The sequence below is a fragment of the Chionomys nivalis genome, chromosome 14 (assembly GCF_950005125.1).
Source record: "Chionomys nivalis chromosome 14, mChiNiv1.1, whole genome shotgun sequence".
NCBI classification, from domain to species: domain Eukaryota; kingdom Metazoa; phylum Chordata; class Mammalia; order Rodentia; family Cricetidae; genus Chionomys; species Chionomys nivalis.
This window is the reverse complement of record NC_080099.1, coordinates 22,859,417-22,931,505: the sequence shown is the minus strand read 5'-3', so window position 1 is coordinate 22,931,505 and position 72,089 is coordinate 22,859,417. Positions and strand designations below refer to the sequence as shown.

Genomic DNA, 72,089 nt, shown 5'->3' with positions numbered 1-72,089 from the left:
TGTTCTACTGCAGATTGGCCCAGAAGCAATGGTATAGAAAGAAATAGGACAACAGATTCTCTGGGAATAACTTCTGAGAATGAAAGAGGTTTGATTTATGGAACTATGAAAAAGATAAAAATAAATGTCATATCATCTATGGACAGTAGTTACAGACTGGAAGACAGGTAGGAGTCACTTGGAACCTGTGCATCTGTGTGTAGACATCTTGTATGTGGCTGGGATGTGTTTGATTTTGAAAACCACTCTAGGTTCTTTGTTCTAAAGTTCTACTGAAAACCAAGATTTGTCTGTTTCTATTTTTCAGTTTACTTTATCATTCAGATGCAATATTTTACTGATGAAACAAACAAGCAGAAGTAAAGTAAACTTTCTGGAGAGATTTGTATTTTATTCAGTTGGGAAAAGAAGGTAATTTGGCAGGAAACGTGAGTCAATAGGGATGAGCACAGGGGCTGTCAGTGAGGACAACTGAACTTAGACCCGACGCCACCTTAGAACATCAGCAAAGGGGAGAAGTTCACCAGAGCCCACACGCCTGCACACCATGAAGGCATCATCGTTCTTTCTTTGTCCATGGGGAAGTTAGCAGTGCCCTTCATGAAGAAACTGAATTTTTCCATTACTCCTCCTGAGGGAAGACATGATTAACAAGACTCAGCAAGATCAGGAACATATAAAAGTTGAAAAGACGCACAAAACTTTCTGAAGTAGCAGTGGGACCTATTTTACGAATAAGAACAAGGCCGTGGAGTAGAACATCTTTCCACAGAAAGGAAGACTCCAGAACATTGTGCTGTTGCCACAGAGGAGAGGTTCTCTGCTTCAGTGATAACTCTATCCCAATCTATTTCTTCCATGGATACCAGAGGCAAAAAGATCACCCAAGGCATTGAAAGAACAAGAAGACTCCACAAAGGGAGTTGAGGTAGTCCATCTCTCAGCTTTTCATGGTCAGCAAGTCAGTGCTGGAGCTGGATACTACAATACCAAGGAAGACCTTCACCATGTTCCCAAGCAGAAATGTGTGTGAACATGTTCTCTGGGCTCAGGTCATATTTGTTATTCTAATTTGCTAAGATAACCACAAAGGTGAGAACACAGGACATAAGTGGCCCAATGCTGGTGGGTAAAAGGTAGTTAACAATGATAAAAAGTGAATTTGGTATAAGATAGTAAGTGCTAGGTTTCATCTTACACTTTACAAGGGGCATATCTACCTAATTACTATTCTCCCAAATACTGTGCAGGTCAAACAAAATACCAAAACAAAACACGTCCATAAGATTTTGATACAATAGTAACAGCCTATATTCTTTATTTTAGGGAAAAAAAAGCAAACCAATATTTTTTATTGCCTTTTCTCCCTTAAGACTACTGATCCTTACTTAGAGCCTGTGGCAACTTGAGAATAAAGTCCAGATGAATTAAAGTTGTTTAGTATTTTAGAAATAATGTGAGCTAGTGGATCCCAGCTATTCAATTATTCAGGAACCTTTCTTCATATGGGAAGTTGTGTGGAACTCCACTTTTAAAATAATAAAACTTGTACATGGGTTTGGGGGCCATTCAAATGGCTACTTTAACCCATTTGGTGACTCCTGACTTGCCTCTCAGTTGCAGGAGCAAATATGAGCTTGAAAACGCATGCCTTCCTAGAATTACAATAATTCAAGAGGTATGTGCTAGGATAGGAGCTGTTCAAGTTGGCAGAATAGCTGGCCCAACCCTGGTCTGATTCAGCTACCATTGTATTTTTCTTCCCATGCTCTGTTCTGCATGGAAATAAGTACAGTATAAAGAGTTAAGAGGGATCCTGGGAAGGGGAAGGATTGAGCAGACAACATTGTTCCCAGTCCACCTTCTTTGTATTTGATACTCACAAGATCTCTGTACACAGCTTGCATTTATTCCCGTAGGTGATATAGTCGGAACCACAAACTGGAATGTTTTCAATGGGGCAGGGGATGGCTACCACTGGGTACTTCTTGTATATTTCACAGTCCACCTGGTTAGACACAAGAGAAAGTCCTGGTTTTTCTCAAATACCACAAGTGTAACTACATTGGATCAACTAGACTACAGGCTGCAAGAGCTGAAGTCTCACTCATCTCAGATGTTCTGATGCTGTTAAAGCTGTTTTTATAGTGGCATTACCACCATGGCAAATGCCAGCAGTGCCAGCACCCTTCCTCTTTTTTAATGCCACACTTGGTGAGCAATCACTGAGCATTTCTGTGTCAGATAGTTAGCTTTAGTGCTACATGATCTCCTATTATTTAATATTTAGGACACTTGAGTAAGAGAAGTTCTATTATAATGCCTCTTTTCAACTGGGGAAAATGTTTCTTCATCTGTTTCTCTCCTCTGTTGCTTTCCCTAAACACACGACATGAACTATCTATCGATCTTTCAGAAATATTTGTTGACTAAATAATAGCCAATAGAAATTGAAATTAAAATTTTGTTTAACATACTTACCGTTGGTGAAGGGTGACTGGTCACTTCTGGAAGACAAATACAATGGAATATTAAAAATAAAGCAAAGCCTGGAATTCCATTAGTCAATGTAGCCTTGTCTTTCAGTCCAAAGTTTCATTTCTTTTGGCAATGAATCTCAGTATAGCCCCCACCACAGCTGTTTGCTTATGAACTTGAGTGGCCAATGGGTAAGCCCTTGAATCAGGCAGGTAAATTTATATATTCTTTCTGGAACTTATGGGAGACTTGATAAAGTCAGTTGCCACTGACTCCTTATCATTGACATATTTTCTCTATTAATCAACATAAAGAAATGAAATGAGCTCCACATGGTGATGCACACATTTAATCAAAACACACTGGAGGCAAAAGCAGGCAGATCTCTATTAAGCCCAAGGACAGCCTGGTCTACATAGCAATAGGGCTACATAGTAAAACCCTATCTCAAAGAAACAAACAGAAAAGTAAATGAATGTCGTTAATGTGTTAGACAATTATTTTAACTAAACCTCTTTTCACAATTTAAAGCCTGGATCATTAACTTGAGCCTTCTGGAGCAGTATGTTTTATTCCAAGCCTACTATGTGGATCCACGAAGACACCTAGGACTCCGCATCTCCGCTCTGAAGAGTAGCCGTCTTCTGATGTGGTTGTGTATGTCTGTATGCAATATAATTTATAAAGAAATTAGGACCCTTTTTGTCCATGGGTGCCAAGTAAGAATGCTTTTAAGGGATGCCATTAAACCCACTCCTTCAAAGTACAGATAGAACCATGATCTTTCTCCCTGACCAGAACTGTTTCTTTCCCTTTAAGTCTGCTTGACCCGGTATTTATATCAGCAGCTTAGATCCTAGGAGAAAACATGGAAAAGAAGCAACCTTCAGGACCGTAGGTGACACTGACTACACCCAACTCACCCAAGCTGTGGCAGACATAGGTTGCCATGAAGAACAGAAGGAGGCCCCCGATGACCTTCATGGTGGAGAGAGCCGTGACGAGGAGGCTAGTGATCTGAGATCCACTTGAAGCTGAATGTGCCATGCACTAGGAGAGGGGTCATATTTATGTGGAAAGCTTTGGTCTCTCCACCTTTCCTGTGAGCTCATCCAAAGTCAGTGCTGGACCCGAGAAGCTCTCCAAGCGTGTCCCACACCCCGAGTGGAGCTGCAGTACCTGTCAGTTAATTGCTGCTTCCCTCCTCACAGGCAGGGAGGTCACTTGAGGCGAGGAGTATTTTTCTGTCTGTTGCATAAGTGAAGACTGTTACTTACCCTCAGCTTTTCGCAGAAGAGATTAAGCCTGGATTTCTTAGCTATGAGACAAAGGGAAATCACCAGCTGAGTTTATTTTACTCAAATGGAAGGTCATGGTTATACCTACATTTAGTTTAGACTCCTGAGAAAACAAAGTTTCCTTTTCAAAGCAGTGAACCTGTTAAGCATGCTGGGGTCTGGCAAAGCTAACAACAGCTTTGGCATTTATGAGGCTTGGAGAAAGATGTTGGCATTTCCTAGGGATGAGACACTGGACAAGTTGTTGATGAAGCTGTGGACTTTTACCAGAAAGGAAAGCCCGGTCATACAACAGTTATTTGTAATTTTGAGATTTCTATAACTTAGAGCTTGTACCTCTGTGAGTGAGTGGTCAGGTAATGATGCTGCATAGAGACCAGTCTGGTTGCCAAATGGGCAAAGCAGTCACTGTTTAGACTGGTGCCCAGGGAGGTGAAGGAATGTTCCGAAGGCTGTCCCTTTTTAGCAATGAAATCCTTATTCCATGCCAGAAGAGATGCCCCTGTCATTTCCCTTCTCTGTCGCACAGCAATTGCTCCCATGCTCTTTTCCAGCTGCAAGGGATGTGGAATGATGATGGTCACTCTTACCTCGTCCCCTGAAGGGTCAACATTAGAATGACAAGTAGTTGACAAACAACAGAGTGCCTGCCTCAGAGCCTGAGCGTCCTCTCTGTCCCATAGGGACGATCATTAGTTACAGCCCAGCTAAATGTCCTTAACATGAAAGCTTGCTCTAAAGCACAGTGTGTCTGAACACGTGCTTGTGATTGTTAGCGTTCAGTGAAAAGACCAGAGTCAGAAGGTGGGTTGCTGGTAATTAAACTGCAACTGCATTGTCCAGGCACGGTTGTCTGAGTGCCTGCTGTTTGTCTAAAAAGCTCAAGGCCATGCATGAAACCTAGGAAGGCAGTAGGTTATAAAGCTCATTGCATAGTAAGCTTCATTTTGTGTGTTCTAAAACACAGGATATTTAGATGATATTAAACAACTTATAAATGACATTGTATTACCTTAAAATTTAGACTTTTGCATATTTTGAGGGGGAGGCAATATAATCTTGTTAAAATAACTACTATTGTATACCCTGGATCTCATTTGAATTGTTCATCTAAAAGCCATTAAATATGTTAGTTAACTTCTAGAGACATTAATTCTTCATCTCTGAAACACAACTATTTACCCCATGGGATGTTTTGAACTGTTAAGTGAACCTTTTACACACATGTGCACACACATGAGGTGGTAGGAGGGCAGGTAGCATGTTATGACAATTTTGTTGCATAAAAACCAGAGAGTATAATTATCATGTACCCAAGCTATCATATTTGTATGCATAATCTGCATGTATTTACATGTGCATGTAGACATATATCAAAATGCATGTATATTATAGTTCATATCTTCTAGAACCTTTTGAATAAGATAGCATGAGATTAAAGTGATGGATATATAATAAATTAAGAGTCATTGTAAACCTGAGGTATATAAAGCTATGCTTGAAATAACACAGTAATATATTGTTTTATAATAAACTTTCTTTTCATATAAGTAAAAGTATTAAAATAATATAAAGTATATAATACAACATACACTAGCTATTTATCATCATTTATTATTGGGTGTCGTGTCTGCATATTGTGCACAATGTACTTTTATATGACCAGTAGTACAGTTGAACTGAATGCATTTCATTGTTACAAATAAACTTACCACTATGAAACGCAACTATTATGTACCCCCATTGCGTAAAGTAGTTACATTGTCTAAAAACAACTAGGTAATGGGGATTTTTTTCAACTTTACTATAATCTTCTGGGACTACCATTCTATGTGCAGTGTGTTGTTGACTAAAATATCATTATCTAAAAGATGACTATATATATAATTCTTTTATGAGTGAGTGAGTGTGTGTGTGCACTGTATCAAGTGCTAGGCTCATGATCAGGTGTTGATATGGTAGCTCATGTTGTGGAATGCAAGTTTCACGGCAACACTTTGAAGAGGGCAGTCATTGCCCTAATTCAACCACTTTGCAATTTGAAGCTTTGGAGACTTCTATAATTTTCCTAACATCATGACCCTAATTACTGGAGGAGACTATGCAGAGCTGAGTCACAGGCAAGAAGTGATGGTTCTAATAAGGACCATCAGTTGTAAGCTTTATTGATCGCTATGGAACTTTACAGATAATGAATACCAACCTGAAGCCATCATGTTTCAAGATGAGTTGTTTTTTTTTTTAAGTTTGAAAGCGCAGGGTATTTTTGTTTCATTTGTTTGTTTCTTTAATTAAAAAAAAGGAGTATGAATGAGATCAGGGATGATCAGGATGCTGTGGAACTACAGGCTCACCAAGTATTATTTTGGATATTTGAGCATCAGAGATAAGAAAAGTCTTGTATTAACTGAATATCTTGAAGTCAAAGGTAAAGACACAGAGTGATGGGTGAAGAACTAGAGGCCTACATGGCAAACTAGAGACTGGCTAACTAGAAGTTTTTAAGACTAACTAGAGGCCTATAAGGCTAACTGGAGGCCTCTAAAGGGGAGACATCTGGCGAGGGCACAGATGAAGCCATCCCCTTCGTTCTAGAAGACGGGTGACTAGGTAGGTAGATGAGTGTGAAGACAGCTCTTTGGAGAGCCCAGGAAATGGAGCCCATCATAACCTGCTTTTGACAACAGAAGGATTAAGTTGTGCTATAGCTTGAGAAGGTTTGTCACCAAAATAGACGGGAATCAGTCAGATCATCTGAAATGGATATAGAAATGGATGCCCATTAAACAAAGCTCCAGCACAATTAGAACCTTGGTGCACATTTTTCTCAAAGTCCACATGACACAGAGTGAGTTTATGAATGCTGAATGAGTACACCTGTGACATCTGCCAGGCATATTCCTGTGTGAGGGAGTACCAAGGTTTGGAAGAGAGTCATGCATTCTGGGAACACCTGTTAGTTTCCTGGGAAAGGTCAAGTTTTAAACAAAATATGGATTTAGTAGGTGTGGAGAACAGAAATAATTGTGCAGGCAATGGCTAGAAGGCAAATGACAAAATGAATTTCTCAAGGGTGGGGCTGAGTTCATGACCTTCTGGGTGTTTACAAAAATAAAGCCAAGGAGGATGGGGTGGAGATAAAGTGTGAGGGGGAGTGAGGTCAATTTCTCATCCCCTGTAACATCCTCTTCAGGACCCTGTTACTAAAAAATGACCTTCTGGTCCATGTCAGTGAATAGTTACAATTATGAGACAAGAGGATGAAAACAGACTATACCAGTTCTCCTTTTGGTTCACATCACATATCTGGGTATTGCTTGACATGTACACAGCTGCCAGCAGTAATTGATAGAAATCACATCTTCTGTGCTCAGAGCTGAAAGGATGCCTATAACCTAAAAGTCAGCCAGCACGAGATAACATACTAGTTAAGGCTGCTGTAACAAAATACCAAAGACCAAGGAGCTTAAACATAAGAAATTTCTTTCCTCACAGTTCTAGTGAGATATCATCAAAGGGTTGGTTTGGCCATTTTCTCCTGTGGCCTCTCCCCTTGGTTTCCAGACAGACAAGCTTCACGATGGCCTCCACATGGCCTATTCTCTAAGTGCATACACCTGAAATCTGTTCTTTCTGTCAATCCTACTAAGTTAGAGCCCGCTGTTAAGACCTTCTTTAGCTTTCATTTTTCCTTTCTTCTAATCTAATCTTCCAGAACTCCCCGAATACAACATCTCTGTTACTGTGCCCATACCTATGGTAAAGTTTTATGGATTAAGCATAAGAAATAAACAACAATAACTGGCAACACAATCAACAATTCTAAATTATACTGTAATGAATGTTATTATACAAGGAATTATATTGTGTTGCATTATACCATAATACATGATGATGTGTGATGAAAGGTTAAGATCAGGTAAAGTGAATGATATAGATATTATGATGCTGTACTACATTGCTACAAAGTGATCGTCTTGGACAGGAACAATGTGACGTGCAACAGCACATCTGTCAACCAAGGATGACTAATGGGATAATGGCCTGAACAGTGTAGCTATACTAGAGAAAGGTATGATTCATATCCTGGTTGAGTTGGAACATAATGGTGTGAGATTTTATCACTCTGCTTAGAATAGTTTGCAATTTAAAATTATGAAAAGTTTTTTTAGTCTGTGTAACATTTCTATAGCATAGTTGACTAGGACACTTAAACCCTAAAAAAAAAAAAAAAAAACTGTAGATAAAAAGAGACCATAGGTCTCTCCTTCCTAGATAGGAATCCCAGACTTCCATGGGACTTGCTTCCTGCCAGAGGATCACATGAGCTGTGCCTACTCACTCCTTATCTCTGGGCAGAGATCTTGGATCACTAGCTCTCAACCTGTGATATTCACATTCTCTCACCCTTCCTCTTCAAGTAGTCACTCAGACTCTTGCTGTAAACGCCACCCTCCTCCACTGCCTGCCAGCTGACCATGTGTCCTCTTGTCTGCTTGCATGCCCAACTTCTCTAGGTAGGGATCTGAGATTCCTATTGCCAACTCCACTCACCCCTATCTCCTGCTGAAGGATTATGGGTTCCACACCTGATCATACCTCTTTTCCAGATAAAGAACCCCAAATTCAACTGCCAACTCTATCACCCACAGGTGGCCTGCGTGAGAATAGTGGGTCCCACCCTGTCTTGTCATATGTCCCTTCTCACCAAATACAGACTCCAGACTCCCATCTCTACTCCACCAGCCCCACCGCCTGAGGATGAGTCCTTTGGACCTCCCCTAGAGTTCTGAAAATCTGTTATGAACATTTTATAACCCTACAGTAATTATGATCCTGGCTCAGAAGCTTCACTTAGCCCTAATTGAACCAGGATCACATCTGATACACTATTTGAACATCAATACTGAATTTCCCAAGACTGAACCCTAAGTCTCATTCATCTTGACAAGTTGGAGAAACAACAACAAATTTAAATACCCTCTAAATAAAGTAAAGGCCAGATAGCTGAACCAAGAAACACTACCAACAACTTAGCTTCAGACGCCTTAGTCCCACAGCAAAAGCACAAACAACGTGAATGACCAAGATAGTGTGTCTCCTCCAAAATTACTGTTCCCAGAGAAAAGAAACTTGAATGATGTACAAGACAATGACTTTTCTTTCTTTCTTTCTTTCTTTCTTTTTTTTTTTTTTTTTTTTTTTTTGAATTTTTCGAGACAGGGTTTCTCCATAGTTTTTGGTTCCTGTTCTGGAACTAGCTCTCGTAGACCAGGCTGGCCTCGAACTCACAGAGATCCTCCTGCCTCTGCCTCCCGAGTGCTGGGATTAAAGGTGTGCGCCACCACCGCCTGGCAAGACAATGACTTTAAAATCACAATAATAAATATTTTATGGAATTCAAGGGGGATATGAATAAATTCTGGAGTGAAGATTATGAAAGCATAAATAAAAAGGTGAATAAGAATGTCAATTCAAGATGAAAAATACGATTTAATGAAGAGATAGAATCTATGAAGAAAAGAAAAACTTAAAACTCAAAATGAAAACTTCAGAAAGTCAAAATCAGCTCAGAGAAATGCCTCACCAACAGAGCATCAGGTCTTGAAGATGAGGAGAAGAACTGGATCACTCAATGAATGAAAAGAAATGTTAAATATGGAAGAATGAGAAGAAACCTAAGTTAAAGGTAGAGACAATATTTTCAACAAAATCAGAGAACAAGACTTCCCTAAACTCAGTAAAGAGGTGCCTATCAAGATACAAGAAGCATAAAGAACACCAAATAGAAAGGACCAGAAAAAAAAAAAAAACACTCCTCAAGACGTGAATGAAATAGGCAACTCAGAACAACAAGAAAGACAAAGCCACACACCCATCAGAATACCAGCTGATTTTTTAATGGGGACTTTAAAAGCCAGAAGGCTTAGGACAGTGTTGTACAATTTATGGAAGGATACAGATGCCAGTCCAGACTATTGGACTCAGAAAACTATGACTCATAACAGAAGAGAAGCTTTCTATAATGAAACATGCAAGGAATTTATAACCAGTAAGTCAGCTCTACAGAGGATACCAGAAGGAATACTTAGGGCTTAAGAGAGGTTTAAACTGTCGGGTGGTGGTGGTGCACACCTTTAATCCCAGTTCTTGGGAGGCAGAGGCAGGGGGACCTCTGTGAGTTCAAGTCCAGTCTGGTCTATAGAACTAGTTCCAGGACTAGGGCTGCTACACAAACAAACCGTGTCTCTGAAAGGGTGGGGGTATAAACACAATTAAGGAGGCATGGAAAATATATAAACAAAAATTTCTTTAATAAAACATGACAAAATGATGAAAATTAACATACAGTTTTCTGCATTGCCACTATATTCACAATAGAACAATATAAATATTCTTCAGCTGAAGAATGGATAATGAAAATATGGTAAATTAAATCATGATATCTGCAAGTAAATGGATCAAACTAAAAAATATTATGTTGAGCAATATAACCCAGACCGTCAAAGGCAAACACCACAAATTCTCTCTTCGGTGGTTTCTAGATCCAAATCTTCAGGTATGAGTATATAACCTGGAATAACCACAGAAATCAGAAAAGTAAAAGGGTTTCCATGTGTGTGTGTGTCTCTGTGTGTGTGTGGTAGGGAGGAGTGCCAAAGATAGGAATAGCAGGATGCAAGTTAGAGGAAGACGAAAATAAGAAAAATGTGAGGAGCTTTTGCTTTAACTGAGGATGGGGAAAGGATGCCAATGCAGAAGGGGAGGAGAAGAGGGACTAATAACACTAAGGATATTTGCAGAACTCATAAGGAATCATACTACTTTTGTCTAAAATTACAAATAACACATATAATCTTTCTTATACATGTATTTGTTTTTTAATATTTATTTATTTATTATGTATACAATATTCTATCTGTGTGTATGTCTGCAGGCCAGAAGAGGGCACCAGACCTCATTACAGATGGTTGTGAGCCACCATGTGGTTGCCGGGAATTGAACTCAGAACCTTTGGAAGAGCAGGCAATGCTCTTAACCACTGAGCCATCTCTCCAGCCCCTTATACATGCATTTGTAAAGAGAAATGAAATTATGAAATCCACGGGTAAATGGGTGAAACTGTGAACAGTCCCTCTGAGTGAGGTGAGACTCACACAAACATAGTGTGTTTTTTTTTTTCTCATTTTCCTACATTGGCTATGAGTCTTCCAATATGTCTGTTCCATTTTGAAAGCCCATGAAGTCAAGTAATTAATAAGGCATCGTTGGGGAATGAGTTCAAGGGAAGAGAGCTAGAACACAGTGATGTAAAAGGCTTAAGAGGAATAAAAAATACAGGAAGAGTTGTATTGGGGTGGGATGGATGGTCAGAGTGGAGGAGAGAATATGGAAAGGAACAATTAAGTAATCTAATAACTAATGACATTTCAAAATAATTATATGAAAACCTACTGTAGAAGCTTTCTAAAATATGTACACAAATACATGTAAAATGAATCTAAATGGAGTGACCCCTACAACGGTGCAACAATGTCCCCTTTAGACACCACAAGATAAGAAAAATATAAAACCTAGTACCTGAACTATGTTATCTCTTGTGCTAGATAATTTTATGTTAGTTTGATACAAACTAAAGTTATCCGAGAGAAGGGGACCTCCGTTAGGAAAATGTCTCCATTAAGAAGCTATTGACAGTTGGTAGCTACTGGCAGAGGGAGCCAGTTTTCCTTAAGAGTGTTTTCCCTGTTGGGTTGACCACCCTCTACGGGAGACCATCCAAGAATATATGGGTAGCACAATTTGGCAGTATGACAAGGGACAAGTTGGGAAGCCATGGGGGTGATTCTGATAAGAGTAGGAGGAGAGGCAAATATGAAAAAAAAATGCATTGTATGCAATTCTCTGAAAACTAACAAAAAGGGGAAAAGTGCAATTCAATTCAAAAGTGAGATGTTTTGGTTAAGGTAAAGCACCAAATATTAATAAGCACAATAAAACAATATAATATAACAATAACAGTTATAGCATGTGTTTAAGAGTTGAGAAAATTTTGCTCAATTATTAGAAAACAAACTATCTAGAAGTTTTATTTACATGCTTAATGCTTACACATATCAGTAAAAAGAAGTTTAAATAAGCTAATATAAAACATGCCACTACTGTCATAGGATTATCATTAGTAGTTTATTTTTAAAATGTTAGTCATATTATCTTTATATTTAATTTAAGGGAGATTTATAGCTTGAAAATGTAATGACAGATATTTTATAGTTAAATATACTATGTATAAATGAAACAATAAGTATATTTATAATGCATAGACTATAAAATGTGTGCATTATGTATGTATGCATTAATTTCCCTGATAATTTTGAAGATAGTTTTTGTTTTTAGGTCAACTTACTAAACAGAAATTCCTTGACAATTCACTAAATTCAATAAATGAATGTATATTTTTAATATTTTCTATTTGATACTAAAGACTGTAAAAATTATCTTAGAGAAATATTATTGAAATTTAGTCATACTCTTTAATTTGTCTTGATATAATCAATGTAATATTTTAATTATTAAATAATGTCTGCAATAATTCAATAAATACAATAAAGTAGAATTCTTCACTGCAAAATGCCTTGTACCTAAATGTCTTACAGATGAGATATCTTGTAAATGTTCAGATTTCTGAAGTAATGCCCATTTTAGTTGGTTCTTTGTTATTAGTGAAGTTGTTACTTGATGGTTTTGGCCATTTGACCCAAGTCTTTGAGTGTAAAAATCATCCTTCTGTTTTTCTCACTCAGCTTTGGAAATTTTTTTTCAAAACAGGCACTGGAAAATGAGACAGACCAGAGCTTAACCATGCTGCAAGAGAGGACTTGTGTGAAAAAGGAGAAAGCCTGAGAAAGAGTAGACAATAGGGACAGGAATATCTGTGACAGAAAGCGGGCGGGTATGTGGTCTAGGAGTGCCAGAGAATTAGAAATGCACAGGCAAGATAGATTGTAGTCTTTCAAGTTGAGTACTGGAGGAGCTGGGAGCACTGAGGTGTTGCTATGAGATGGGAGCCATGGCAAAGAAATGGGTTATCGGGGTAATCTGGAGAAATGAGAAGAGTGGAGTCATAGTAATAGTAATAATAATAATAAAAACTAATAATAAACCCAATGATCTGAGAACATAAACATGAAGAAGAAGGAGTCATTGACATGCTTGAAATAAAACTGAGCTTCACGGAACAGGGTGTGGTGAGATCAGAGAAAAGGGGTTTATGGAGAACAGAATCTGGTCCAGTTCCCCAAATGGACCAGTTCTTTGCTTTTGGCTCCTTAGAGGTGTTATGGTACACCATATGGGTGTGTTTTGTTTAGAATAGGAACTGGGTGCACCGGATTGTAGGGTGGTGCTAGTCACACTTGAGGGTTAAGGGTAGGGCGGGCCAGACCATCTGATTCAGGGTGGGAACTTTGGGTGACTCCATATCATTTTGAGTGGGAGAGCAAGTTCACCAGTGTGGGCAATTAATCAATCATCAGACAATCACAGTTACATAAGGAAACCTGTCAGTTCAAAGGGTAGGAGGGAGTTTATTCTGGAGTTTTAAACATTAGCGACCATGGTTTGGGAACAGATTTAATTACCACCAAATCCATATTCCAATGTGGTAGCAATTTGATGAGGCTTTAACAATGATATAACAAAGCACATCATAAGTGAAGGCATGTTGAAGATACATTGGTGGGAACATTCAGTATGTGGGTGGAAGCAAAGTAGAGAAAACCGTTCTGGAGACACATATGCTCTCTGATGGTGTTCTTAGTCTTTGGTTGGTGAAAATGAGGCTTCTGTCCAAAGGTTTTCTTAGCTGTTAGTCACAGAATATTAGCACTGACACAAAGTGACTAAGGAACGGCTATTAAGGTAGATAAGGGTGGGTGGCCCAGGGTGAGTTGCAATTAGGCTCTGGACCTGCAACATTCCAACATCTCCACACTGGTTGAAGTTCTAAATTTAGCAAGTCAAATCCCCCCATTTAGAGTCCTGGAGAGATCACAACAGTTTTGCAATCATTTTTAGGAAAACAAATTATATTTAGTAGGGTCGGACATCTACGTAATACGGACTGAAGAACATGAACGGCTGCCTATTTACAAATAGGTGGCAAACAAAGAAGAGAAACATGGTGGACTGGAGGTAGACGTAGTCTAAGTGGGAATAGATGCAGCCTAAAAGATGCCCACTCCAGATCTCCATAACATGGCAACTAGGACAAGGGAAGACAAATGGAGTCGAAGTGAAGGAGTCACCAACTGAGTAGGAGCCGCACAAGAGACTACAAGACGAGGATGGTAAATAAAGCCAGAAGAAGTGAGGAGAGAACACGTGGTGAAGCCACAGAGGGTGCAGTGAGCTGGCTAGGTGTGTATACTGAGAATACAGGAGAAGAATTTTGGTCCTTAGCCCAGAAGCTGTGAGGAGTCTGGGGGCAGCATTGGCCAATTGTGAGAAGGAAGCTTGTGGAATCACCAGCAAATAGGCAGTAGCTTTAGATAAGGGGCAATGAGAAGCGTGCACGTTTGCTGTTTTTATTATCCAAGTCAGAATTCTCATTTGAAAACAATTCCACTCTTAAAGAAACAATCTTCCCAGTCTTCTCCATTCCCTAATTTTTCCATTCTGCACCGACTTGTTGAGCATATGCAAAAATGGGGGGCCCAGTGTGAAAACTCGTTGGCACATGTCTGTATTAGAATTGCCTGGAGGAGTTAACAAAGCACACAAGTCTATATTCATTAAAGTTATGGGCCGGAAGGTTTTACATTACTGTTAATATTTCACTAGGGGTTATAGGTCTGTTTAAATTATTGTTTCATCTTAATTTAACTTTGGGAGGTCATATAGATCAAGAAATTCATTCATTTTTTCATGTTTTCAGTTTGATGGAATACAATTTCTTTAAGCATGTCCTTACTATTCTCTCTGAACTTCCTCCATGTCGGCTATAATGTCTCTGATTTTATCTCTAATTTTATTAAATTGGAGTCTCTATCTTTTGTTTAATTTAACTAGAGTCTTGTCAATCGTGTTGAGTTTCTCAAAGAGCCAGCTTTTTGTTTCATTGATTCTTCATATTGTTTCTCTGTTTGCTTGTTTGTTTCTACTTCATTTATTTCAACCCTGAGTTTGAGTACTTATCCCCACCTGTTCTTTCTGATTGTTATTTATTCTTATTTTCTAGCGCTTTCATTAAGTTATTAATATGAGGTCTTTCCAATTTTTTTATGTAGGCACTTAGTGCTATGAACTTACTGCTAGAACTGACTTCATGTTGTCATGTATGTTTGTGTATATTGTATCTTCATTTTCATTCAATTCTAAACAAATTTTAAATTCCTTCTTGAATTCTGTCTTGATTCAATTTTCATTCAGTAATGAGTTGTTCAGTTTCCATGAGTTTGTAAGCCTTCTTTTTTTTCTGTTGTTATTGATATCCAGCTTTAACCTGTGGTGGACAGACAGGATGTAGTGTGTTTTGTTATTCCAATTTTCTTATATCTGTTGGAGCTTGCCTTATGTCCTTAGATGTGGTCAGTTTTGGAGAACGTTACGTGAGCTGCTGAGAAGAAAGTATACTCTTTTGTGTTTTCATAGAATGTTCTGTAGATATGTTAGGTCTATTTGATTTATGGTGTTATTTAATTCCATGGGGTCACATTGAGAGCTCCCATCTTGAATCACAAGTACAAAGTAGGGAGAACAAGCTAACAGTAATAGGAGGCCTTCGTCTCTCAAAGCCTTTCCCTAGAGACCCACTTCCTTTAGGAAGGCCACACCTATTAAACCTCACTAAACTCTAGTAACATCTGTGGGCCACGTATTCAAATGCCCGAAACTATGGCGGACATTTTTCATTCAAACCATCACACCTAACTTAAGATTCTGGATTCTGGAAAGGTGGATATTTAGACAGAAGTAAAAGATGAAGTCAAAGATGCCCTGTCAGTTGTATTTCGTAAGGTTTTAGTTCCAAAGTCAACCACTAGCAACAATAATTTCTTGGTGTTGGGATAGTTCTGCTGTAATTCAGAAGCTCATAGTTGACTTAACAGCAGTGAGTCTCATCCTGTGGGTCGAGACCCCCTTGGGGTCGAATGACCCTTTCATGGGGGCGGGTCACATACCAGATATCCTGCATATCATATTACAGTGCATAGATAATAACAAAATTACAGTTCTGACATGGGAACAAAATAGATTTATAGTGAGGGGGGTCGCCACAACATGAGGAATTGAAAGTAAAGGGTTGCAGCATTAGGAAGGTTGAGAACCAGTGTTTATCAGCCTTCACTTCATCACTCCCAAATGGAGGAGCTGCTGGTTTCTATCAAGACGTACATCAGGTTTAAGGTGAGAGTTGGTTAAGCTGAACAGACCATCCTTCTAGATGGCCAAGGACAGCGATATGTCCCTAACTTGAATAGTCAGTGGTAAAACTGAGGGAAGAGTTCTGAACTCATTCCACATGTGCTCTCTCTTTCTGTGAGTCAGAAACGTTCATTAGGGTGGCACTCTCTCTCTCTCTGGTATGCTACTCCTCCGACCATGGGAAGTGTAGCATTTATTTGGGGATTTTGGAAGCCAGCACAATGCCTGGGTAGCTATGTGGCTTCCTGCTCTGGAGTCTAACTTTTCACAGGAAGGATGTTTCCTCATTTTTTTTATGGCTTTAAGTGAAATTAGTGAAGCCAAGTATGCCTGACAGAGAGACCTAGTGAGTTTAATTAAAGAAAGGAGTAACAGTCTCGCTGGGCTGAGAGACTATAGATCTCTCCACATGGAAACTGACTTTAAACTATCAGTTTACAAAAATTAATAGCAATCATTTCATTCATTAATGTTTATTTGCAACAAATATGACATTTTTTTCCCATTATTTGGATTCCTCTGTTTTCCATTTGGCTTGGAATCTGGGTAGGGCACAGGTGTGCATACAGTTTGCGAATTAAGCTCCTCAAATTCCCAAAGAAATAATTTCCAGAATGAAGTAATGGAAGGCACGAGCAAGTGAAAGCGTCCTGTCCCCCGCTAGTTACACTTTCCATATTTGACAAACGCAATGTGAGGGCCGAATTCCCTAAAGAAAAGAGAGAACGTTAGTTCCTTAAAGGAAGAGGACATTGCTCTTAAACGTACTTTCGCTACCTTCTAAATGAAGTCCTAAAGTGGAGGATGATTCTGTTAGTATTCAGGCATCTGTACTGGCCTGCCCTTGGGGTTCTGACAGGCTATGTCCTCAGCTGTAGCCAGTAAGAGCACCTCCTGTATACATTCACTATGTTCCCTTTTAAAAGGGCCCTGCCAACCTCTCATCTCTCTCATCTCTCTCTCTCTCTCTCTCTCTCTCTCTCTCTCTCTCTCTCTCTCTCTCTCTCTCTCTCCTCTTCTCTTTTCTTCTGCCACCCCTGTCCCTAAAAACTTGTCTCCCACCCTCTTTCCCTCTTTTTACATTCTCCCTTCCCTAATAAAAACCCCTCCATGTGAATCCTGTTGCCTGGCATCTTTCTCTCTTGCAGCACTTTTTAAAAATTACAACAGCTTCTACAATTCCATGTGTACCCATCTTGTCCATTCCTATTACCATGTCATATTTCACACATACCTGACCTATGTGTTGATTACTCAAAACGTGTCATGAAAACTTTCAACATAGTGTTTTGTATCTTGACGCATTATAGAGTAAAAATAAATACATTAGTTATATTTTGTTTTGAACTTACCACTGATCAATACAAAAGAAGCACTCATTCTTGTAGGTTAAGCCATTTGTAGCACAAACAAATGCTACCACATCTGGACAGCTTGCTTCATAATCAGGATCTATTGGGTAATACATTTTGCATGGGGGCTGGAAACATAAACATGATAAGAATAAGAGTCTATTTTTTCCCATTTATCAGTTACCTTTCACTTCTAACCCACATAGCAATAATATTAAATCCTACTAGGTGAACATTTAAGGATTTCCTGTCTTCTAAACTTCCATCAGGTGAATTTTTGTTTCTACTTTTGTCGTGTAGTAACTCCATGTACCCCACAGTCACTTCAATGATAATCATCGTAGAATCCCTGCTAAACCCCAAGTACGCAGTTTTCCTTTGAACTTGCCCTCCATTCCAGTATGCTATTGTATAAGAAATTAATGAGTAAAGATACATATCTTTATTCATTATTCGTCATTATGTGTTTGTGAACTTAGGGCAGGATTTCCACATAGTTGGTAAGAATGAGAACTGTCTATCGAGACTAGAGATAAATGTTGTTTATGGCTGAGCAAGCAATGGTTGTTATTTCATTAAATGCTCAGCAATATCTAATTAGTGTGGATTTTTTTTTGAACTGTAACATTTGCTAAACCATGTTAGTGTGTATGTTATAAGAGTTATCCTACCTGGGAGGAAGTCCACCCTGGAGAGATTAAGATGTGTGTCCAAACAAGGACATGTGAAAATCTGTCAATGCACGTCACCTCTGTGGAGTCTTAGACACCTTTGAGGAGAGTGATCCAGGCGGAAGGAGAATATAGAATTGAAAATTGAGGCTTACCTTAGGCCATCTAGAAGGGTTACGTGAACTGACAAGTTCTGCAAATAAAGCACGAACACATTGAGTTAGAAGAAACAGTGTATGATGGGATGCAACCTCACCCACTAGCCACTTACTCATAAAGCCATGGAAGACAATTTACAGAATGTATAGGTGGTACTCCTTTGTGGACTGCTTCATTTATTTATTTGCCTATCCATCCTATATATAATTTTCAGAGCTCATACTTCATTTACAAATTGCTACCTCATTGAGGGAAAAGTACTGGGCTGAGTGACAAGCTACAGAGAGCGGGTCTGGCATGTATGAAATGCTGGGTTCCAACTCCAGCATTGCAATAAGTAAATTAATCAGCTAGATAAAAATAATTTGGAGCTGTATGACTTATAATGTTATTTATAACAGTAAGTTTCCTGTTCTACAATTAGGATAATGATATGCATTTTCAGACTTCTATTAAATTACATGTGATATAGAAGTAGAGTATTACTGCAGGCCCTGCTAGGATGCTAACTTAATATGGGTCCACTGATTGATGACAAGGAGGTAGAACAAGCACCCAGCTTTCAGGAGACTGGCTCTGAGAGCAGGTTTTGTTAGATGATCTTGGTGCCTACAGATAGAGACCAACTATGAGAGAAAGAATGAACATGGGCCAACTATAGTTCTGTTTCTATCTCAGGCGGTTTAAAAATACCACAGGGTAGCTTAACAAGGAGCAATATTCCTAAATTACAAACTATGCCTCAGAATTTAGGACTAGAAGTATATCTCAATAATAGAGTATCAGCACAACATGTAAGATGCCCTGAGCTCACTAATAAATAAAGGCAATTTCTCTTTGAATGGATACCTTGATCAGCCTAGATATGGTGGGGAGCACTTTGATCCTTCCTCAAAGAAATGTGCCTTACCCTCCCTGAGGAGTGGAGAGAGGGTAGGGTGGGGTTGGGAAGACGGTGGAGGGAAGGGGAGGAGAGGAGGGGTGAAACTGGGATTGGTATGTAAAATGTAAAATTTCTTTTTTAAAAATAAAAGAAAACTAGAAAAGAAAAAAGAAAAAGTCAATTCCAGAAGAGACAATATGAATACATATATAACTATGCATACACAAACCCAATGAGGACACAAAAGCAAAATCTGAAAAAGATACGCCACTTAATTCATGATGCGTTGTTTAAAATCATACTAAAAAGCCACTTATGACCTATTTTGTCAGCTGCTGAGAAAGAGGTATTTTCATGCTTTTCTTTCTTCAAACGCATTCGTTTATGAAGAGGAAGTTGTCAATATTGGGCCAAATTACATTTGAATTTTTATTTAACTCATCACTCCCAATTCAATGAATTTCTTTTAAAGGTGTATCTCCAACAATACAAAACCTCGTGTGCATAATATTATTTATTAAAGCACTATTTGCTGTTACACACCAAGATTCATCTACTCCAGTAGAACAGTTGTCAAATGCTTTGCTGAGTCTACTCAGTGAAATTCTACATAATTGGACAATAGAAAGAAAGTTCCCCGTGAACTATGATCTTTTGACCTTCCAAGATTCAATAGAAGTAGGAAAAAGTAAGTTGTAAACAGACATCTGTAGATTGCCATCTTCTTGTAGGCAGCAAGAGGATAATGATGTGTAAATATTGTTTGGATGAAAACACAGGAAGCCCAGAGAATTGAAGTTGAATACCAAGAGGACGTTGTGTGATTAGAGCAGAAAGGATAATGGAACTGTGCAATGTTAACTCTTTTTGTTTATTTTGCTTTCATTAAAATTAATTTCGAATTGGAGCTTAGAAAATAGCCTAGGAAGTTCAAGCACCTGCCGCCCAAACTGAAAATCGAGTTCGACCCCCAGAGTGCACGCACAGTGAAGGGATATTGGTTCCTGAATGTAGTTCTCTGGCCTCTACATATATGAATGGCTCCTCACAAACACAGCCCTCATGCAAACTCACCAAGGGAAAAAAAAAGACTGAAGGGCGAATGACCTGAAACATCCAGGTGAGCAGAGAAACTTCTGACAGAAAAGTTTACACCCTGATGATATCTGCAGACAGTTAGGAGCTGGGAAACTTTTGACAAGGAACATAACATACAGGTAAATTTATAGCTTGGGGATGCAGGAAACAGACTAGCAGCTGGCATTTTCCACTCAAAAGTTCCCTTCTCTGACCTGTAAGACCCTCAAGCCTCCTTCAGCTCGGTGCAGTTTCCTTTCCCATGGAGAAATGCCTGCTCTTCATTCCTCTAATAAACGACAATCTGCCTCTATAGAGATTAATCCCCCAATTAATTTTGGTGTGTTGAGACAGAGTGTCTTTATGTGTCCCTGGCTGTCCTGGAACTTACTATGTAGACCAGGATGACCTCAAATCACAGAGATTCCCCTGCCTCTTCCTCTGGAGTACTAGGTTTAAAGGTCTGTGGAATTATGCCTGGCATCTCTTTGTTTTATTTTCAAGTTCCCTTATTGAATATCCATCTAACAACAACAATAATGTTATAAAGAAAAAATGAGAAACAAATTAAACTACTTTAAAATTGTTTTTATGATTTTTTTCTGACCCATGTATTATATGCCAGCATATTGTTTAGTTTTCAGCTATCAGAGGACTTTTAGAGTAATTTCCTTTGCTGGTAAAAAAAAAATTGTTCATTATATATGGACTTATTTGCTTAAGCTTAAAATTTGCAGAAAATAGCTCACAGAATTCCTATTTTATCTTCTGTGGAAAAGAACTCCACACACTAGAATTCAGTACTGCCCTACTTTCCTGTTTGTTGCTGTTACAAATATCCCTACGAAAGGCGCTTTATTTGGATCACAATTCTAATTAGTTGATCATTTCCGAGACATCAAGGCAGGAAGTCACATCACATCAGTAATCAAGCTCAGAGAAAGGATAAGTGCACCCTCGCTCGACTGCCTTGCTCTCAGTAGGTTTTCTCTTCTCCTATTTTCCAGGATGCCTTGCCTAGGGAATGGTGCCACCCACCAGGGACCTGGTCTTCCTACATCAGTTTGCAATCAGGACCCACACTGGCAATCCTTGTAGGGACATAGCCCCACCCATTGGGGGCGTGTTTGCCTCGGGCTAATGTTTACGGATAAATCTGCCGATTGTCTTATCTTGCCAAGACAGGGTAGGATAGTCCTAAGAAAGTTCCTTGCCTTTAATAATGGTATACCAGTTATGTTAGGCCTTAGCCAAAGTTGGTTGACTCAACATTACAAACGAGACTTTGGGTGATTACCCAGGTAGTCAGTTGTCTCTGTCAATTGTTAACACATTTTGGATATCTCTCAATTGTTAAGTAATATTTATTCCCTTCTCAGATCTTTGACAGAGTTAAAGATTATATAATTGTAGTTACTCTCTATGTTATTTAGACTCCTTGAGATAGAATGTTTAGCAAAAGTTTTGTTCTCAATATTGTTTGTTATATTTATTATTTGTTATTATTGTATATAGTTGTATTTGCTTTGGTTCTATCTTATTTAGAGAAAAGAGGGAGATGTAGGGACATAGCCCCATCCATTGGGGGCGTGTTCGCCTCAGGCTAATGTTTATGGATAAATCTGCTGGGCGTGAGCCCAGCAGCCCTTTTCTTTTGCTCCGCTTTTCCAGTGCTCCACGGGAACCTGTGGTCCTGTAAGTCTATTTCCTTATTAAAACTGTATATATCTATATAATCTGTCTGCATTCATTTGCGCCGCCACAAATCCTGATGTAGATAGTTCCTCATTAAGATTCCCTACCCAGGTGATTGTAGGTGTTAAGACTTAAAACTGACCAGTAAAAACAGATATTTACTTTTTCTTTAGAATGAAGTTCTTACCACTAAAATCCTATATTTAAGGATGACTTGGGTTCATTTCATTCTGCCCATTTTAGTGAGGAAAATGTTTCTCTTGAGATATGTTTTTTCTCACTGTTTCTATTTGCTTTCACTTTTGTGGTGTTTCCTTGATTCCCTAAGATGTTTAAGAAAAATTTGTCCATGTGTTTATTTACGTGTTCTTTTAAAAATTACAAATACATCTGTGTATATGCACGCATATGCATACACACACACAAATGTGCCACGGTATGCCTGTGGAAATCAGAGGACAACTTACAGCAGTTAATTTTCTCCTTTTACCATGAGTCCTGGGAATCAAACATAGGTCATCGGGCTTGGTAATAAGCATCTTTAGTCTGCAAGCCATCTGGACATCCACCATGCTGATTCTACTTATTTATTACTCAGTACTGGCAGCTGCACACATGTAAAAGTCAGAAAACAACTTGCCTGAATCAATTCTTCTACCATGTGAGTTATGGGCTTTGAACTCAGATCATCAGCCACGGGATCCAAAGTCCCGATCTAATGAGCATTCTACCCCAGGATCCAGCAATACTACTCTTGGGAATATACCCAAGAGATGCCCTATCATACTACAAAAGCATTTGGTCAACTATGTTCATAGCAGCATTATTTGTAATAGCCAGAACCTGGAAACAACCTAGATGCCTTTCAATGGAAGAATGGATAAAGAAAGTGTGGAATATATACATATTAGTGTACTACTCAGCGGTAAAAAACAATGACATCTTGAATTTTGCATGCAAATGGATGGAAATAGAAAACACTATCCTGAGTGAGGTAACCCAGACCCAAAAAGATGAACATGGGATGTACTCACTCATAATTGGTTTCTAGCCATAAATAAAGGACATTGAGCCTATAATTCGTGATCCTAGAGAAGCTAAATAAGAAGGTGAACCCAAAGAAAAACATATAGTTATCCTCCTGGATATTGGAAGTAGACAAGATTGCCAGGCAAAAATTGGGAACTTAGGGGTGGGGGTAGGATGGGGGTAAGGGGAGATGGGGAGAGAAAAGTGAGAAGGGGAGGATGGGGAGAGCTTGGGGGAATGGGATGGTTGGCATTACTTGTAATGGGAACATTACAGTGAATGGTCTCTGCCCTAGAAGACTTGGTTTGGTTCCAAACGTAGAGCTGAGAAGAATTTACAATATAGAAAACAAAGCTGATTTTTTTATTCTGAAGGAAATACATTTTAATTGAATTTACAAGCTCAACATTTCATATTTCAGAAAAACATTCCAATCCAAAGTAAAAAGAAATTACTCTTATTTTCTCTACAACTTTAAGAAAATCAAATTTTTATCTCCAAGACTGCTCACCTGAAAAAGTAACAAGTGTCAAAGTAGAGAGCATCAGAGAGAGTGTGATCACGTGGTACAAGCAGATGCTTCTTCTCATGTCTTCTGCGGTGAAGACTAAGAAAATGCCCGTTAGTTTATTCTCAGCCTACGGTACAGATAACTTTTAAACATGAGAAAACTCAGTGCCCTTGGAGATACTGTGTCAAGACAAAGCTGGCCATGGTGGTCTCACACAGGCTCCAGGCATGTAGACATGAGGGAGTCTCTTTGCTTAAAGAATGACTGGAGAACTATACCAACAATTCCTTCTCCCAACCCTACTGTGTGTCTAGAATAGAAATTAGGCTCAAGACTTTACAAGTCTATATCATCCACTTAGGCCCATATTTGTTCTATTTCTTCTCAAAATTGTAGGCAATGGGACATAAAGAACTGAACTGAGAGAGACTCACATTGAGTGAAGTTTTTCTATTTTCACATGCAAAGAAAATAAAAGGAAGATGAAAGCAAAATAAACCAACCAAGCCATGACAACCATAGAATGGAAAGGAGGAATCTGAGATATGGGGAAACACGAAATAATCACCACTAACTTTGACTAAGGATAGAGGAGACAAAAACAAGTTACCTGAATGAACTTTCTGTTGTCAGCTTGAAGTTACAGCTAGCGTTAAAAAGAACTGACTAGGGGCCTGCAAAGCCATAGAAGTGGGTTGCCTGCTCAGTTGAGTGACCACTAACTTGGCATGAGTTTATTCTCTTGGCTGTTTCTGCGTTTGATCCTCTTTCATGCCACCCCCTCGGATGTTTCACGCTTCAGCAGGCAAGGCCAGGCCTGAAGGAGCTGCATGAGTTTTAATTATGAAACACAGGAAATAAAAGCATCCTAAATATCTAATGTTTGCAAAGTAGATTAACGACCTGTTGCATTCCAGGCTGTTTGGTAAATGTTCTCGCCAAACCACAGCCTATTTTCAGCCTTCCCACATTCCTCTGTCTTTACTTTTTAGAAGACTTACCTGTTTATATTCAGGCTTTGTTTTTTTCCCTTTTTCTGCTAACCTAGGAAACCCTCAGAGTCTTCTAATCAATATTATTTCTGGTGCTACTCTCCCAATTTCTGCATCTGTTGCTCTTGACTATACCTCAAGATATGCAATTCAGAAAAGTGACCTTTATCTGAAAATAAAAAATCACCATATACTTTAAGCTTTTCTAGTGTCATTAAAACTTTTTGTTGTTTTATATCTTGGATGTATTGAAGTAACAGGCCCTGACATAGATAGTCCCTAGATGGGTCCATCAATATTTTGAGATCTTGCTATGTTTTCTTCTGTCCTTCTTCTAAGTTGTAGTAAATTCAACTCTGATTTCTTCAGTCCTGGTGGTGTTAGATAGAAAATAATCTACACACTATAACTCAACAATCCCACTTTGATAAAGATTCCCTAGGAAGCCTCTCACTTAATGTGATATTGCTATTATACTACTTAACACACCCCATTTTCTTTCATTTCTCCACCTCAATGCACTGCTCTGAGGAGAAATGTCACCTTTTATTCATGAATGAATAAACAAACATAAGGACACATGATCTACAGCTCTACTCCTTTCCCATCAAATTCTGGAAACCAAGTCGATGAGTTTTTCCTTCTATTTCCATCATTCACCTTATGCTGGTTAGCACGGGGAGCTGCTATTTCATTGCTCCCCCATCTCATCCTATTTTTCTATAAGTTCTTTGTGAGTATTACACGTCATACAACATGTTTTGATCATATTTGCCTTCCTTTTACCAACTCTTCTTAAATCCACCTTATTTTCTTTCCCATCCAGCTTTGTGTCTATATTTTTAACCCTTCAGGACAAAGTTCCGCCATCCAAATACTCCTGGATACGTGGCCTTCCCCTGAAGCATGGTTAACTTACCAGCCACTACCTACACTCTTAGGAAAGAATCTGTTTCTCCCTCTCCCACCTGTTAACAATTGCCATTTGCTCCGTGGCTAAGGGTGCCAGCTCCCTCTCCACGCTGCCATTTGGTGTGGTGTGGGCTCGCACAGTTATTATGCATGCTGTCACAGTTTCTGTGAGTTCATGTGTGAGCAGCCCTGTGGTGTCCAAAAACATGTTTCCTTTTCATCATCCATCACCTCTTTCTACAGGGCTGAAAATTCTATAGCCTCTTGTTCTTTATTCTTTCTACATTGACCTTTTGGGTCTCTGTGTTAATACCATCTTCTGAAAACACAAGTTTCTCAGATGAATGTTAAGAGATTCAATGAAGTATGGCTATAATGTATCATTAGGAGTAAGTTTAATACTTTGTCCATTTGGCAGTATCACAGTACCAGGTTCTCTCATAAGGCCTGCAACTGTCTAGACCTAGGTTTTTGTCCCCATATGTATTCCACATGTGGGTTTTATCTTGTGGAATGTGACCTAAACCCAATTAAAAATGGTTGGTTACTCCCATGATGCTCCTGCCTCTATTGCACAGGGGGTCATGTCTTGTCAAATCCTATTCATTGTTGTAGCTAACAGGGCTTACAGCAGGGCATGGGAGATGACTACTTCTCTACTCTGGTAGGTTATGTAGCTCCTACCAACACTACTACTAAAACTTCCAGGATATGAAGCTTCCAGGTCTGTACCAGATTTATTTTACCATGAGCTCATGACTCAAGTAGGTGCTATCTTCAACAATAAGTTCTTACTGTCATGTTCTGAAGGGTAACCAAGAGCAATTGAAATAGCTTGTAATGTCTTTTTGGAAAGTGGTCTGTAGGACCTCATTGACCAGCAACTCCAAAACAAGTAATCCATTCCTGGAACAAGGTTTTCTTTTCTCTTTTTCTCTTTTTTATTTAATTAATTTTTATCATTTTACATTTCAGTCCAAGTTCCTCCTCCCTCCCCTTTTCTCATCTCCCCTAGTCTCCGCCCCCATCCACTCCTCAGAGCGGATAAGGCCTCCCATGGGATGTCGCCAAAATCTGGAATACCAAGTTGAGGCAGGAACAAGTACTGCCCCCCAAATCGGGTTGGGCAAAGTATCCAATCATAGGTAATGGGCTCCAAAAAGCCAGTTCATGCACCCGGCATAAGTCTTGGTCCCACTACCAGAGGACCCACAGACAGACCAGGTCACATAACCATCACTCACATTCAGAGGGCCTAAGAACTAGGCTTTTCAAATGTTAGCCTCAGTTGTTGCAAGTTTCCATACATCTTTTGGAAAGAACTTTAGTGTTACTTATCTCTCACCCTACTCCCTCCTCTATCCTACCCTCTGCTCTGGGTATTCCTAATCCTTCCTATTTCATTATTTCATTTTTACCCAAGAGTAGAATAACTGGATAATGTGATAGACCTAATTTTCTCTTTTTGAGGAACCACTACACTGGTTTCCATAATGGTTGCACCAGTTTGCTTTCCCACCAGCAGTGAATACATAGTCCCCTTTCCTGGCATTCTCTCTCTCTCTCTTTCATCTTTATATAGTCTAGATTATAACCTTTTGTCAAACTCTTACCTGGTAAAGATTTTTTTTCCCATTCTCTAGATGGCCTCCCTACTGGGTCAATGGTGTTCTTTGATATACAGAAGATTTTTACTTTCATTAAGTCCCATTTATCAGTTGTTGATATTAATGACTGTACTTCTTAGGGTCCTTTTCAGAAAATCCCTTCTTCCTATAAGACTAAATGACTCCTTGACATTTTGCTGTATTCATAGACCAGTGCCTTGCTCAGCCATTACCAGAGGAGCATCCTCCTGCAGTAGATGGGAACAAATACAGAGGTCACTGACCCATAGTCAGAAATTATGCAGAGAACGAGAGACCTCTGAACTCTCTGCCCTAAACTGGACATCTCCATCACATCCCTCCCCACAAGGATCAGGGAGACTTGAGGAGGCAGAAAGAGTCCAAGAGCCAGAGGGGAAGGAGAACACCAAAAAATCAGGCCCTACAAATAAACATTATCAAAGCTCATATGAGCTCACAAGGACTAAGGTAGCATGCACAGTCTGCACCAGGCCTTTGGGGTATATAATGTAATTTCCAGTTTAGTGTTTTTACGGGATTTCTTAATGTGCAAAAGAGTGGGTCTCTGCATCTATATATGTTTCTTGTACCTTTTCCTTGGGATCATTTCCTTCAGTTTGTTTTGTCTAATTCCAATGTGTTAGTTTTAGCTTATTATATTTTATTCTGTTAAGATAGAAAGGGAGTGGAGCCAGATGGGGTGAGAGAAGGAACTGGGAGGAGTAGTGGGAGGATAAACTGTCATCAGAGCATATTATGTGAGAAAAAATCTATTTTCAATAAGAGGGGAAAAAAAGGAAAAAACTTTTTTTACTTTTCAATAAACTTTGACCTTTTCTTCTACCTCCCAAAAAATAAGATAAAATTTTAACCTAGCATAGCATGTGTTCTTGAATAAAATATCAGTAAACAAAATTTTAAAAATTTAATGACAACATGATTTATTTGTTGTCTTACAAGGTCAATATTAGAAAGGATTACACAAAGACACCCAATTTTAATAATTTAAGTAAAACAATCATATGATTATATCTATAAATGTTGTGGAGGAAGCTGATAAATTTCTAATAATATCTATAAAGTCCAAACTAAATGGACACTTTTTTATCACAATGAAATACATTATTACTCAACTTCTTACTTAAGGCATTTATTCTAAATCTCAAAAAAAGAGAAAAAGACGCAAAGATGTCCACCATCTCCAATACTGTATTTGAAAATTTACCAGGGATCCTAAACTTTAAAACACAAAAGTGAAGTTTCAAAATTACATTTATGCAGAAAATACAATAATATAATAGAAAAAAATAGTCATTAAAATATCAAATCAGAGGGTGAAGAGGAGCCCTAATCCCATAGGATAGGGGTATGAAAAGTTATCTGGAAGTCTACTATCTACAGCCCAACTTTAAAACATGGAGGGATAGTAGAGAGCTTAGAAAGAGAGAACAGAACACTAAGGGTAACGGGGTTGAGCAGGGATGGGGGAAGGGAGCACAAGTGTAGTAGGTGGGTGAGCCAAAACTAACGACGCATGAAAGTCTTACAAAACCCACTAATTAGTAAGCTCATTTCAAAATATAACTTTTAGGGGAAACATTTGAATGGAATTACTCTACATGGGTGGACAATGTGTCTCCCAGAGACAGAGTCATTAATGAAAAATCCCTATTTGTTATTGGTCCCAGAGGTCTATAAAATGCAAGCTATTACCATTGTCTTTGGCTATCTAAAAATAACTAAATATAAGACTCTCTTGCTAAAGACACCAGCACTTTATAAAACAGAGGGAAATCAATCTCAAATGAACAGGAAACTTGCTCCCAGATAGCCAGTTTTCATAGCACCGGAAGGTGTTGTGAGCGCTGAAGGAGGAGAAGAGAGATCCGTGTTCTAACTCTGCCCTGAACCCTGACTATTTCAATGCTGACTCGCCAGACATGATGTGTCTTCTGGTAAAATAGCGGCATGACTTCAATGGAGTTACTAACTACTTTCTGATTGGATTTGAAGCCTGCTCCACAGGAAGGAATCATGTTTGATATTCTAATCCTGGTCAAAAGCCCACAGCTGTGGAAATCATAGGCTCTAGCATAGAACAGGCTTATTGCTATTTTGCTGCATGACTAAGATGTCTAATTGCCTTATAAATATTTGTGCTTATACCCATACACATGGACTTAACTTGGTTCGGAAGGGTTTCTCTTTGCAGTGATCAACGGTCAATGGAGACATGAGTAACTGATCAGTGCTAAGATTAAGAGACTGAGTGCTGCGCCCTAAAGGATATGGCTACATTTACCTCACAGCCACTAAGACTCAGGGAACATTGTAGAAAAAGAGGTGGAAAGACAATGTAAGAGCTGGGAGATACAGAGGCATACTGTGAAGTGCCGTCTTCTGAACATAACACAACTACTGCCATCATGATCGTGTAGCAGCTCTGGTTGCCTGAAGAAGGCCGACACAGGCAATCCAAAATGTTAGCATGGAAGTATTGATAGCCTCCTGGCCCTGCTGCGTACTGAGGATCTATTGGCAGTAGACAGTTGCTGGAGGAGGAAGCATTGTTCTTTCCAGAGGATGTGGCTACTGATAAGCTTCTCATGCTCCAAATGATGGCCCTGCCCTGATGGACCCAAGGTCAGCTCTAACTGGACTTCATTGATTATTTTAAAAAGTAAAAAAGAAAAAGAAAAACAAAACAAGACATGAAATTGTGAGGGAGAGTCGTGAGAGGTACAATTCAGGAATCAGAAGGGAGGAAATAGATACAATCATATTTCATTATATACATGTATGAAACTCTCAAACATAAACATTTTCATTTAAAAACCAGATCAAATTGTGGCAATTCTGTATATTATTTGGATATGGAATGAATTTGTAGAACTCAGTTATTTGATATGTACTAGAAATGGCCAAAGGAAAGACATAATTAAAAAGTAGAGAAAACCTTTTTTAAAATGACAATAAAGATGACAGAAGGAAATGCTTAAGAGGCATTATATAAATCTTATTTGAAGAGTAAAGAAAGCAGTCCTGGAAAACATCAAAGTACTCTTGGGCAATTGGGAAAATACTCCATGCCCTTGCTTATGGTGATGGGACATCTTTAAAAGATCAACTTATCCCGTGACAATTTGTAAGTGTTTTCTTTAAAGTCAATGAAATATAATAGGCTCTTCTTCCCTGAGCTAAGCCAGTTAATATCAAGGTTTGTAGGAGAAAATCTGACATTTTTTAAAGCACTAAAAACAAAACAGTAGATTGGGAAGATGAAGCAATGACATCATCCTGAACTCGTAAATAAAATGGACATTAAAAAAGTCTCAAATGTCCAAGAGATGTGCATAGTGTATGATCAAAACCTTACTCATACTGCACTGCATCCAACTTTTGCAGCCAGCCAGACTTCCCACCTCCTTCTTCAGAGTCTATCCCTATAAGTCTCCTGCCCTCTCCATCTGTGGTGTAGAGTCTACGTTTTCTCCCCAGCCTAGAAGATCTAGCCTGGGTCCCACAACCGTAGCCTAGTACCATAGCCTAGTCTGGTCATCCCTGTATACACCACAGTTGATCCCTAAGCTTATACTATGACCCTTCTACCTGTTCCCCAACCCGCAGTCTCCTCATACCACTGATGGAGGTGGGTCTTGTATCTTATCTGTTGCTTTCATTGGTTAACTAATAAAGAAAACTGCTTGGCCCTGATAGGACAAAATATTAGGTAGGCGGAGTAAACAGAACAAAAGGCTGGGAGAAAGAAGCCGAGTCAGCAGTCACCATGATTCTCCCACTCCAGACAGAGGCAGATTAAGATCTTTCCTGGTAAGCCAGCTCGTGGTGCTACACAAAATATTAAAAATGGGTTAGATCAATATGTAAGAGCTAGCCAATAAGAGGTTAAAACTAATGGGCCAAGCAATGTTTAAAAGAATACAGTTTCCGTGTAATTATTTCGGGTAAAGCTGGCCTGGTGGCGGGACACAGTCTGCTGCTCCTTATTTCTACACACCACATCCAATCCTCCCACCCCATCAGATCTCCCCCTATGCTCGAGTCTTGTACCAGGAAACACATCCTGCAGACTAGCTTAGTTTCCTCTGTTGATCCAAGCCATTCCCAAACACTAGGCACCACTCACTTGCATATCCTCTCTGCACGCCCAAGCTGCTCTGTCCAAATCAGAGTTAGAACTAAGAAAAGAAGTTCACGTATCCATATCTCATTGGAAAATACAAACAATATAAAAAAATCAAGCCATTATCTCTAAAACCTAGCAATCTTTTTTTTCCAGGTATGTTTTCTATCTATTTAGTGGCTGCACATGAATCTACTGGTATTTTAATTATCCCCATGGCCAGACAGTCAGTGCCCCATAGGCCACTCAGACCCTGACCTAGCAGGGCTTCTAGTCCTGTGGTCCCTGCTCTGATATGGCCATGATATGTAAATTTAAATTAAGGCTATATCGTTCTATTTGTCAATAAGACTTGAATGGAAGGCTAGGGTGAAAACATGCTAGCTCAGAGAGGTTGAGTAGCAGCTAACTAACCCTGCATTTTGACTGGAGACATCACAAGAGACACATCTCTTCTCTTGTCCCAGAACCAAAAGGAAACTCAAACTCGAACCTCTGCCCTTTTCTTCCTGTGTATCTTCTCTATTCAAATTTCTGGTTTTTCTCCAGCTAATTCTAGTCAATTAGTTTGACAGTCTGGAGTGTCACAGTGCAATCAAACTATCCAAACTATCCCACAACATTTCAGTATGTATTTCTGATTTCTCTGCCAAAAATTAAGTGTGGACTTATGTCTGAGTCTTCAGTTTGATTCCATTGATCAACATATCTGTTTTTATGCCAATACCATGCTGTTTGTATTAAGATAGCTCTGTAGTACAACTTGAAATCAGGGATGGTGAGACCTCCTATAGTTCTTTTATTGTCCAGGGTTGTTTGCAGCTATCCTGAATTGTTAGTTTTTCATTATGAAGCTGAAAATTGTCCCTTCAAGAGATGTAGAATTGTATTGGAATTTGTGTTGGGATAACGTTGAATCTGTAGATTGCTTTTGGTAAGATGGCCATTTTTACTATGTTAATTCTCCTGATCCATGAGCATGGGAGAGCTTTCCCTCTTCAGATATCTTCTTCAATTTCTTTCTTCAAAGACTTGATGTTTTAAAATTTTTCACCAGCTTGATTAGAGTTTCCGGAACATAATTTATATTATTTGAAGCCCTGAAAGGTGTTGTTTCCCTGATTTCTTTCTCGGGCCATTTGTCATTTGCTTATAGGAGGGCTACTGATTTTTGTAAGTTAATTTTGTATTTAACTACTTTGCTGAAGTATTTACAGATCTAGCATTCCCTGGTGGAATCTTTTGGGATCACTTATGTATAGCATCTTACTATCTGGAAATAACTATACTTTAACTTCTTCCTTTCCAACTTGTATCCCTTGATTTCTTTCAGCTGTTTTATTGCTCTAGCTAGAACTTCAAGTACTATTGGGAGAGGCTGTTCATTCGTTCTGGCTGCCCAGACACAAAATAATCACACAGAAGAAACTATATTATTTGCAATACTGTTTGGCCAATAGCTTAATATATTTCTAGCTAGCTCTTTTTTTTTTTTTTTTTTTTTTTTTTTTTTTTTTTTTTTTTTTTTTTTGGTTTTTCGAGACAGGGTTTCTCTGTGGTTTTGGAGCCTGTCCTGGAATTAGCTCTTGTAGACCAGGCTGGTCTCGAACTCACAGAGATTCACCTGCCTCTGCCTCCCAAGTGCTGGGATTAAAGACGTGCGCCACCACCGCCCGGCTCTAGCTAGCTCTTATATCCTAAACTAACTCATTTCCATTAATTTGTGTATTGCCACATGGCTTTGGCTTACTGGCTAGGTTCATGGGAGAGGAGGTCCCCAGGAGGTGTCTGCCTCCTGCAGGCGGCAACATAGCTTCTTCCTGACTCTGCCTACACTCTCTATATCTCTTTCAGCCTGGCTTTACTCTGTTAAGCCATTAACAGGAAGCAGCTCTTTTATTAACCAAGGCAATAAAACATATTCACAGCATACATAACTTCCCACAAAGTACTATATTGAATAGGTATGGAGAGAGTGAACAACTTTGTCTTGTTTCTGATTTTAGTGAAATTCCTTTGAGTTTCTCTCCATTTAAATTGAAGTTGACTTTGGCCTTGCTGTAAACTGCCTTGATATTTAGGAATATAAATTTATGTGCATTTAACAACTAATGAAAAAGCCCACGATTTTGAACAAGAATATCCAGTTGAGTCCTTTGTGGCCTCCAGAGCCATCTTCCCTAGCAATGGCCTGCCTGCATTTTTTCCAACCCAATACACATGACCTTGTTCATTCTTCCTGATGCTGTTTAAGATTAGCTTCTGGGCAAGTTGCTCCATTACCCTAAAAGCAGGTAGATGGCCTTGAGACGTATGCTAAGGAGCATCCTCTGTTTCTGGGCTCTCCTTTGTCATCTCAGGAGAAAAAGGTAAGGGCAATGGAATGAGTGTTTACTTGCAATTAGAATAATTGCAGGACCTCTACCTAGGATCTATCTGTAATTTAGATTTCTATCTCCACTTTCTACTTTGGATTTAACCACCCTGTGGTTGCTTTCATGGTGTTTCTCTTCATCAGATATGTCAGAGAACACAATTCAGACATGGTGCCAACCCAAGTAGGGAATTTTTATTATGCCCTAATCCCTTAGGGGCAATCGCTTAGAGGCAACTAGTTGTCTATATCAGAGTGCAGTCAGGAGAATAATCCCCCATGAAAAGAACCCCACACATGAACAGGTTGTTCTAATCTATTTTCACTCTTCATCATGTGTTCTGGACTGGCATTTATATATTAGTGCTTGCTCATAGGAAGCAAAGAAAAGAATCATTAACAAAGCAAGGGAAAAATTGTTCAGACTTCATTTAGGAAATCCTGGTAACACCCTATGAATATTAGTGAGCAATGATTCCTGTAATTTAAAACACTATTACAGAAGTTTTATTTAACAAAATTTAAGATGAGAAACCTTTAACGAGAATCTTTATAAGGTTCAGGAAATACAGAAATGCCTACTAAGGATTCTTCTTAGTTATTGGAAATAATGTGTCAGACTTCTCTGAGAGATACAGACTCGGACCACAGAGACCCAGGAAACCTTCATGTGGTTAACTTGACTTTTATAAGACCCAGTGCTTGAGACATATGAAAATTCTTGCAAAAAGCTAGAATAGGCCTTTGGTGTGAACCTTTTCAATTCTTGAACATTGATTGTTTTCAAGACTTTTAACAGCAGGAAATACAGAAGATGTGGATCAAAGTTCCGCTTTTTGGTTGTGGTGCTGAAGGTTAAACAGGTCCCTGGGAAGAAAAGATTACCCAGAAGTCAGCGCTCAAGAAGAAAAAACAGTATGTCTCCTCTGTAAGAAGGAAAGCCACTGGGAAAACGAATTCCCTGCAAAGTTAAAAAGACACCAGGAAACTATAAAAACAGAGAGAGTAACTCACACATATTAAACAGAATTACTCATGGTTGAACGTGATAATATGTGTGTAAGCATTGAATTTAAATTTTAATGTGTTTAGTCTTTGTTTTTGTTAGCTGTTCCCATTTGGAGAGGGAGACTAAAGAGCTAGAACTTTCCTTTGTTTGGTTAGGTCCTTCATATCCACTAAAATATCTTCTTCTAGAATTTTGAAATTTATATTGTTAAAATTCTTTTGGAACATTGGAACTCTTTTCTTCCTGTTGGAAGACTGTCCAACTTTGATCAAATGGTTTTTGCTTTATCTTATTGTATTTTATTTTACCATGATTGGTCATTATCTCACAGATATGACAAAAGAATCTGTTTTTTAAAAAGGAATGGAAAAAACTTCTGGAAACAAGATTGCTATTTTAAAGCTGTTGGAGACTTCCTCAGTGAACTGATGGTTTAAGTAAAATCTTCTTGATGACCAGGTCAACTAAGAAATTTCAAATATACCTGGTTCTTAACCTTCATCATGCTAATTTCTCCTTTATATCACAAAAGTGTAGAATTTATGTTCTATTATAGGTTATTGATTTTTGTGCTATTCAGATCATTCTCAAATGATGTAAGTAAACTGAGAAGCATGGGATACAAATTACAAGCTGCCAATTCCTTGCAAACACACACACATACATGCAAGCACACACACAAATGCACGCACGCACTCACACATGCACACACAAAGACGCACATCCCTCTTGAATTGAAAGGTATGTTGGATCAGGAGAGAGGAGGAGACATCAAATAGCAAGGATTTGTATTATCCAGAACTTTGTATAAAACTCTGTACAGTTCCTCAAGCCCCTCAGGAGGGGCAGCACTGTGATTCCCAGGACAAAAGGAAAAATACCAAATGAAGAAATGATAAAGTTACTAGGTTCTCTTCAATTCTTTTGTTTCCCATTTCTTCACTTTAGACATATTTCTTTGTGGTTGTAACAGATTTCAGAAGCGCCAGCCTGTAACATCTGTCCCAGCAATTCTGATGAGGTCCTGATTACATAAACGCCTTACTCCATATCCTTCCCACCAGATTTGACACACACATGACAATCTTTGTAGTAGGACTTTAGGGTAGAGTGAACCTAGAAGTAAAAGAAAAATTATTTATCTTGTTACTATGTTTCTCAAAACACTTTTATGAGTTCTTTATTCTGCCACATTGATTCCAACTGCGCTCCTAATAGATTCCTTTGAAATTCTTTACTGTGTCTGCCCTGTTTTCTTAGGCGGTAGAGAACAAGTTTCGGGTACAGATGTATTACTATCTTGGAGTTCGAGGAGAGAATATTCTAGACAATATACATTGTCACAGCGAGGGGTCAACTAAAACTCAGGTAAACTGGCTCAGTCCTTCTTAAGAATGACTTTAAAACATGCTAATAGGGGGTTCTGATAATTGGTAGCATCACGGGGTCTACTTAAAATAATCATATAAAATTTCCTTCAGAGAAAAACAGACATGTCTTAGCGTTTTCATACGACTTTTCTAGAGTTGTTACTTGTTATACAACCTCCCCTGGAAGTCTCCAAAGAAAGGTAAAATTGTGGGAGTAACTGTAAAAGGGCTATGGGCTTACAGATTACACTGATCAAGGCAGTGTAGTCTCAGGCTCGCACATTGAAGGAGGCTGTACTATCCAAAGGAAGAATCCAGACTCAGGAAACATGCTCCATTGTGTTTATTTTGTACGTTGTTTGCTATATTGTCAGGGAGACAATATAGTAAGAAGCTGTAGCATCCTTCTCCACTTTATGCCTATTGCTTTCAAAATTCAAGGGGAAGGTATCTGAGAATATACTCCCTATTTATTTTTTATATTTATCTTTGTGTGCACATATATCACAGCAAAAAGTAGAAGTAAGAGGGAAACTCATGTGAGCTGGGTTTTCATAGCCTACCATACAGAACCCAGGAATTGAATTCAAGTCTTCATCCTCTGTGGCAAGTATTTCCACCCACTGAAACTTGACCTCACAGGCCCCTTTGTAATTTAAAGTAAATAAATAAACTTTCCCTTTACAACCCCTCCCCCCCAAAAAACCCACCAGGATGCAGACTCCCCCAGTGGTGAGAAGGAATAGATGCTCACAAGGACTGAAGAGGCCTGAAGACTTTCACAGTCTTCAAACACCACCTTGTCCTTCCCCATGGGAACTCCAGGTACACCAAACAGTGGAGAAGAGACTCAAGGATTTTCCTCTTGGACCTCGATGCTCTTCATTTGATTTAAATGCCAAACTAGGAGAAAGGATACACACCAGGACCTTAGTTATGGGAGTTTGAAAAAAAATTCCAAGACAGATTTGGTTTTCTCTGGATGTTTGAAAACCCTATCTCTGGCTGGGGACATGACCTTAACACACTGTTTGCTTTTGGTGCCATGGAAACTGATTCTCCTTCTTTGACAGTGCCCATTTTGCAAATTAAATGCCTAGATAAAGGTAACTTCTCTCCCCAAAACTAGAAATGCAGGTTATTCTGGAACATTCTGTGAAGTTATAGATATCCTCCTTAGAATTAAAAAAGGAAATTTATTACCTGCTTTCTCCCAAGTCTATGAAAAAATAAGGCATAACTAGGCAATATGTACACCGGGCAGAATAAAGAATGGACATATATCAAGATTACATGAAAGGGAAAATAGGAAACTCTGCTCTCAAACTGAATTAATATTTGCTAAAACAGGAAGCTTTAGCTAGTCTCTGAACCATTTTTAAATGATTTTAAATGCTATATGATTAGTATCCTCTAGTATTCATAGAATACATGAATTTTTCTAGCTAGCAGGCCTTAACATGATTAATATTGATCTGCCTAAAACCGGCAAGTCATAAATAAAATTGAGAATCTCCACTGGTGGTATCAAGCACTAATACTTTTCTAGCTAATGTCCTGGAATCATATTAAAAATTCTTGGTGCTCCCTCCAAAGGGCTTCCTCTTCCATTTGCTGTTGGAAGAACAGCCTCCATTTTTATCTGTTTCTGAATGGAAGTCCCTTGACATGGTTATCCTAGAACAATTTCATTATATTATGCTCCCGTGTGGGTTAAAAATTATCCCCATTCTATCTTGAAAATCTGTGGCTACAAACTTGCAATGCCTTTGAGTAAACAGAGGCATTAGTATTGCAATATGTGGATGACTAACTGATTGCTAATATCACATATAAATTGTGTGTTACTAACTATCATTAAGGTACTGAATTTTCTGAAAGAGGGTAAATATATAGTGGTAAAGAAAGGGGCTCAAAATTATAACCAGCAGATTGTATGTAAGATTTACTATTTCAAAAGTACAAAACAAAATTTCATCAGATGGATAAAAGGGCTATTACTTACCTAATAGCACCTCCTTGCAGTGATAATTATGGATGTTTGGTGAAGTAGCAGGGTTCTATTATATCTGTAAACAGTATTTTTGTCTCACGGCTAAGCCTCTGCACTAGTAAGAACATGTGTGCTAACTGACAAAGTTTCAGCAAACTGTTGACACTATTAAGATGAGACTAGGTTAAAAAACCACCTTTGGATTTAACAAATTTGAATGACCCTTCTAGCCTAATGCTATAAAAAAAAAAAAAAGACCTAAAATTCAGCATTCTTTCTTCAAAACTGGGATTTTCCTTAAGTCTCGGTGGCATAATTTTCAAGGCGGTTAGACTAAACTGATTGGATAACCACTCAGTCTGAGAGCGGTTGCTGCCCCATGTGACCTTGCACAAGAGGCTGAAACATTTAATTTGGGTCAACCTACTACAGTGGCTGTGTCCATGATGTACCAGCTTCATTAGAACAAAGGGGAGGGGGAAAGGCTATGGAATTACAGAAAAGAGAATGAGGAAGTACTGTGCTGTCTGTACACAACACCAAAGCCAAGTTTCAGATGTCTTCTTCTTAAGGCCATCACTCTCCTACCAGTGGATGAGATCTGCTTGAGGACTCCTTGTTGATGCTGCTGGAAGCTGAAAGAGCCAAGCACAGTTATCCAGCAAGAGTTCTTAATGTGCAGTTGCTTTCATGGCAGCAGCTTCATGGAAGAAGACGAGAGATGACTTAAGTGACCAGATTTGAAGTTATTTGTTTTGGTCCACATACTGGGCTTTTTCTTTTAGGCTACCAACCAGCTTCTAATTCATGACATGGAGACTTCTTATTGGTTATGAATGCTCAACCTAGCTTAGGTTTGTTTCTGGCTAGCTCTTTTTAACTTAACCTGATTCTCTTTAACTACCTTTTGCCTTAGGCTTTTGACTTTTCTTTTTTTTTCTGTATATATTACTTTCATTGCTTTTTTTTTTTTTTTTTTGCTTTTCCTGTCTGGATGGCTGGTGACTGCCTGTCTTCTTGCTCTAGGCATGTCCCCCCTCACTCTCTTTTTTCTCTTCTTTCATTCTTCTCTGGAGCCTGGATTCCTCCTCTTATTTATTCTTTCTGCCTGTCAGCCCCATCTAGCCTTTCTCTGTCTAGTTATTGGCTGTTCAGCTCTTTAATCAGGTGCCTTAGGCAAGCAAGGTGAAACAGATGCAATGCATCTTTACATAATTAAACCACACATCCTTGTATCATTAAACAAATGCAGCATAAACAAATAAAACACACCTTAACACAGTTAAAAGTAATATTCAGCGTCATGAGCAAATGTAGCACATCTTTACATAGTTAAAATAATATTCTACAACAGGTCCATGTCCTAAGACCTTCACATTGGGGTTAATCAATCTTGAAGAAATCCAGTAATTTCCTTTCCTTTTTACACTCTGAATGGGATCCAAAGTGACTGCCATAGTGCATTCTATCCCTCCCTCCCTCCCTCCCTCCCTCCCTCCCTCCCTCCCTCCCTCCCTCCCTCCCTCCCTCCCTCCCTCCCTCCCTCTCTCTCTCTCTCTCTCTCTCTCTCTCTCTCTCTCTCGGCCTGAAAACTCTGCTGAGTGTTGATATCCAAACCAGAGGCCAGCAATCAAAGTCAGGGTGACTGTGATACCAACCAGAACTACCACAGGACTTCCTGTGTGTTTTAGCTCATCTAACACTTTGGCTTGGAAGGCTGGATCAACTGCTGTCTCTAAGAACACCCAATGAATCAGCCAGTCTCATCCAAAGGAGCTGCCCATGCCTCTGCCAAGAAGTATGTTTACCAATGATATTTTATATGAAAAGCCCAAAAAATGCTAAAAGTTAATGAAATCAATACATTTTATCAGGTTGTCAGAAAATAGTAGATAACAAGTAGGCTTTTAAAATGAGAGGATAGATTAATATTAGAAAGATTATTATTACAATTCATCCTATGATTGATCGAAATTCTGATTATTCTTTAACTCATGCAATAGTTAGCAGGCAATAAAATAGTAGTAAGAACCGTGAATTACTGTTTTCCAGAATTTCCATACCTGACTGTACCTCATCTGTACTATGGAAACACACCAACCACCAGAACACACGTGCTAGCCATCAGTTCACAGCAGTGTTTGTGGCGTGCTACATCTATCTGCTTTAACAATTACCTAGAAAAATCCTACTATATATTTAGTTTGTAAAGCTATTCAGGATATGAAGCCTTATTAAATTCAAATTTTGCTCTCCTTTTTCCTGCTTTGTTCTCTAGCTTGAAAAACGGCGTTCACATTCCTTATCTACGTTAGGATCAGCATCTGTACACACTGACTTCTCTCCTCACATCTAGGTACAGGGATCAGATTGTGCCCACATCTCCTGATGAGGGATGATCTATTATTTGTATTGAGAAGAGCTTGGTAGGTGCCTCTCATGACCTATTTTTACAGCCTCTGGGGAACAAACAGCATACTTCTGCATCTTACCTGCCCCAGGCGTCCATTTGCCCTTATCAAGTTCCTCACTTAAGGATCAAGAAGCAAGAGTGCTTGAAGGCTGGAGCTGAAGAAGAGTGAACAAGAGAGCCAGTCTCCAGAGGTTTGTCCCTACACCCACCACCTTTCCACCTTTCTGCATAAGGTAGGTGAGGTGTGGCAACAGGAAGATGGCCACAACGCAAGCGTTGCCGTCAGTATTGCCGTAGGAAGACAGCCCTAGTAAACAGCACTGCTGTCACTATTCAGAGAAAGCCAGCCCCAGTGCCCAGCATTGCTGTGAGTAGTGCCAGGGTGTACATCACTCACAGAATTGCTTCGGGAGGAGACAGGCTCCATGCGCAGCCTTGATGTCAGCACTGGTTCAGATACTCCTCTCTGAAATAACTGTTCTAAGTGTCTAAACAAAAGCCAGTTTCAAATGACCCTGTCTTCTTGTAATGCAGCCAGGCTCCTAGTAACAAACATTCTGAACGATTTCTCCTGCAGGTTAGGTCAAATGGAGTTATTTTCACTATGGACCAAAGCTGTGTTCATCAACTTGGCCTTGGCTCTTTATTCTGGTAAGCTTTCAGTCTCGGGTAGAATGCTGGTGAGCTGCTGTGCTAAGACAGGAGTAGAATTGTGGTTTTCTTGCCTTTTCAATTCTCAAATTGGTGAATGAGAAAAAGCAGGTTATAAATTCCTTCTCAACAGAGAAGGAGATGGAATGTTGGATTACTGTATACAGTAGAATTTAGTACATTGCATGTTGCTGAATTCAAGAATTTTGACTAGTTTTTACAGTTGATATTTTAAGGAGACCTTATAGTTTGGTTGTTAAATACAAAGTGCAGGGAAGGAATCCTCTTTTCTAAGTCTGGTATACTTCGGCCTTCTGAATTGTTACTTTTAATTCCCAACCCTGATAACAAAATATGCATAAGAAAAGCGCTCTTGGCATCTCAGGTGGTACTGTCCTCTCTATCATAAATATTGCATAATGGTGTAGGAGTTACGTATTGACAAATATCCTGAAAAAAGAACTCAGAGTTCTAAAGCCACTTTTTGTACAGCTTCTTCTACTGTCCTAATTAGGTATATCTGGTGTAAATCTTTTCAAAGTTTGCATCATCACAATTATTGAAGACTTCATTAGAAGTTATTGAATTCAGTCTGGGTGGTTGTGGAGCACAGCTTTCATCCCAGCTTCTGAGAGACAGAGACAGGGAAATCTCGGACCAACCTGGTCTACAAGAGCTAGTTCCAGCACAGCTAGGACGGCAGCACAGAGAAACCTTATCTTGAAAAAAAAGTTATTGAAAACATACAAAATTTTTCACAGAGCTACATTTGCCTGGCTACTACCCGTTTTTATTAAGTATGTAGATATGTTCGATAATTTTTATCTTGGTTACTAGCATAAAATTCTCATCTCATTGGAGCTCCTTGAGTTCAGTGGAGCTCACTGAAGCACATTTCTTGCCGTCATTGTATCTGCAAGTTGCTCATTTTTAAAACTATTTTTGTTGTTGCAGAATCTTCTTTCACCAAATATTCAACACACAGAATGGAAGTAAGTGACTAGTGGTTCATTTGAAATTTGAAATATAATTTTAAATGTTTGTCAAGTTTTAGAATCTCGGTAAGGCTGCCTTAAGTATACAAGAATTCAACAAGTTTTAAAAAAATCTGTGTTTATGTATGTATTATACCAAAGCCAAGTAACATAATCAAGCTAGCAACATAAAACCACATTGGTATGATCTAGGCATGATTAAAGTGGTAATGTATAGAGGAAGATATCTAGGAATGCCATTGGCAATTATTAGCTGCTTTTTAAAATACATGTTTTTGTATGTTAGGATAAATAATTTTATTCTGAGTATGTATAGTTCCTACATAAGTATTGAGACTACTTTATTAGTTTCTGGATAGTGGGTGTGTAGGTATTTGATTTTGCTCCTAACTATACATTATGCTCTCTCTTGTTGAATTATGATATATTTCATGACTATTGTGATCAAGTGTTCACTATTAGATGATTTTTATTGCCTTTCTCTTACAGATAGACTGTAAGCCATATGCAAAATATATTGACACATGTACCACAGAGTATTATCCAATCTGTGCAACTAATGGAAAAACTTATTGCAATAAATGTATTTTCTGCAGTTCACTGAGGTAAGAATGCAACAGGAAACATTTGTTCTTCCTAGCATGAATAAGGCATTAGACAATGATATAGATTCATATTGTTGGTAATCTAGGCACATAGGGTATATCAAAGATAACTATATTTTATAAAAGCCAAAAGAATGTACTTCTAACTCCTCTACAGCGTATCACTCGTGAACTGTCAACATATCTCGGCTAAGTGATCTGCAAATGGATGAATTGATTAATTTCACTTAATTTGGTGAATTGTGAAGTGCTAGTGGTTGAGTAATAGCTATGACAATGTAATTCAGAAGCTGCAATATTAACCAGTGTATCTCTGTGATACCACAAGAATCTACCTTGCAGCATTCTAGTTACAGGCAAGATAGCTGATCAAAAACCAGATTGAATGTTGACCTTTAAGGCTCACCATGCACAATGAGCCAATTAATGCTAGAAAGAAGCTCATGCGATGTCATCTTGGTCTCTTGAAGTTGTCCCTCAAAAGATTCCTGAGAGCCCAGGGCACTCCCAGCTGAACTCCTGTCCCTTTATCCTTCATTCTGAAAGTGTTTATTGTCTGAAGGCTTGCCAGCCGTCTTTAGTCCTCATTTCCTTGTGTGTGTTTCTCCTCTTATTGAAATACTTGCCCATTTGCTTTCAAAGTCACACAAGCCTTTGGCAGACCTGGAATTCCCTATAGCTCTTCCTTCACGAATCTGGTGTGACTTTTGACTGAGAGTTGTCAAGTATCTTCACGGGGGAAAAGGAGATATAAAGGAGCTAAAAAGCAAACAGACACAGCTGTTTTTACAATAAATCATAATCTCTCCAATATGTCCCAAGTTCAAATTCTCACTTATAAATATATAAACTTGTAAATTATCCAGAACATGTAATTAATTTTTAATGATCTTTCTCCCTTTTTCCCTTTTGATTATCCAGGAAAAGTGATACTGCTTTCTTTTTTGTTCATTATGGCAAATGCTGACAATATTTGGACCCAAACATCCCAGTGGCTATAATTATGATACCTTTCTGCAGTGAATTCTACAATTAGAATTTCTTGGTCAAAGCCTTCCATTCATAGACGACCAGCTGAATCACACTATATGACAGAGGATTTAACACTGAGCATTCGAGGTTGCTCTCAAAAATAGGAACCTATAACTTCAGGATTTCTATTTTCTATGTTCATTAATAAAATGGCAGTTTGAAATGTTGGTGTCCAAGCATGGAGTGATACTTACACTTTGCAATCCTAACCCTTGGGAAGCTGAGGCAAGACTCAACCTTGGTGAGTCCGAGCTTGGGCTACAGAGAAAGTTGATCACAAACAACAAAACCCTTACCCTAATGTTATGTTCGATAATGTAAGCTTCAATTCAATTTAAAGCTTTAAGTATCTAAATGATTTGCTCAATAAAATGCTTTAAAATAAAGTGTTATTAAATGTGTTAGAGTGGTTTTTTTCATTTGCCTGCATAATGGATTAAGACATATTTTAGTACCTGTGATCTAAGAGATATTCGCAAATGTCATATTACTTGAGAAATTTTTAAATAAATAATATTTATTTTAAATAAATAAATATCTTAGATTCTCTTCATTCTCAAGTTTCAGAGCATTCAGAGGAGGGTTTTGAGCAGTTGAAAGTCTAAGAAGCCTCCTGGGTTAGCCTCTCATAATCCGTGGAGAATCATGATGGCATCAAACATGACCTCATCTCAGTCAAAAGAGAAAAGAGTCAAATAGCATGAAGTCACCAGCAAAGAAACTTTAATCAGAGAGGGTTAGAGGTTTAGGTTGAGAAAAATGGTGCAATACCAATTTGAAGAGATTCAGGTTACTAACTAAAACTAACAGAAATAGGTCCTTTAGCCGGGCAGTGGTGGCGCATGCCTTTAATCCCAGGACTCGGGAGGCAGAGGCAGGTGGATCTCTGTGAGTTCAAGGCCAGCCTGGTCTACAAGAGTTAGTTCCAGGACAGGAACCAAAAGCTACGGAGAAACCCTGTCTCGAAAAATCCAAAAAAAAAAAAAAAGAAAAAAAAAAGAAAGAAAGAAAGAAAAAGAAAAGAAATAGGTGCTTTATTTGAAAAATAAATAAAAAGAAAAAAGAAATAGGTAATTTATGTTGGCTGGGATCTGATAATTTTTCACTCATCGTCTGCATAAAAATTTTTTTTGTCTTTTTTTTATTTTATTTTTTTTATTAATTAATTAATTTAATTATTAAAGATTTCTGCCTCTTCCCCGCCACCACCTCCCATTCCCTCCCCCTCCCCCAATCAAGTCTTCCTTCCTCCTCAGCCCAAAGAGCAAGCAGGTTTCTCTGCCCTGTGGGAGGTCCAAGGACCACCCACCTCCATCCAGGTCTATTAAGGTGAGCATCCAAACTACCTGGGCTCCCACAAAGCCATTACATGCAATAGGATCAAGAACCCATTGCCATTGTTCTTCAGTTCTCAGTAGTCCTCATTGTCCATTATGTTCAGCGAGACCGGTTTTGTCCCATGCTTTTTCAGTCCCCGGCCAGCTGGCCTTGGTGAGTTCCCGATAGATCATCCCCATTGCCTCAGTGTGTGGGTGCACCCCTCGCCGTCCTGAGTTCCTTGCTCGTGCTCACTCTCCTTCTGCTCCTCCTTTGGATCGTGAGACTTCAGTCCAGTGCTCCAATGTTGGTCTCTGTCTCTGTCGTCTTTCATCGCCTGATGAAGGTTAATATTCAGGGGGATGCTTATATGTTTTTCTTTGGGTTCACCTTCTTATTTAGCTTCTCTAGCGTCCCGAATTATAGTCTCAATGTCCTTTATTTATGGCTAGAAACCAAATATGAGTGAGTACATCCCATGTTCCTCTTTTTGGGTCTGGCTTACCTCACTCAGGATAGTGTTTTCAATTTCCGTCCATTTGTATGCAAAATTCAAGAAGTCATTGTTTTTTACTGCTGAGTAGTACTCTATTATGTATATATTCCATACTTTCTTCATCCATTCTTCCATTGAAGGACATCTAGGTTGTTTCCAGGTTCTGGCAATTACAAACAATGCTGCTATGAACATAGTTGAGCATATACTTTTGTTGTATGTTTGGGCATCTCTTGGGTATATTCCCAATAGTGGTATTGCTGGGTCAAGAGGTAGGTTGAACCCGATTTTCCTGAGAAACCGCCACACTGCTTTCCAAAGTGGTTGCACAAGTTTGCATTCCCACCAGCAATGGATGAGAGTGCCCCTTTCTCCACCACCTCTCCAGCAGAGGCTATCATTGGTGTTTTTGATTTTAGCCATTCTGACCGGTGTAAGATGGTATCTTAATGTTGTCTTGATTTGCATTTCCCTGATTGCTAAGGAAGTTGAGCATGATCTTTTAAATGTTAATAAAAAACCAGTTTCTCATGTTTTAAAGTAGCTCTTCCTTGAATAAGATAAGTATCAGGACCTGTTTGTCCTAGCGACATGCTGGTGCTCCCATGATATGGTTGGTTTCTTCCCTGAGGTCAGAGTTGAGAATAAAGAGAAGCACATTTCAGAGACTGGCAACAGAACTGGTTAGAGAGCTGAATAGTTTAGTAACTCTATGTTAGCAACTCCTAGTTATCACTCTTCTGTAAAAATTCTATCTGTCCCTTGTCCCTGTGAGGGTTTCTGTTTAAACCATAGACTTGGCCTCTAAATCATGGGGGAAATATCTATCCACAAATGTATGCAGGTACCATAAATCAAAATGAAAATATAGACGGTAGAATAGGGGTCCAATCAAGAGTGCTCGGTTCTGGTGAGGATTGAAAAGGGTTGCTGTGTTATTGTACAGTAGGGAGACTATAGAAACAACAGTTGGAATTTCAAAAACCTAGACACACGCTGAAGGTTTCACCAAAAAGTTGTTATAAATATGGCAACATATGTTTACCTGATTTTAAAATTACTCATTATATAGATGTATTGTGCAAGCATGACATAATATTCTATTACTTTGTACCATCTAATATTTATGTTATTTGCATTTTTGTTTAAGGGTAAATTACAAATATATAGCAAGTATAACAGAAATTGTCTAATGGAACAAGGGGAACTTAAGGGAGGGGAGGGAAAAAGGGAGGGTAAGAGGTAGAGATTTTTATAGAGATGGCCTAGGCAACACAGTACCAAGTCCAATAAGGGTGCAAGATGAAAATCTTAAATTAATTAACAATAGACATATGTGTGCTCATGGGACTCACGTTGGTTTCTTTTCTTCATGACTTCTACCAATAAGCCTATTTAAAGGCTGGGCTGGGCATGGTGGTGTAAGCCAATAACCCCAGGAGTCACGAGACAAGGCCTGTGGATCCAGCCCAGCCCGTGCTACATAGTGAGACCGTTGAGGGTTGTAGAGCTTGAATGTGATGGAGAGGTCATTTTGTCAGAGACGGGATTAGAACTCAAGGACGTTAACTGCCGATGCCTTCCCCAGGGTCAGCCTCTGAGAAAGCTGAGTGAAGACCTCCAGGGAATCGCAACTTCACATCCCACTGTGCCTCCCACCTAATTGTAGGACTCATCAGATCATCAACTTGTATAACTTAGGACACTGTCCGCTGTGGCCTCAATTCCCCCTTGTTGTCCTTCGCATCCCATCTTCATCCTCTAGCCAGGATTCCTTAGCGCTGGCTGTCTTTAAGACTTTCCTGGGACCTTTCCAAACATACCACAGCCCAGACTTCTTATACAAACAATAGATTTGCTATTTTGACCGTGAAAATGGACACTGATAAAACATCTGTAGCAGATGTTCATTCCCGGCTGTAAATTCACGCTACAGGTTTACAAACGTCCCACTGGCACACTGGTATACATCTCAAAAGAAACGCCAAACACCTGATAAAAATCAAAATTCCTGTTGAGGCTGCCAGGTGTAGTTGTATTAGCTTGATTTTAGTATTCGATCTAATTTTTCTAACAAAACCATGAGGTGGAGTTGTCCAGTCACAATTCTTTAAATTAACTTTATTTCCACCTTTATTCTCTTGTTCTTTCTTACCCAATAGTTTGAAATGTGTTCCCCACCTCACCCCCTTCCAGTATTAATTGCCTTCTCTTCCCCACATCTCTGGATAAGTTAGGTCAAGTTGTTCCTAACTTTCTGCTGAGAGAACTATTAAGAACAAGTGAAGTGTATCTTGTGAGCTATTTTACAGCCTCCAGGAGGAACATAGTCTTCTGCTATGATGATCTGTGCTGGCTTTTGATCTTGCTCCCGAACAAGGTTCTTAATTAAAAAGCAATATGAACCGCAGCTGGAGGGAAGTGGCTGAGCCGAGAAGGCAAGCAAAGCATTAAAGCCCAGGGCTATTGCTGTCTCTCCACTATCTCTGCTTTTCCAGATAGGGGATACGGAGACTTCTGGGGACTGTCCAGGAGCCTTGACTTCCCACAACAGCTTCTCAAGGTCCTTCTTTCTTAAAGAATCATTTCTGAAAATCTGAGATTGCGATATGGGTATTTCTTGAAGGGTAGCTAGTCTCCTGCTTTGCTGAGCCAGTGGCTGGGAGAATAGGTACAATGAGGGAATTTCAAGTTCCCAGGAGGACTCTGCACTTCTCTTGTTTGTGTCTTATTGATTTTGAGAATTAGTCAAAGGATCGAGGAACACTAGTGTTAGCCATATCTAGGAATCTGGGAAAGGGGTGTGGTGTAGTTCCCTGGTCTGTAAGAAACTTTGCTTTGGAAATGTGTTATAATTAAATGATTGTTCCTCAGACTTGACAAATGTCTTCCTCCTTATTATGGACCAAAATCATTTTCATCCTGGCCTTGGTGTTTCCTCTTTATCACGGTAAGTAAAATTTCTACTACTCCCTCCCAGACATATAACGCTGGGAGCATCCATTGCAATTCTGGAACAGATGAATTTTTAAACTGGGATTAGAAACATAAAACTGGTGAAAAACATTATGTTACAAATTTCTTTAGAACTTACACTGATGAATTGCTTTTACCCATGCCCTGACTTAGAAAACTGGAGCACAGAAACTGAATTAGAATAAGGAGCAGAAGCTGAGCACAGCATTGCGTTCCCATAAAGCCAAAGGCACAAGGTTATTCAAAGACACAAGGAAAGAAAACTGTTTGTGTATGGGAGTTCAAGGTCAACTTGGACAAGATACTTAGAACCTATCTCTATTAAAAGTAAACCTCAAAATCTACCCTTTGGATTTTTACGTTGTTGTCATGGGTCTTTGGTTAGAGATATTTACCCTCACCCCATTTTGTAGGACACATTCCAGTGTTGTTCTACGTAATGTATGAGCTGTATGGTGTCTTCCAGATCTGGGGATCCTTGATATTATCATTTGTTCTTTATCAGCTGAGTCCTGTAAGTCAAGGTCTTACCTTGACTTACTGTTAGTAAGAGTTTTCTCTCGCTAAGAGAAAAATCTATAAATATTAATAAATATATATAGAGAAAACTCTGATTCTTCCACTAACAAATCATAAATTTCAGAACAAATAAAGGAATTGTGAAAGATTAGATCCAAGATACTAAATCGTAATAATTATTAATCAAATTTACTATCTGTCTTTTATGCAAAGCAAATTAGGTGGCTTTCTTACAAGGCATTTTTTTTTCTCTGATTAGGCTATTTCACATATAAAGAAAAACTATGGTATCTTTAAAAGAAAAGTTTTAGAAATTAATAAACAATAACAAATATTTTCAGATTTGAAATCATTCTACAAACAACATATTTTGCTACTACCACATATTCTCACCTTACTTTGAAGGTCATGAATAAGCATTTTGCACAGGTTATTTCTGCTAAGTACTAAGGGAACTTCATGCCATTTTTCCTTCTTCTTATGCTTAACTTTTCTTTTCTGTTGGTTTCAGAAAATACTTTTGCATTTTCAACAAAAGTCCGTCAGAAGGTGAGTTAACACTGTTTAATTTGGCCACTGGAGTTGAGGACACCATGAGAACTTGACCCATTGAAGCAACTAAGCGTGCTCACGGGGGCTCAGAGAGACTGAAGTGATAGCTGACAGACCTCGCAGGAGTTTGCTCTAAGTCCTCTGCACATATGTGATGGTTGTTAGTTTGGCATGTTGTGGGAATCCTAACAGTGAAAATAGAGGCGTCTCTGACTCTTTGGCTTGCTCTTAGGACCCTTTTCTTCCTTCTGAGTTTCTTGTTTAACCTTGATATAATTATTTGTGCTTAATCTTATTGAACTTGTTCATTCTGTGTTGATGCCCTTGGAGGCCTGCTCTTTTCCCAAAGGGAAATGAAGGAGGAGAGGATCTGGGGAAGGGGGGACTGGGAGAAGTGGAGGGAGGAGAAACTGTGAATTAAATTTTAAAATAAAGTAAATTAATTAATTAAACAGTATTTTTATCATTTTATATGTAATTTTTAATGTCAAATACCAACAAACAAAATCTATAATAGAATAGACCTGGAAAAAAATTAAAACCAAACAAAAATGCATAAGTCATTATCATTATATGAAGGTCAAGAATGAGTCCTGCCAGAGGCTGGAGAGATGACTCAGAGGTTGGGTATGTTCTACTCTTGCAGAGGAACCACATTTTGTTCCCAGCACCTACATAACAGCTCAAAACTCTCTGTAACTCTGGTTCCTTGGGATCAACTGTCTATTCTGACCTCTGTGGGCTCTTGCACATGTATGGTGCCTACGTATACACTCAGGTACACACACAAACACACACACACACACACAAGCATGCACATAAATAGTAATAGTCTTGCCAACACTGTACAACTGCTTTAGCATTAGAGACCAGATAAAATTTGACACTATTAAAAAATTCCATTAAGGAACCAAATCCTTATTGTATACAAGTATTTAATATATTTTAAAAGTTATTTAATGTAGATTTGTTTATTATAGCAAGAAAAGAAGTTTGAAAGTAATTAAATAATCTATTTAGAGGTAGATTAATCATAATTTTTCAAATATTAACACATTATAATGTTATACAGATGTGAAGTACTGTAGTTCTAAACAACTGGATAGATAAAAATTACAAAGAAATTGAAGGGTAAATTCAGCAGAAAATACACACTGTTGCCTATTTCTGTAAATCACCGATACTCTCCTTATCTATGTCTGTGTAAGATCTTACACATCTAAACAAAGGTTCACTTAAATGTGTGTATATGTCTGCCATGGATGGTTCAGGAGGACAAGAGACTAAAAGGTAAATAATCAAGTTTTATTATCTCTCATGACATAAAATAATGAGAGACTGACCTGAATGTAAAGAGAAGTAGAGACAGGATAACTCTATCATAAAATTCATATATCCAGTGCACAGCTTTTGAAAAATCAAATTTATAAAACTATATCAATAGTATAATGTATGTGGGCTAGCAAGATTGCTCAGTAAATAAAGGGGCCTGCCATCAAGACGGATGAGTTCAATCTCCAGGGCCCAAATGGTGAAAAGAGAGACTGACTCAAGCAAGTTGTCCTTTGATCTCTACATCAGTGTTGTGGCGTGCACATAGATATGCATGCATGAACACATACACACATCTGTGCACACATATACAAAATAAATAAATGTAATTATAATATGTGTAACATATTTGGGTTTGGGTACCTCAATGTTTATTTTTTAAACCTTAATATTTAACTATTATGTTGTGTGGCTTTTTCCCCACAAAGATCGCTATATGATAAACCTGGTATTGTCTCCTATCTTTGACAGCCTGACTGCGACGTGTATAAGAACTTCCCAAACAGGTGTACCAGGGAAAGGAATCCAATCTGCGCAACAAATGGACATACTTATAGCAATGAATGTGTTTTCTGCAGTGCCATGATGTAAGAACACGTGATTAAAGACCCTGAGTAACGAAGAAACTCTAAGGGCATGATAGGAAGCCCTGTTTCTGCAAACCCAGATATAACATGCACACAGTAAACTGTGGCTACTAAAGCCAGAGGAACCGACTCTCGCCTTTCCTTTAACTTCTCATTTGCATAACTTGCTTTTTTTTTTAATTTGATCTTTCAGTATAACTCTAATGAGTACTCTGTAAGTGTACCAGCTAGTGAAGTTAAATGAATTATTAATGAGCTGCTAGCAACATACTGGTAAACAAGATAATATAATTCCAAATGCGGATGCTGAATAATAGTAACCCTACTGTGTGAACAGAATACTCAGGTCTAGAACTAAGGAGGGAGGTCTCTGATGAGCCAGTCTGTCTACTGAGCTTACTGACCACTTTCTAACATTCTTAAAGGACTGGGAAGTCTGAGAACATCTCCATTCTCCCTTCTCCCTGCCCTATCATTCTGAATCACATTCGTTTATTGTATAAGGAGTGTGTAAAAATTGCTTAATGAATGCTAATTGATTCATACATTCTTTTAAACTTGAATTCAGCTCTCTTCCTACCTTGCTCCACAGTTTTTCTCTTTCTCTCAACTTTTTCCTTCCATCAAAATTTCTGTATATTTAATCCCCCAAATTTTATTCTGCTTCTACAAGACAACTAAGACAATTCTAGTCCTCTTCTCTTTTGGGTCTGAGATGGTCCCAAGGCAGAGTTGGGTCTGGGTTTTTAGGAAAAGTCAAGTATCCCATCATGAGAGATAGGATACATGCCAGGGTAGAGAATTGGTGGGATGTAGCAGCTCGTGGTGAAGAGAGTCTCTGCATCAGTGCATGTCAGGTCTTCCTCATTAAAAAGCAATTGATGCGGTACAGTTTACAAGCACTAATTGAAAATGGTAGCTCAATTCTGTGTTTTCCTTCTCACTTCTTTACTTACAGAACCTCTAAAGAAAAATTTAATTATCGGCATCATGGTCCTTGCTGAATTTGTGTGGGTTACACATACATCGTCCTTTCTCAGAGGGTATTCTGCAATCAAGTAAAATTTTCTCAATGAGTGCTTCGGATTCGTAAACAACAAATGAAGTTTCCTGTGGTTCACAAAGTGGATTATAGAATATTGAAGAATTTCTCCAACCTGTGATTGAAGGATTTTATTTCAGTTATTTAATCATAGTGTTAAAAATTGTTATCATATTCACTGTGATTGTTGTTAGTATTCAGGTTATCTCTACTGACCTGCCCTTGGGGTTCTGACAGACTATGTCCTCAGCTGTAGCCACTGAAAGCGCCTCCTGTGCACATTCACTATGTTCCCTTTTAAAAGGGCCCTGCCCACCTCCCACCTCTCTCTCTCTCTCTCTCTCTCTCTCTCTCTCTCTCTCTCTCTCTCTCTCTCTCTGCCTCTGTCTTCTCTTCTTCTGCTTCTGTCCCCAGAGGCCAGTACCCCCTTCTCCTTCTCCTTCCCTCTCTTTATTTTTCCTTTTCCCTAATAAAAAACTTACTCCATGTGAACTCTACTGTGTGGCATCTTTCTCTCATGCACTGCTTTTTATAAATCGCAAAAATTGTAATCATAAATGTTTCATTCAATAAAATGTTAAATAATTTCATCTTTATTAAGAATTTTTTAGCTTGGAGGCAGATGGCTAAGGTAAATGAATACTTTTAGTGATTATAATTTGTTGATACAAAAATATATATGGCTCTTGCCTTGAAGAAAATAAGAGATAATTTTTGGAGACATTTTGGGTAACTGAACGCAGATTTAGGTTACCCCAAATTCCACATTCCAACATGGAAGCAGTTTCATAAAACCTATAGTCTTATAGAACAAAGAAAGTCACAAATCAAGACAAGTTTAAAATACTTTAGTGGCTACAGCAAGATGGGAGAAGCCTTTTCCTAGGCTTCTGTGGTGGTGTGAGTGGGAATGGCTCCTAGGCTCATAGGTTTGCATGGCTGGTCCACAGTTGGTGGAACACTTGAGGAAGGATTAGGAGGTGTGGCCTTGTGGGAGGAGACACATCACTTAGGGTAGGTTTTGCAATTTCCAAAGCTCACACCATTCCCTTTAGATCCCCCGCCACACTTCTCTCTCTCCTGATGCCTGTGTAGCAAATTCAGCTTTCAGATATTGTTCACCATCATGCCTGCCTGGCACCATGCTCCCCACCATAACAGTCATGAACCCTTACTCTGAAACTGTAAGCAAGGTCCCAAATTAAATTTTTCCTTTTACAAGTTGCCTTGGTCTTGGTGTTTTGTTACAGTGACACAAGAGTAACCAAAACAGTCTCAGATTCGATCTGATGACATTCTTAGCTTTGGGGTTGGTAGAAGCTAGAAGTTGGTTAGGTTAACAGATTTCAAGGGGTCTTATCCATCAGTCACAGGATGCTAATTCTGGCACAGAGGAGGGCAAGGAATGGATATCCAGGAGACTAAAACTAGCCTGATATAAGGTAATTAGCCTCTGGACAGATGACATCCCAACCTCCATACATCACTGTTTTTAATCAGTTTACCGGTATTGTAGACACAGCTTCTTTCCAGGAAGTATCATCCACAAATTCAGGAAGCATTTTCGAAGGTGAATAAATAAAGCAATGTGTAAGTATTCTTCAAAAGCACAGATCTACTCTTGAGTAAACTGAGACCATGGAGTCCATGGGAGAGGATAGAAAAGGAGGGGAGAGGAAGGGAGGGAGGAGAAAAAATATATACCTCAATAAAGTCAATTAATTTTTTTAAAGCACAAATCTAGAATCATTTTTTTTTTTTTTTAATTTTCGAGACAGGGTTTCTCCGTAGCTTTTGGTTCCTGTCCTGGAACTAGCTCTTGTAGACCAGGCTGGCCTCGAACTCACAGAGATCCGCTTGCCTCTGCCTCCTGAGTGCTGGGATTAAAGGCGTGCGCCACCACCGCCCAGCCCTAGAATCATCTTTATACTTAATGTGAACTCTTGTGAGATATCTGGAACCTTGAATTCTAACAAATGCCTCCTGATTAGTTACAGTGAGGGCTTGGGAGGCAGACAGACAGGAAAAAGATCTCTATGTGGTTTCAAAATAAAAGGGACTATTAACAAGGAGGTTAGGGATGTGCAAAAGTTCATTTATTATGACCATCTTCCCGATTCTCCTTTTCTAAGGTATAGACTTGGTGAGATTTATCCTATTTGGTAGGCCTTTCTTAGGGTTGCTCTTGTGGTGAGAACCAATCAGCTTTCCTTTCTTTGTCTGAATTATCCAACCCCCTATGGCAGCCCACATCAGCTACTTATGATGGGTTAGGGAATCCATTGCATCATCAAACACAAAACTTTGGCTCTTTTGGACACCATATGAGGTCCCCTCTCCACCTTGGGGAGTATGTGTCTGTGTTATTTGTTATGCAAGCATGTTTCAGGTTTTATTAAAATCCGGCTAAGTGCTGAGACCTTTCTTTTCCCGCCTTTTTATTCCTTAAATCAGTGGAGAATATTCTGTCCTGTAACTCTAGGAGACCTCACCATGATGGGGTCAGTTGGGAGCCTTGTATTCTGGATGAACACAAGGTTCAGTTCTTGCCAAGACAAACAATGAAGGATTTGGAGAGTGCCCTTGTAATCATCCAGGGCTCATGCAATATTTTGGAATAAAGGGAAGGAAAATGGTCGTCGTTGAGCCCTTAGTTGATATTTTTGTTTCTTTTCCTTTCTTTGAAAGACTAGCAAGAAAATGCTCTCCTGCCCCCCACATTCTGACTCCAATGCATGTGTAATGGAGAGGAAAATAATTCTTTCATATAGTTCTTGCTGAAATTACTTATTGTAAAAACTTACTGAAAGTTCTTACCGTCCAGCTGGCAGCCAGTCCTGTGGACTGAAATTAATGACTTCCTGGAGCTAGTTTCTGAACTCTGGCTCCAGGGAGACTACATAAATTTACAGCAAAGGAGACTGAATTTTATTGTTTTATGCTAGTACATAGAATCTTTTTGGATCGTGTGAATCTTTCTTCTCTGTTTTCACCTCAGTAGTTTGATTCAAAATAAAAGGGACTATTAGCAAGGAGGTTAGGGATGTGCAAAAGTTCTTTAAGAAAATTAACTATGGCTGGGCAGTGGTGCACACCTTTAATCCCAGCACTCGGGAGGCAGAGGCAGGCCAATCTCTGAGTTTGAGGCCATCCTGGTCTACAGGGAAAGTTCCAGGACAACTAGGACTGTTTTACACACACATAAACAAAAAGAAACCCTGTCTCAAAACCCCTTTCTCCCACAAAAGAAAGCAAATTAACTATTTAATAACATTAATGTAGTTTCACATTCCCACCAAGACTTGTGACAGAGACAAACCTAAGACTTGGCTCATGGGTGTGTGTGTGTGTGTGTGTGTGTGTGTGTGTGTGTGTGTGTAATCACACTGTGAAACCTGCCCCAGGTGCTGGAAGGAGAGGTACCTCAGATCAAGGGCCAAGGGTTGGAGGGCCGGGAAGGTATATTGCCTACACCATAAAGGGGGAAAATGGACAAAAACAAACATCCAGCTTCTCTTCTTAGGAAATGAATGGGGGAGCATATTGCCCAAGATGGCATTGGGTCAACACTCTTTAAGGACTCCTGAGAAGTGACTCTCAGCCTGGAAAAATAGACAAACCTTTGGTTTCTTTTAAACTTTCTTTATTCCTCCATCCTTTCTCTGTCCTTTCTGCAATACTAATAGAGAATGGACCTAAGCTCAGGGAGACCCCAAGGGTTCAACTCTCTCCCTGTCCCCCATTTCATCTGGGGCATCACACACAGGTCAAGAGCCAGCTTCTTCTTCTTCTTCTTCTTCTTCTTCTTCTTCTTCTTCTTCTTCTTCTTCTTCTTCTTCTTCTTCTTCTTCTTCTTCTTCTTCTTCTTCCTCCTCCTCCCCCTTCCCCTCCTCCTCCTCCTTCCCCCCTCCTCCTCCTTCTTCTCCTCCTCTCTTCTTGTTCTCATCCTCCTCTTCCTCCTCCTTCTTGATATTATAACGCAATTGCATCATTTTCCCCTTCCCTTTCCTTCTTTCCAAATCCTCATTGCTCTTTTCCAATTCCATGGCCTTTTTTCCACTAAATGTTAAGTACATGTATATTCATGTACTGTGTGTGTTGCATATACATATATATTCTGAAGTATAAACTGCTCAGCCTGTATAATGTCATCTGTTAGCGTGTTTTCGTGGATTATCATTTCACATTAGATAACCAATCATTATACTCTTCCCTGGGTACAAATATTTCTCTTGCTCTCAGTGTCTCTTAGTTGCCTGTATTAATGATAAAGTGAAGAAATACACCTCTTGAGGGCTGACCAGGGCAAGTGACTAAGAGATCAGGCCTCTTGTCACAGAGTTAATGAGAGGAAAGAGAGAAAGGTTGTCTCAGAGTGGGGGCATAAGAGAGATAAAGACAGACAGAGAACAAGAGAGAAAGAGAGTGAACTGACTGATAGACCCTTTTAAGGAAGTCACTTGTCACACAGGGAATGTACTGCACCTGGAGGGGCCACCACTGCCTTTGCCACCTAGTCACTGAAAGGCAGGCTGGTGGGGTAAATACCGATAATTCCTATGTAGTGTGAGAACTCATGGTCATCCCCCAATCCATGCTGGCATGTCTGTTGTTCTTGTCCTTGCTCGTCTTATGGTCAGCCAATAGTGTTGCTGAGACTTTATGGGTGTTCTTTCTAACATTACCTAAGGCCAGTGAAGTTATGACTATTGGAGACAAACCTACAAGTAGCACTTTAGTAAGCCAGCATAATCCCTAACTACATTCTAAATCGCTCTCCTTCCACCCACAGGTGCTTTCTTATTGCCTATTGTTGGAGTACAGTGCAGGAACCGAATCATAGGAGGAGAATTATGAGTGCTTGCTTGTGAGAACACCCCAAGAACAACAGAGTCTTGTGATCTCAATTTCTTCAAACGTGGAATAGTTCCTGGGACACATTTGCATGCTTCTCGCAGGTGTAGTCGATAGTAAGTTTACCTTGGATTGCTCATTACTCTTGCTGCTGTTTGTCAGTGGAACGTTCAAACTGTCCTTTATGTGCCTCTCTGGGGAAACATGCCCTTGTCATGTGTGGCATATCCTTGTGATTACATTGAGCCCACAAGAACCCTACTTACGTGATTTTTCCCAAGTATAAATTGTCCGAGGCTCTGAAGGAAGTTGGCCACCACATGAGACTTTAGTCTGCCTCATTAAAAGACCCCATCCTCCCAGGTCCAAGTAGATCTAGAGTGATGACCGGCTGTCAGTTGTTCCTACTATTTGAAGCGTTCTAGGGTACCACTCCCCTCTTCATGGAGACAGGAGATCACTTTAGTCTACCTTACCTCAAATATTAGGATCCTAAACCACTATGAAGCCTTCAGGAAAAGGGAAGAGTTCTGTCTGTGAATGAGAATTCCTGGAAAGATTCCATGTCTGCAAAGGCAGATTGTTTGGTTGGTTGATTTATTAGAATTGCAATGATGTGGATGTGGGAGGGGTTGCAATGCAAACCTAATTGCCGTTTCCCTTCAGCTGTTTTTAACCCCCTGAATATCCATTCTCAGCCCACCTGTGTGCCGGTGTGTCGGACCCAGCCTATGACTAACAAATTAAAACCTCTCGGAATGTATTAACTCAACAAAACCAAGACAAAGACAATTGCAATTTTTTTTTAAACCATAGCTGCTTTGTGTGTAGAAATCTAGGAGTATATACTCAAGGGAATTTTTCCGTGAGCCTCCGAGCTGCCACGGGACACACAACACAGGCCAGGTAAAGGTGGCTCTTGTAGAAGAGCGCCATCTGCTGGCAAAGGTTCGTTTCTACTCCGTCTCAACAATCCCCTGATGAGGGACTGAAATTAAAACCAAATCAAAGGCAGGTAAAGGTGCTGACGTCAGTAACATTTGCCTTTTACTGCCCTCTCTTTAAGTCACATGTCCAACTTTATGCTTATACTCAGCCCTTTGTAGATGTGGAAAACTCTGAATGTTAAAACTGTAGGGGTCGACGGTTAAACAGCAGCTCCCGGTTCTAGGAAGGCTTTTGAAATCTGTATTTAGTACTCACATTGGTGTTTTAAAAATCTTTATATGACTACATATAAACATTCATATAAAGAGATTCTCTCTCTCTCTCTCTCTCTCTCTCTCTCTCTCTCTCTCTCTCTCTCTCTCTCTCTCTCCTGCCCCCGTGGGTGTGCGTGTGCGCGCGCGTGCACGCGTGCATGTGTATAATATTTTAAACACGTGCATGGAAAGGACATCTGAGAACCACTGGGGCACGGGACTCCCCATATCTGTAGTATCCGTGGGTAAAGTTTTGGCTGTGGAAGCTCAGAAAGTTAAATAAGTCATCCTCACATTAGAGTAAATAAAAGTACAAGCCCATTTTTATTATAATTGATTTGTTCTATTAAAATATTTCTTTCTTTTTTTTTTTCTTTTTTTTTTTGGTTTTTTGAGACAGGGTTTCTCTGTGGATTTGGAGCCTGTCCTGGAACTAGCTCTTGTAGACCAGGCTGGTCTCGAACTCACAGAGATCCGCCAGCCTCTGCCTCCCAAGTGCTTGGGATTAAGGGCGTATGCCACCACCTCCCAGCTAAAATATTTCTTGAACTAAAGATATGAAAGGTTGTTAAAACTTTACGTGGTAGTCATAATGGTGCACACCTTGAATCCTAGCACTCAGAAGTCAGAAGCAGGCAGATCTCTGTGAGTTCGAGGCCAGCCTGGTCTGTAGCGTGAGATCCAAAACAGCCAGGGCTACACAGAGAGACCCTGTCTTGAAGACAAAACAACCAAAACTTTGCCCAATAGTCTTTTTAGACAACTTTTAAAAATTACTTTATTCTGTGTATAAAATAATGGATGTTTCTTGTTACCGACCTCACTGAAGTCTTTAATAAAGTAGCATTGCTTAAATATTTAATCATTTGTCCTTGGTAAAAAGAATATCAAAGTCCTGATGTTCCAAACTTGGTGTATTTATTCATTGTTCCATTTCAGAGAATGTATTTAGTGTGAAAATACAGTAAAATGGAAGACTCTAAAATTCTCAGTTTTCGATGGTCTTCTGTGTATTGATAGTTGTTTAATTGCTTTTATATATGAATTGTGTGAACATTTTGCTCCCAAATAAGTCACACACATAGGCTTATTCTTAGTAATGAATTCTCAGTCTTAGCTTGCCTTGTTTCTTGACAGCTTTTCTTAAATGATCCCGACTACCTTTTGCCTCTGGGCTTTCATCTTTCTCTATTTGTGTATATCTTTCTTTACTGCTTTCTCTGTGGCTTGCTGTGTAGCTGGGTGGTTGGCCCCTGGTGTCCTCCTCTCCTGTCCTCTTGCTCCTCCTCTTCCTCGTTTCTCCTTCTATTTACTCTCTCTGCCTGCCAGTCCTCCCTATCCTTGCTCCTGCCTTTCCATTGGCTGTTCAGCTCTTCATTAGACCGTCAGGTGTTTTAGACAAAGAATCAAGGCTTCACGGAGTTAAACAAATTCAGCATAAACAAAAGCAACACACCTTAAAATAATATTCCCCAACAATGAACGGCCGCAGGTCCAGTTTCTGAAAATATGTTTTTGTCTCCTTAATAAGTAGATACTTACTAAGAAAATGTATAATTTAACACATGATTTCTAGAATTTTGATCTTGTGGCTTCAGTACTCCTAGCTTCATTCATGACTTAGCTCTGTAAGCTTGAAGAGACTTTTCTCTTGAGGTGTACTCTTGTTACTGGGCCACTTTCAGTTACTGCGCAATGACACTTGTCACGGCAGTTCCAATTGGAAAGCCATGCCTTTCACTCGGATGCACATAGAAATAAAATGATTCAAGCTAGACGAAATTTAATACTCTAAACCTTTTGTCATCTATTCTTAAATTTAAATGACCACTTTTTTTTTCCAGTGAGAAGTAGTAAAATGCGATGTTCCTAAAGTGGAGGTCTTTTTAAATATAGTAAATTCTCAGCTCTCAATTTATAAGTGGTATCAACTGTCTAGAACGTAATTGACCACCAATCATTTGGTATCATCCTTACCTCTCTACTGAGGGCACAGTCACTTCCTGTCTGTCTGATTCTGACTTCTGAACCACTCCAGGCATCTTTGCGATTCTGGTCAATAACTCTAAGGTAGAGTCAATGAAGAAGTTTTAGATCTAAAAACTTGTGAAATATCCAGAACTAGACTGAACTTGTTCCAATTCTGAAGTGCTCTTTTGGAAGAGGTGACTAGGAGCCCAGGATCTTGGCTTCAGTGACTATGAACTATGTTGGCTATGTCTTGGTTGGAAGAAACTTAGAATTTTTGTCCACTTTGTTTAATTTCTGGCAGCTAATCAGCCCTTTTTCTCTAGTTCCCATATCTCTTTCACTTAAAATAACTAATAGAAGTACATTTTTCTACATAACTCACAGGATAACAGTAACAGGCGTTGGCTTTCTCTGAAATGTTACAAATCCTACAGGTGTCTCAGTCCTCATAATTATACTTTGAACTTGAGATTAATTAAAAATATTTTTAGGCATATATTTTAGATAGGATAATGTGTGGACCATTTATAGCTTGATTTACACTTGTCTGCTATAAAAACAAAGAATCACATTTAATTCTTTTTATTTATGATGAAATTGTCTTAAGTGCCAATATGCAGTATTTATTAAGTGAATTAGTAAGAGTCATGCCAACTTGGATGAAAGCCAATTTTGAGATTGTTGCAGTTTCTTTTAATTGGACTCAGTATCTGTTCCTTTAATTTAATTGCATTATAATGGACTTAGAGTGAAACCCATTATTTCTAATGGCCATTTCTACAGTCTTATAATCATCATTACCATTATAATGTAGACTACTTCCTGGTACTCTTTCTCACTTAGCCTAACCACAAACTGATTTTGTCCTTGCCTTGTTTCTTTCGTATATTAAAAAATCTTTTAATATCTGAATTAGTTCAAGGCAATTAGAGATTTCAATCTTAGGAAGTCATTTTACAGATTTGTTTGTTAAATGTAACTGGAGAAGGAAGAACCAGGGCCAAGCCCTGTGCACAAATAGTATCCTTGTTTCTTGAGACGTCTATGCTTTATTAAGGTGATATTGTCTGAGATGTTAAAAAGTTGAGGAAATACTGGATCAAAGCAAGCTGCTCCTCTGGCATGGCCCACAGCAAGAATGAGGGAGAATGAGAGAGAGATGCCTGGGGCCAGCCAGGCAGACAGCTGCCAGCCAATCAGACATGGAGTAAGACATAAAGAATGAAAGAAAGAAAGGTAAAAACCCCTGAGGCAAAACATGGATGAAGAAAAACAGGTTAATATAAGTTATAAGAGTCTGAAAGAAACAAGCACAAGATAAGGCTGAACATTCATAACTCATAATAAGTCTCCATGCCATGATTTGGGAGCTGGTTGGTGACCCAAAAGAAAGCCTGTTACAGTATTATATTGTGACATTTATTAATATAGCATATTAGGGATAATAAGAAATGAGTGATTGTAGTTTAATATGGAAGTGCTTACATGTCAAACTGACAAAGGATCAATTGTGCTGGGTAGACAGGACTGAGTGGTGCAATAGCTTTTTGTGTAATTTGTTATGCCAACGTCTAAAATCTGTGCACTGAAAGTTACCATAACTTTAAAACTGACATGAGCATAGCAAGGTACTACTATGACTTATTTGTTTGAACTCCATGCATTCTTGTGTGTTTTATGGATATTGATTCTTTTCAACATTGTATTCGATGCCCATAAAGTGACTGCCTCAATCCAGAATGCCAAGGAAAATGGAGGGTGACCTGTGATTTTGGCTGGAATCAGCATCAAGAGAAGCTGGAGTTCAAGTAAGTAAAATATGGAATGTGAGCAGAAAAAGTGTTTAACGTAGGGAGTGGTTATGGTGGCTTGCACCTTTCCACCCAGCATTTAGCTAAGCCCAGATCTCTGTGAGTGAGAGCCTTGCTGTGTTTATGTTAGTTCCCAGGGCTACACAATGAGACCCTTCTCTCTGTCTCTGTCTCTGTCTCTCTCTCCATATATATACATACATATATGTGTGTATATGTGTGTATGTATGTGTATATGTATGTATATACATGTGTGTGTGTGACAGAGAAAGAGAGTGTGTGAATAGGATGGGAAATATCCAGGAATGTTCCTCAGGAGCTAAACCCGGAGAAAAATGTAATTCCTCTCTGTGAATTTCGATATAACCAAGAATACTTTTGACATCCTTAGCATCTCACTCTCCATAGTAAAAGTCTGGGTTCTTAGAGTCATTTTTCATATATTCTGCTGTGGCTACCTTCCACACAAAAGGCACTCTTGGAATCACATAAAGAAATGGCACACACAAGGAATTTATGGTATACAAAGAATACTGAAAATCATTTGTTTAATTATTGCCCATGACATAGCTTATGCTTTAGAAGACCCCAAGCACTAAATGTAATATATGTCAATAATATTCTGTAACAATTATTGCTTCACTAAAAGAATATACATGGGGTAGAAGTATTGTACTAGGATTTCTAGAATTGTAGAGACTGTGAGACACATTTGAATAGAAATCATATCTAGCTGGACATCAGAAAATAGGGGGAAACGACTCATGGGTTTGTGAGATTTAAAAAATTTTTCTGATTCAAGACAGAAATACAGATAGCACAGAAAATTCTCCAGAACTGAAATCCTATGAACATAGCACCTGTGAAAACACTTTAACAGAAATCACAGCATGGCAAAAATCAGACATCTCATGTATTTGCAAAATGGTAAAAATGTAAGAACTATAACGAAGTCTTCTACTGCAGGTCAAAATTAACTCTACACCAGAAAACTCACACAAGAAAGCAGCCAATGAAAACGAAGAATCTAGGTAAGTCTTCCCCAGTAAGTCGCAGCTCCTTCAACATGAGAGCACTCATACAGGTGAGAAGCCACATGAATGCACAGAACGCAGGAAGGCTTTCTCCAGTGAGCTGTGACTTTCTGAACATGAGAGGATGCACACAGGCAAGAAACTGTTCGAATATACAGAATGCCAACAGGCTTTCTCTCGGAAGTCAGAACTTTACTGTATCTAAACATTCACTCAGATTCCTCACAGGATGGGGAAGTGATGGCTTATCCTATGCCTTTGCAATAATACACTTGCCAATTGCTTTGTTTTCAAGATACCACCCTTTTCGTCTTTGGATTTGCTTGCTTTTCTTTGCTAATCTAGAACTTTTTTTAGAAAAGGAATAAGAATCTTTATATATTTGAAAATCTGACAAAAATAAGAATCATTTCATTTTAACTTGAGGGAGATAATTTTACAGCTTTGGTCAAAGGTAAAAGCAAACATTTGGTATTTTAATAATTATCATTCACCAATTTTATTCATATTCAAATCTTTTTTTTTTTTTTTTACTTAAAGCAACAGGAATTTATTCTCTCACAATTCTGAAGGCTGAAAGTCCAACATACAGGCTCAGCAAGAACTTGTCCAGGCCACTGGAATCAGCTTAACCCTGGATGGCAACAGAAGTCATGGACATCAACACAGACCGTGGCTACTATAAGACCAGGGACCCCATCTGATCCTTGACAGCAGGTCAGCCTGGACATCATCATAGCACCAATTGGCAAGCAGACCTGCCCCTCAGTCTGCTCCTCACTGCCATTGCCGTGGACCCAGAGGGCAAGTGGGTCTCCAACGCCTACCAACTTCTCGACATATTAATTTCATCCTTTCTGCATCTTTCCATAGCACACTCCATTTCTCTTCCAGTTCTCCCCTACATATTCACTATTTTAATAAGGCACACATACCCGGTGCCTGGTATCGCCAGGTGGGCCCTGGCTGTCTTCTTGCCAGATGGCACCTGGAGGACACTGGGTGGCTGTCTTCCCACCAAGCCCCCAACTGGGCCATTGGGTATCAGGCAGGGGTATCTCCATATTCAAATCTTAAAGCACTGTTTTGGACACACAAACCAGATGAAGTTTCTTATCTCCAGCACCAGTAGGTTTCTATACTGTTCTTTGGCATGCTTTTACTCTAATGAAATACATTTTAATGAATTTGTATATTTAACAAAGCTAGCCAATTTGACCCACATTCTTGGTAGATTTAAGTTGGTTTCTTTGGTCAAATATTAATTTCTAAAAGAAATAGGGGGAAATTGGAGACATCGTTTTAAAATGAATTTACTTCTTAACTTAGCAGACAGTTGAATAAACTATAATTGAAGCTAATAAATAAAATCAGAAAAAGAAAGCATTGAATAAAATGGGAATAGCAAAAATAGTTTTCTTTAAATTACCGTCTGCCTTTTCATCGATAATAGTAATGCCATGTATGTATGAACCAAATAAGTTTTTGTTAAATGAGAGATATTCAGGCTGTATGGTGGTGATGCATGCCTTTAATCCCAGCACTCTGGAGGCAGAGGCAGGAGGATCTCTCTTAATTTGAGGCCAGCCTTGTTTACAGAGTGAGTTCCAGTACTGCCAGGACTACACAGAGAAACCCTGTCTCAAAAAAAAAAAAAAAAAAAACCAAAAACAAACAACAAATAAATAAATAAGAAATATTAAGATCAATTAAAAAATACCACAAGAACAAAAGCAATTTGGAATAAAGTATCAGTTGCAATAAAGCACTTAAAAATTAACTACAAAAATTTAAGGCCAGGTTACATTTAATGAATATTTGAAAAGTAAGTTTCTATGGCTAAAATAAAAATAAATTGATCATGTAGTTTCTTTGTAAAAATCTTGACCTTGCAAAAAACGTAGCGTATGAAAGGTACATGGTACCATATGGAAGAACATTTCAGACATATTGGCACTGGAAATAAGCAATTGCTTTATATTCTCAAAAAAAAAATTCTGAACTCAAGACTCAGGAAGAATCTCTGTGCTGTTGTGCTGAAGCAGTCCTGGTTTTCTCATCACATCGCAGTTCCTAGTGAAACGTGGGTGCCTCTTTACACATCACCCCTATGGCTGATGGTGAGAACAGGGCTTCTCCATGTTCCGACTCTCAGATTCAGCATACAGATGCTCCCGAGATGCAGTTTTCCTTCAGGCAGGAAAAAAAAATCAATAACTCACATGGGTCTCATGCTGCTATTTGCTTAATTATAAATAAATAATTTTGCAAACAAAAGAATATTTAATTTGAAACAGATGCTTGGGTGCCTGGAAAGAATTGTGAGTTCTTTCCTTCTTCCTCCAAACAAATACCAAGTATGGGTGGCTTCGAGATTTTTTTAATGTCTTCCAGCTTTGAAGCTGTTATGATGAGCACAGCTGCCGCTGGAGCCACTGTTAAAATATTCATTATCATTTGGAATGAAAGACATGATTATAAGTTCCGACTCTTCTATAACAGGTTTCCTGGATAAGAACAAACCTTCCACGCGACAAGGGAGCAAAAGGGCCAGATGCCAAGACTGGTTTCATGTGTAAATGAAGCCGTTTGCAGATGGTGTGCGACACACGTGTTTACTGTGCAAATCCACTTTCTTTTTCAATGAAAGAGATTTGGTTTTTCTCTTGGATAATGAAGCTGTTCTTAACTCTTTCAGAAGGAGTTGGAAGATTTGGTATTTAAAAGCTCCTTTTATTTCAGTTGTCTAAGGAAGAACCAGCAAGCCCTGGGGGCTAAGTGCAAAGAGTGGTTAAGAGAAAGTACAAGCCGGGTATGGGGGGGTCGTGACTTTAATTCCAGTTCTTGGGAGGCCAAAACCAGAAGCTTAAGAACAGCTTGTGTTGCATAGTGATATTCTATCTTTAAAAAATCAAATAAAAAACAGGAAACATAATTTTGACCCTAGTGACACAACTGTGGGTACACAAAACTGTATATGCAGCAATATATACAGTGACACCGCCGTACTGACTTGTTACAGTCTTTTTTATGGAGTCTCTTGCAGCACTTAAGATGCTGGTATACAGTATGACTAAGACTGGGAGGCAAGTGGTGTGTGTGGTTTACTAGTCAAGGTGTGGTGAACCCTCTGGTATAAACTGTCTTCAGCTTTGGACATGGAGGAATCAAAGGAAAAATAAGAGCACTTTCCTCATAGATCCTTCCTTCTAGTAAAAAGAAAACGATATCTTACATTGCATCATCTGACTTCTTGGCATTGTACGGCTGTCTTTCTTGCTTATTTATTGAAAGAAGGTTTTTCTTTGTAGCCCTGGATGTCCTGGAACTCACTACATAGACCACGCTGGCCGCTGGCCGCGAACTCACAGAGATCTCCCTGCCTCTGCTTCCTGAGTGTATTAAAAGTGTATTAAAAGTGTGAGGTACCATGCTGGACAAATATAGTTATACTTTTAATAAAAGCAACTCTCAAAAGAGTAATTATGATTAACCCATAATTAATTAGCTCGTAAAGCATCGATTTTTCCACTTTAGAAACAAACTACGCTTGAAAACATCTTATATTGAAAGAACATAGTATGGAACAGTGGTTCTCAACCTTCCTAATGCTGCGACCCTTTAATACAGTTCCTCACACTGTGTTGACCCCCAGCAATAAAATTATTTTCATTGTTACTTCATAACCGTAGTTTTGCTACTGTTCTGGATTGTAATGTAATTATTGTTGGAGACAGAGGTTTGCCAAAGGAGTCACAATCCACAGGGTGAGAACCACTGATATGGATTGATGTGCATTTTCCTTTCTCTGAATAAAATCTTTCCTGGTTTTGCCAAACCTGGAAAAATACTTCTCTCCCTAAACAACACAATCAGTGGTCATGTTTCAGCACATATCTGGCACACATACCTAAAGAATGTTTCATCCAATCACTAAACACCTATTCAACCGTGGTCGCTGCTGCTCTATTCATAATAACCAGAAACTAGAAACAAGCTAAATGTCCCTCAACAGAAGAAGGAATAAATAAAGTACGGTACATATACACACTGGAGCATCACTCAGCAGATGAAAAAAAAAGTTAAGCCATGAAATCTGCAGATAGATGGGTGGAACTAGAAAGCAATAATCCTGAGTGAGGTTTCCCAGACCCGGAAAGAGAAATCCGTGATGTATTCACTTATATGTGATATTAGCTCTTAAGATAATGATATAACCAAGGCATAACTCATAGAACCACAGTGATTAGTTATAGAGTAAGGCTTCATGTGGGCACACTCAGACCCCTCAGGAAAGGAAAATAGATAAATCATTGTGAGAGGACATAAGGCTGGAATGGAAGGATTAAGTGGGGAGGGGTAAAGAAGAGGGGCACAGGGATGGAATACAGGAAGAGACAGCTAAAATTTGGGGACATTTGAGGGGTGATGTGGAAACCTAAAACAGTAGAAGCTTCATATATATATTATATATGTTATATATATAATATATATATGTTATGTCATATATATAACATCTATGAAGGCAATCTAATGGAAATCGCCAAATAATGAGGAGGCAGAGCCCAAATGGACATCTGTTGTCACCAAATGAAGTTTCCAATCCCAGAACTGGGTTACATCTAATTGAGTTTTGACCCAAGGGATTCCATGGGAATCTCCAAATAACCCAAGCTACTGCCAAGAATATAGGTTGTTCTCCACTAACTGATGCCAATGCTCCATCACTGGAGACAATACTTACATGACTCGCTGAACATGGAGAAGCCACACTAAGGTCTACATAGGGCCTTCACCTCTGCATTCTAGACCAACCCAACTGTGGCAGAAGGCACGGCCCAGGTGCGCTACATCCTTACTTCCACAAGGTGGCGAGCCAGATCTGCTTTGACATCCTAATGCGCGCCTGAAGACCTTTTGCCAGAAGAAATGGCACAAACACCACCCTTGGTTCTCCCACCGGTTGCATGAGGATCATTTTTACACGACGCACAGATGCATGGTCAGACGGAGGAAGGTGATATTTTTATTGGCCATATGGATAAGCATAAATTAGATGGCATGGTACCCTATTCAATCACACAGTTATAGTCAAAGTTTCGGGGAACATTCCCTGATACAGAGACATAAGAACAGAAAGGGGGCGTGAATTATTTTTATCTACAGATAAATGACACCATTTCTGAGAGAACACAAGACCATGAATGAAAAAGCCACTACCAACAGCAAGGGAAGTGTGCAGGCTGATTGGACATCATTATGCATGAGTTGGTACACAGGTTTTTGTTGTTGTTTTGTTTTGTTGGTTTCGTTAAAGCAAAAGGACATCCTAACAAATATCCAACAAGGACTCCATGTGCTTTTATGTTTAAAATTCACTTTTGTTATTACTGTCTTTGTGGCACACGCACAAATGCAAATACATAAAGCGCCGTGTGATCTAGTTTCCAAAGTGTATTGCCACCTGCATGCAAAATCCTGTCCTTCCCAGGTGGCTTCCCTAGCCCCTCTGCCAGGGACGGCACAGGGAGCCATCAGCTGCTGGGTGGACAAGTTGCTTCCCTTGACAGTGTTCCGTGGAATGCATGGTTTGACTTTTTTAGTTTTGTGTCTAATGATTCTAAATCAAAATGTATGTATGTATGTATGGATGGATGTATGTATGGATGGATGGATGGATGTGTGTGTATGTATGTATGTGTGTATGTATGTATGGATGGATAGATGTGTGTGTATGTATGTGTGTATGTATATATGTATGTATGTGTGTATGTATATATGTATGTGTGTATGTATGGATGGATGGGTGGATGGATAGGTGTGTGTGTATGTATGTATGTGTGTATGTATGTATATATGTATGTATGTGTGTATGTATATATGTATGTGTGTGTATGTATGTATGGATAGATGTGTGTATGTATGTATGTGTGTGTATGTATGTATGTATGTATGTATGTATGGATGGATGGATGGATGGATGTTCTGGAACTCCCTTTTCCACAGCATGCCTTTTCTTTTCCTTCCACCCTTCCCTGCTCCATGGATTATTTTGGACTCTTCCTGGGAACTCCTGCTATTATTCCACAGACCCAAGCAGACCTGCAACCACAAATCACAGTACCCTATGGACACTGCTTTTGCTCATGGTTTTGCCACTGACACTGTCCCAGAACAGCCCTCCTTGCGGACTCTGCTTTGCCAGTACGTGTGATGTGAGTCTTCGCCACTAGAGGGCAGAGGAGGCTCACTTTCAGGTAAGGAGGTGCGTGAGTTTCTGTACTTCATGCTTCTTAGCCTGATGACCCCAGGACATGGGGAATTTTTCCTGCCGACAGTAACAGCCAGCAGGGGCCCTGTTCCATACAAGGGTGTGGGATTCAAGCTAGCTAGAAACAGCCCTTGGTTCCATGCCTGCTAGCTACCACCTAGAGCTCCTGAGGAAACGGCAAAGTGAGATATTTCTTTAGAAAATCACCGAATATTCTTTTTAAAGTGGTCAAAGATGAAGAAGAGTTCACTACATCAAAGTAACCCAAATCCTGACAGACACTGAATCTAAAGTGGATTTCACAAGAGAACTGATGACTTTGAATGAGACAGATGTATATGAAATCATGAGAAATGACCAGATGAATTTACTGCGTGGACATGTAGATCAATGGATGGCGTAGAAGAGAGGCTACAAATATAGCCACCTTGCTTATCTGCCTGCTGCCATGCTCCCTGCCATGGTGGCCATAGACTCTAACCCTCTGGAACCATGACCCCCAAATTAAAATCTTTCTTTTATAAGTTGCCTCAATTGTGGTGCCAACAATAGAGAAGTAACTAAGACACAGCATCTTCAACAAATGGGAAGGTTTGCTACCCGAATCAAACTGAATCCTTGTCTCTCGAGCCACATGAAAATCAACTCCAAATAGACCAGGGGTCTTAACACAAGACCAGCCATTCTGCAACAGAAGGAAAAGAAGTAAAAAATATATTTTGGAATATAATCATAGGATAATAGCCTTTAGGCTTGCCACATATTTAGTGCTTGTCTACAGGGTGGTCTGGGGGCTCTCCTGAAGCAGTGCATGTTTGTATGAAAATTACACATGCACACATATGTTTATACACACATGTGAATATAGACACACACACTTGTTGGGCCATCAGGAAGATGGCTTAGCAGGTAAAAGAACTTGCTACATAAACTTGATGATCTGAGTTCAATCCTTGGGATGCCTGGCGGAAAGTGAGGACTGAAAATCATTGCATATTTGTACATACACAGTAATAAATGAAAATTTTTAATTAATAAGCATTTGGGAGGTGGGGGCACAAGCATCAGGAGTTTGAGATAAATACATCTAGCTTCCTTTTCCTCCAGTAGTCCCTGAGCCCAGTCTGGGCTCCATGAAATCCTATTAAAAACAACGACTACTGTATCGTATTAGAGTGTTTAGACTGCAAACGGAACTTTTGTAAAGTGTGGGTCTGGCAGAGGCCACAACAAATATTAAGTTAAGCAACATCAAATTACTGGTTCTTTCGTTTAATAATATTTACATATCCATTTCAAGCAACCTGTGTAAATGAGTTTTTAAAAACAGAACCTTGTAAATATGGGAATCTGGTCTATAAAATATGGGAATTTGTACTATAATATAAATGTATTTTATATTGTCCGGGGGGGGTGGAGATGTAGGTGAATAGTCTGCTGGGGAGTGTCCTTGAGGGTCGGTCTTTCCTGACCGTATCCTGTCTCCCCCTCCGATCCTCTCTGCCTTTGGCCTCTCTGCCCTACACACAACGGCGGACCAGAACTTCCAAAGCCATGAGCCCAAGCTGACTCGTGCTCTATTAATTTGTCACTGGGTATTTTATAACAGAGACAACAATATGAACATTGAACCAGCAAACTGTACATTTTGAACATACAACCTTTAACACAATGGAAATAGAGAGCTCTCTCTGGAGAGAGCTCAGTGAGCGTGGTGTTTGCTGTGTGAGTACCAGGCCCCCAGAGTCCCCAGAACTCACCGATGATGGTATGATGCAGGCCCCTGGACTCCCTGGGCACGGGGAGACAGGTAGATCACAGGGATCAGGTTGGTGAGTTGGCCTAGCCTAATAGTCAAGCCTAGGCCAGTAATGATTTGGGCTCATAAAAGAGAAGAGGCACTTGAGTAATAGCACCAGGGTTGACCCCTGTCCTCAATATGCATGTGAACACAATTTTACCCACTCACACAGGAACACAAGCATACGTAAATACTCTTGCACACACACAAAATAAAAAAAAAAAAAGAGAAGAAAATCCTGGCTCTCAATTAAATGGAATCTTTAATTGCAAAGTATACTTAAATAAAATTGAAAATATTTCTGGAGAATGCATCTTTTTAGGGTCCCAGAAATGGTGATGTGCACTGGATACACATTCACTTGTATAAAGACTTCAAAGGCTGTGGCAGAGTGGATACAGGTTCCAAGATGGATGCTCCAAGAACATCTCTACTTTCAAAAGAGAGGCTGGGCGGTGAGGCCCACTCTCCCTGAGCACCAAGTGCTTCTCATTCCAACTTGTCAAGGTACTAAGACGCCAGGCCAACCAGCAGATTCCACTCCTCAGCCACACTCCCCAAGACACAGCCTGCCAATCCTGTTCCTTTAGGAACCATGCAAAAAGGAGACCTGTGGCAGCTGTAGAG

At 39.2% G+C, this 72,089-nt stretch overlaps 3 protein-coding genes across 3 annotated transcripts; 1 reads left to right on the top strand and 2 right to left on the bottom strand.

Annotated features, from left to right (window-relative positions):
• Positions 1–498: 498 nt before the first annotated feature.
• Positions 499–3,617, bottom strand: LOC130887074 (serine protease inhibitor Kazal-type 7). The gene is made up of 4 exons (XM_057789361.1): positions 3,402–3,617; positions 2,482–2,507; positions 1,884–2,008; positions 499–631 (listed from the first exon to the last, which is right to left on the bottom strand). The coding sequence occupies exons 1-4, from the start codon at positions 3,523–3,525 to the stop codon at positions 586–588; spliced, it is 321 nt and encodes a 106-aa protein (XP_057645344.1). The 5' UTR covers positions 3,526–3,617; the 3' UTR covers positions 499–585.
• Positions 3,618–16,862: 13,245 nt separating this feature from the next.
• Positions 16,863–24,199, bottom strand: Spink13 (serine peptidase inhibitor Kazal type 13). The gene is made up of 5 exons (XM_057789264.1): positions 24,190–24,199; positions 23,580–23,675; positions 18,381–18,418; positions 17,555–17,682; positions 16,863–16,911 (listed from the first exon to the last, which is right to left on the bottom strand). The coding sequence occupies exons 2-5, from the start codon at positions 23,656–23,658 to the stop codon at positions 16,863–16,865; spliced, it is 294 nt and encodes a 97-aa protein (XP_057645247.1). The 5' UTR covers positions 23,659–23,675; positions 24,190–24,199.
• A 16,802-nt stretch (positions 24,200–41,001) lies between these two features.
• On the top strand, positions 41,002–52,480 carry LOC130886997 (serine protease inhibitor Kazal-type 10-like). The gene is made up of 7 exons (XM_057789263.1): positions 41,002–41,065; positions 42,020–42,057; positions 42,550–42,665; positions 48,399–48,460; positions 49,517–49,554; positions 51,361–51,476; positions 52,435–52,480. The coding sequence occupies exons 1-7, from the start codon at positions 41,002–41,004 to the stop codon at positions 52,478–52,480; spliced, it is 480 nt and encodes a 159-aa protein (XP_057645246.1).
• The last annotated feature ends 19,609 nt before the right edge of the window (positions 52,481–72,089 follow it).

Coding starts and splice junctions, on each gene's coding strand:
- LOC130886997 (XM_057789263.1), top strand. CDS start 41,002: ATGGAGTTATTTTCACTATGGACCAAAGCTGTGTTCATCAACTTGGCC. Junction 49,555..51,360: donor CAACAAAAGTCCGTCAGAAG/GTGAGTTAACAC, acceptor TATCTTTGACAG/CCTGACTGCGACGTGTATAA. Junction 51,477..52,434: donor GTTTTCTGCAGTGCCATGAT/GTAAGAACACGT, acceptor CTTTACTTACAG/AACCTCTAAAGAAAAATTTA.
- Spink13 (XM_057789264.1), bottom strand. CDS start 23,658: ATGAGAAGAAGCATCTGCTTGTACCACGTGATCACACTCTCTCTGATG. Junction 17,683..18,380: donor ACCCTTCTAGATGGCCTAAG/GTAAGCCTCAAT, acceptor TTATGTTTCCAG/CCCCCATGCAAAATGTATTA. Junction 16,912..17,554: donor TTCTTTTGTATTGATCAGTG/GTAAGTTCAAAA, acceptor TCTTTTCTTTAG/GGAATTCGGCCCTCACATTG.
- LOC130887074 (XM_057789361.1), bottom strand. CDS start 3,525: ATGGCACATTCAGCTTCAAGTGGATCTCAGATCACTAGCCTCCTCGTC. Junction 2,009..2,481: donor CCAGTCACCCTTCACCAACG/GTAAGTATGTTA, acceptor GTGTCTAACCAG/GTGGACTGTGAAATATACAA. Junction 632..1,883: donor AAGCTGTGTACAGAGATCTT/GTGAGTATCAAA, acceptor GTCTTCCCTCAG/GAGGAGTAATGGAAAAATTC.